General features: G+C 39.8%; 4 protein-coding genes across 4 annotated transcripts; 1 reads left to right on the forward strand and 3 right to left on the reverse strand.

Annotated features, from left to right (window-relative positions):
- Nucleotides 1-2,068: 2,068 nt before the first annotated feature.
- Nucleotides 2,069-19,441, reverse strand: LOC139410253 (sterol carrier protein 2-like). Its single transcript, XM_071155725.1, has 5 exons — nt 19,011-19,441; nt 18,191-18,290; nt 11,759-11,888; nt 11,417-11,496; nt 2,069-3,119 (listed from the first exon to the last, which is right to left on the reverse strand). Exons 1-5 carry the CDS (start codon nt 19,052-19,054, stop codon nt 3,024-3,026), a joined length of 450 nt encoding a protein of 149 aa, XP_071011826.1. The 5' UTR covers nt 19,055-19,441; the 3' UTR covers nt 2,069-3,023.
- Nucleotides 19,442-26,610: 7,169 nt separating this feature from the next.
- On the forward strand, nt 26,611-32,292 carry LOC139409443 (carnitine palmitoyltransferase 2). The gene is made up of 8 exons (XM_071154605.1): nt 26,611-27,041; nt 27,374-27,454; nt 27,541-27,647; nt 28,644-28,905; nt 29,130-29,466; nt 29,610-30,020; nt 30,184-30,478; nt 30,626-32,292. The coding sequence occupies exons 1-8, from the start codon at nt 26,866-26,868 to the stop codon at nt 30,952-30,954; spliced, it is 1,998 nt and encodes a 665-aa protein (XP_071010706.1). The 5' UTR covers nt 26,611-26,865; the 3' UTR covers nt 30,955-32,292.
- A 146-nt stretch (nt 32,293-32,438) lies between these two features.
- LOC139409444 (mago homolog, exon junction complex subunit) lies at nt 32,439-36,435 on the reverse strand. The gene is made up of 5 exons (XM_071154606.1): nt 36,221-36,435; nt 35,661-35,719; nt 35,413-35,523; nt 32,801-32,883; nt 32,439-32,669 (listed from the first exon to the last, which is right to left on the reverse strand). The coding sequence occupies exons 1-5, from the start codon at nt 36,309-36,311 to the stop codon at nt 32,570-32,572; spliced, it is 444 nt and encodes a 147-aa protein (XP_071010707.1). The 5' UTR covers nt 36,312-36,435; the 3' UTR covers nt 32,439-32,569.
- Nucleotides 36,436-38,420: 1,985 nt separating this feature from the next.
- On the reverse strand, nt 38,421-54,941 carry LOC139409445 (uridine-cytidine kinase 2-A-like). Its single transcript, XM_071154608.1, has 7 exons — nt 54,829-54,941; nt 46,537-46,696; nt 41,037-41,133; nt 40,811-40,953; nt 40,417-40,514; nt 40,196-40,244; nt 38,421-39,738 (listed from the first exon to the last, which is right to left on the reverse strand). Exons 1-7 carry the CDS (start codon nt 54,925-54,927, stop codon nt 39,602-39,604), a joined length of 783 nt encoding a protein of 260 aa, XP_071010709.1. The 5' UTR covers nt 54,928-54,941; the 3' UTR covers nt 38,421-39,601.
- Between the last annotated feature and the right edge of the window lie 6,007 nt (nt 54,942-60,948).

Genomic DNA, 60,948 nt, shown 5'->3' on the forward strand with positions numbered 1-60,948 from the left:
GCGTTCATGGAGGGTAGGGTAAAAAATATATTTCCCTGAAGGGAGGTCAGATTTTCTCCAGGTATTCCTCATTATAAATAATGTAGTCCCTTAAAAGGCTAAATACTTTATAAAACATTTGACAGTCCTAAAAACAGCCATTGATTTGGTATTTATACTAAGTGAGTTTCGCAACTCTTTAGTCCAACTAAAGAGAGCTGGACCCAGAAGAGACCGGTGAGAGAAAATCAGGCCAGAGCCAGGTCAGTTCTGCAGTACGTAGTGGAATATGGGTCAAAGCTCGTTAACAGATTTTTTTTGTAATCACACTCTCTCTTATGCTCTGTTGCTCACATTTACAAAATAAAAACTAAAGTGTGGCAGTGTATAGAACCAGGAACCAGGTCAATGGGGTTTGTTAGAGAGAGCAGAACCCTCAGAGCAGTAGGGCAGGATGACCCCAATGATCAAGAACTGCCTGCCTCCAGGCTAGGTGACATCAGACGAAATTAAAGGAAACTGAACAAATGGTGTGAAAGCTCCTTCATACAATGCCTTTGTACATTTTTGAGTTTCAACCCTGACTGGCACAGGAGTCTATCTAGAAAACAAACTCTCAATAACCGGTGTTAGGCAGAAAGTAGACAGATACTTTTTAAAATTCCAATAGACATGGAATTTAGCTGATTTTCAGTGTTCCTGTACGACAAATATCTACAAACGTTTTGACTTTGGAGTCTGGCATGACAAACCTCCAGCCTGCACATCCTGAGACTAACTTCTGTCTATTTCCTGCCAACACATCGCCGCTGTTCACACAATAAACCCGAGAGGTCGCCATAAAAGGAAAAATTCCCCCAAAACCACATTCCTATGATTTACAGTGTTACATAACACTAATATTTGAGAATAATATTTCTGTGAACAAATGTTATAATAAGGTTGGTAGCAACATGGGAAAAGTGTTGTGGAAATCAGTTGCAGCTCAAATCGACCACAATTCCACAATGCAATGCTCTCTCTATGGGCTGGCTGGTTGGCTGGCTCGCTAGCTACGTAGCTAACTAGCAAACAAGGCTACACACAATAATACCAAAGTCAATATCAGCATGTGAAGTAGTTAGCTGTAAAACCGCCAATCTCACCATGTTCAACCTGCTGATCGATGTTCCTCACAGAGTGGAGACTGACATTCGCAACACCACCACGCAATGCACCCTGGACTGAAGAGTCAGACAAATAGTTATACATTAGACCCTATGTTAAATCACACATTTCTCTAGGTAGGAATATCGCAAAAATATAATCAATGGCTCTCATTTGAGAGAAGACAAGCTCCCGCGTTATGACATCAGCCAGTATTTAAATCTGACATGTATGATAGATGTTTTGGCGATCTAAAAGGCGTATCCCTATTAACTTCCAGTGTAGTGAGAGCGGCTTAATCTTAATGCTACGTCATGCCAGACAAATTTCACCCTGCTTCAACGGCATGAAAACATGAAAGGACCCAGGGAATCGATAGAACATCGCTCAGAGATGCACAAAAATAACATAACATTCAATTGGTGAATCTTTACTTTAAGACATCTGATCAATGTTTCCCCTTCCTTAACCTCTACCGCGTGCGTCCCCAACAACCGGATATTCCAGTTTTCAGGGGAAATGTAAAGAGCCTATGGATGTTTTGGACGTTAACAAGGCAACACTCCATCTTAACTCCTCCTCCACATTTACTGGATTGGTTGAACAGTGTGGAAGAGGACCTCCCCTGACAGTTTCTTTCCTTCTCGTCAAGACCAGTATGTAGTGGATCTAGTTTCAGGCGTTTATTTTACTCCTGCTACGTTAGGTTACCCCTTCCTCAACATAAATCTACCATGACCATGGAACCATAAAAGAGAAAGACTGCCTCCCTCGGCCCCTAGAAAACGGGGTCAGCGGTAGTCCAAAAAGATTCTACGGACTATGCATGGCCCCAGTTGGTTGGAATTATGCAACTTTGTAATCAGTAGCTCCCTCTATCTATCCCCCTCTAACCTGTCATGCCTATCTAGGAGTAGACCAATTCTAAAGAGGGAGAATCAAACTTATTTCAGTGTTTATTAGTAAGAGAGTTTATTTAGTAGAAATCACTTTAGCATCATCAGTGGGTCAGATGGTCAGAGTCATAACAACATGGCTGAAAGTAACACAGTAACAGAGTAGGGAAATGTATGCACTCACTACTTACTGTAAGTCACTCTGGATAAGAGTGTCTGCTAAATGACTCAAATGTAAATGTAACATTCAGTGGTCCATCCATTCAGTCCTGTTTTAGATATTATGAAGCTGATATTATGAGACAGTATCAATGTTTTTACACTTGTTCATGACACCAGGGAATATTCCACACCTGAGAGGCACTTCACTGTTTTATCCATTCATCTCTCAAAGGCTGAATAGGGAGAAATTACTGTGTAGCACAGCTCTGAGACCATACAAGACATGATTCATCCTGTCCCAATTGTCAAGAGCAATTGTATTTCCATTACCAATACACACATGAAACTTAAGAGGAAAAAGGTCAGAAATCGAAGGAGGGGCATGATTCAATTAATGACATCATACAAACATATTCTGTGAGTCATAATAAATCAGTTTGAATAAATATAAAATTACACAGTTGGAGAGAGTAGACTACACCCCTATGGTATATCTCTAGTCTAATGTGTTCTGGTCCTTAATATATTAGAAAAAGACAGGGGGTCAGAGAAAGAGAGGTAGATGTTGAAAACAGTATTTCTCTCCATCCATCATTCCATCTCTACTACCATCGTTTCCTCCTACAGTGCGCCCCCCCCCCCCCCCCACACCTCACACTACTAGCTGGATGGTGGGGGCTGCTGTTGAGCTACAGAAAATGTAGAAATTACCCCTTAGTGCAGGTCTTGGACCAGGTTTGTTGTTGTAACCCCTAGTGGTTAAGGTTAGGATTGTGATATGAAGCACTGATCCTAGACCAGCGTTAGGGCGATAACCTCTGCCTCACCCCAGGTTCTACCTCACAGCTTGGCTTTGCCTGGCTGGAGCTGCAGACTCTGGAGCTTCATGGCCATTCCCATGTTCCCTGTGATCTTCAGCTTGCCTTGGAAGAATGCCTGAGGATCAGAAGAGAGAGTCAGTCATTAGAACCAGAACAGAGAGAGAGGGAGAAACTTGCCCTGACAGTAAATCTCTAAGACAAAAATAATGGTGTTCCAAAAAAGGTCCAGTTGTCAGGACCACAAATACAAATTCCATTTAGACACCGTTGCCCTCGAGCACAGAAAAAAACTATACAGTGCATTCAGAAAGTATTCTGACCCCTTAACTTTTTCACATTTTGTAACGTTACATCCTTATTCTAAAACGGATCAAATAGTTTTTTCCCCCTCATCAATACACACACACACAATACCCCATAATGACAAAGCAAAAAAAGGTTGAGACATTTTTGCAAATGTATAAAAAAAAACTGAAATATGACATTTACATAATATGACATTTACATTTGTTGAAGCACCAGTGTGATGGCGATTGCATCGTCTGTGGACCGGTTGGGGCGGTATGCAAACTGAAGTGGGTCTAGGGTGGCGGGTAAGGTCGGGGTGATATGATCTTTGACTAGCCTCTCAAAGCACTTCATGATGACAGAAGTGAGTGCTACGGGGCAGTAGTAATTTAGTTCAGTTATCTTTGCCTTCTTGGGTACAGGAACAATGGTAGCCATCTTGAAGCATGTGGGGACGACAGACTGGGATAGGGAGCGATTGAATGTGTGCGTAAACACACCAGCCAGCTGGTCTGCGCATACTCTTAGGACACGGCTAGGGAGGCCGTCTGGGCCAGCAGCCTTTTGAGGGTTAACACGTTTAAATGTCTTACGTCGGCCACGGAGAAGGAGAGGCCACAGTCCTTGTTAGCGGACTGCGACGGTGGCACTATATGATCCTCAAAGCGGACAAAGAAGGTGTGTAGTTTGTCTGGAAGCGTGACGTCGGTGTCCGTGACGTGGCTGGTTATCTTTTTGCAGTCTGTGATTTCCTGGAGACCCTGCGAAATGTATCAGAAATACAGCGCAGACATTGTTAATGTTGCAAATGACTATTGTAGCTGGAAACGGCAGATTTTTACAGAGGCGCATTTTACAGAGGCCCATTATCGGCAACCATCACTCCTGTGTTCCAATGGCACGTTGTGTTAGCTAATCCAAGTTTATCATTTTAAAAGGCTAATTGATCATTAGAAAACCCTTTTGCAATTATGTTAACACAGCTGAAAACGGTTGTTCTGATATAAGAAGCAATAAAACTAGCCTTCTTTAGAGTAGTTGAGTATCTGGAGCATCAACATTTGTGGGTTCGATTACAGGCTCAAAATGGCCAGAAACAAAGGACTTTCTTCTGGAACTCGTCAGTCTATTCTTGTTCTGAGAAACTGAAGATCTTGTAAATCGATCTCGTAAATACACCCTTCACAGAACAGCGCCAACTGGCTCTAACCAGAATAGAAACAGGAGTGGGAGGACCCGGTGCTCAACTAGTCAAAAGAAGGGCAGTTTTATTGCTTCTTTAATCAGAACTACAGTTTTCAGCTATGTCGGCCTTCCGCATCGGCCCACATCGGCCTTCCGCATCGGCCTTCCGCATCGGCCTTCCGCATCTGCGGTGGAAGGTGACCGAGCTACAGCGGTGTTTGTCAGATCATGAGACATCCTGAAAATCGGTCTTCTCACGGAAATGTCTGTAGAGTCCGAACGGTTTGGCTTACAAACTAATATGAACACAATGGAAAGATGACTCACAAACCCGATGGTGTTCACCCACAAGTGGCACAGGACTCGTCTGATGGTAACCCATACAAATTAATGGAAATACGGAGGTAGTTTTGTGGCAACAAAAATAAGCGGTTAAATGTGTCCAAAAAAACAAGGATATTTCCTGAGCTTTCTTATATCTCCTACAGATAGGACAGACACTTCAAAACATGATTTATTTTAATACTGTCGTTTTTTGCTATTTATGAATGTGGTATTCAATGCATTTCTATGTGAACTTAAATACATAAAAAATAAATATATATACAGTACCAGTCAACATTTTAGACACACTTACTCATTCAAGGGTTTTCCTTTATTTGCACTATTTTCTACATTGTAGAATAATAGTGAGGACATATAACTATCAAATAACATATGGAATCAAGTAGTAACCAAAACAAAAGAGTTAAACAAATCAAAATATATTTTATATTTGAGTGTCCTCAAAGTAGCCAACCTTTGCCTTGATGACAGCCTTTGCATTCTCTCAACCAGCTTCATGAGGTAGTTACCTGGAATGCTTTTCCAACAGTCTTGAAGGAGTACCCAGATATGCTGAGCACTTGTTGGCTGCTTTTCCTTCACTCTGCGGTCCAACTCATCCCAAACCATCTCAATTGGATTGAGGTGATTGTGGGGGCCAGGTCATCTGATGCAGCACCATCACCCTCCTTCTTGGTCAAATAGCCCTTACACAGGCTGGAGGTGTGTTTTGGTTCATTGTCCTGCTGAAAAACAAATGATAGTCTCAAATTTTGACTCATCAGACCAAAGGACATATTTTCATCGGTCTAATGTCCATTGCTTGTGTTTCTTGGCCCGAGCATGTCTCTTCTTCTTATTGGTGTCCTTTAACAGTGGTTTCTTTGCAGCAATTCGACCATGAAGGCCTGATTCACGCAGTCTCTGAAAAGTTGATGTTGAGACGTGTCTGTTACTTGAACTGTGCAGCCCAAATAAATGCTTCACAATCTAAGGTAAAGTAATGAACAATTCCTCTGCAGTAGAGGTAACTCTGGGTCTTCCTTTCCTGTGGTGGTCCTCATGAGAGCCAGTTTCATCATAGTGCTTGATGTTTTTTGCGACTGCACTTGAAGAAACTTTCAAAAGTTATTGAAATTTTCCAGATTGACTGACCTTCATGTCTTAAAGTAATGAGGGACTGTCGTTTCTCTTTACTTATTTGAGCTGTTCTTGCCATAATATGGACTTGGTCAATTACCAAATAGGGCTATCTTCTATATACACCACCTCTACCTCAACACAACTGACTGGCTTAAACACATTAAGAAGGAAAGAAATTCCACAAATTAACAAGGCACACCTATTAATTGAAATGCATTCCAGGTGACTTACCGCATGAAGCTGGTTGAGAGAAGGCCAAGAGAGTGCAACGCTGTAGTCAAGGCAAAGAGTGGCTATATTGAAGAATCTCAATTATAAAATATATTTTGGTTTGTTTAACACTTTTGGTTACTACAAGATACCTATTGCATTATTTCATAGTTTGTCTTTACTATTATTCTACAACGTAGAAAATGGTAAAAAATAAAGAAAAACTCTGGAATGAGTAGGTGTGTCCAAACATTGACTGGTACTGTGAATGTTATACCTAAAGGGGTCCTAATATTCTAAATCAATTAGCCAAATGATCCAGGGTATGAACATTTACATTTACAATTTCATATGTTAGCTCAGTAGAGATCCCCCGACCTACACAGAAAAAATATATACAGTTGAAGTCGGAAGTTTACATACACCTTAGCCAAATACATTTTAACTCAGTTTTCACAATTCCTGATATTTAATCCTGGTAAAAATTCCCTGCCTTAGGTCAGTTAGGATCACCACTTTATTTTAAGAATGTGAAATGTCAGAATAATAGTACAGAGAATTATTTCAGCTTTTATTTCTTTCATTACATTCTCAGTGGGTCAGAAGTTAAAATACACTCAATTTGTATTTGGTTGCATTGCCTTTAAATTGTTTAACTTGGGTCAAACATTTCAGGTAGGCTTCCACAAGCTTCCCACAATAAGTTGGGTGAATTTTGGCCCATTCCTCCTGACAGAGCGGTTGTAACTGAGTCAGGTTTATAGGCCTCCTTGCTCGCAGACGCTTTTTCAGTTCTGCCCACACATTTTCTATGTGTTTGAGGTCAGGGCTTTGTGATGGCCACTCCAATACCTTGACTTTGCAAGTATGCTTGGGGTCATTGTCCATTTGGAAGACCCATTTGCGACCAAGCTTTAACTTCCTGACTGATGTCTTGAGATGTTGCTTCAATATATCCACATAATTTTCCCTCATCATGATGCCATCTATTTTGTGAAGTGCATCAGTCCCTCCTGCAGCAAAGCACCCAAACAACATGATGCTGCCACCCCCATGCTTCACGGTTGGGATGGTGTTCTTTGACTTGCAAGCCATCCCCTTTTTCCTCCAAACATAATGATAGTCATTACGGCCAAACAGTTCTATTTTTGTTTCATCAGACCAGAGGACATTTCTCAAACAACTACGATCTTTGTCTCCATGTGCAGTTGCAAACCAGTCTGGCTTTTTTATGGCAGTTTTGGAGCAGTGGTTTCTTCCTTGCCGAGCGGCCTTTCAGGTTATGTCGATATAGGACTCGTTTTACTGTGGATATAGATACCTTTGCACATGTTTCCTCCAGCATCTTCACAAGGTACTTTGCTGTTGTTCTGGGATTGATTTGCACTTTTTGCACCAAAGTACCTTCACCTCTAGTAGACAGAACGCGTCTCCTTCCTGAGCGGTATGACGGCTGCATGGTCCCATGGTGTTTATACTTGCGTACGATTGTTTGTACAGATGAACGTGGTACCTTCAGGCATTTGGAAATTGCTCCCAAGGATGAACCAGACTTGCGCAGGTCTACAATTATCTTTCTGAGGTCTTGGCTGATTTCTTTTGATTTTCCCATGATGTCAAGCAAAGAGGCACTGAGTTTTAAGGTAGGCCTTGAAATACATCCACAGGTACATCTCCAATTGACTCAAATGATGTCAATTAGCCTATCAGAAGCTTCTAAAGCCATTTAGAAACCAATTTTCCAAGCGGTTTAAAGGCACAGTCAACTTAGTGTATGTAAACTTCTGACCCACTGAAATTGTGACACAGTGAGTTAAGTGAAATAATCTGTCTGTAAACAATTGATTGAAAAATGACTTGTGTCATGCACAAAGTAGATGTCCTAACCGACTTGCCAAAACCATAGTTTTTTAACAAGAAATTTGTGGAGTGGTTGAAAAACAGGTTTTAATGACTCCAACCTAAGTGTATGTAAACTCCCGACTTCAACTGTATCTTGCACACACAATTCATCTCTCCAAACTATTCTTTGTCAAAGTGCAGCCCCTTCGTCAAAGTGCAGCCCCTCCATTTTGTGGAAAGTAAATCCCCCTGCAGTCAACAAAGCAGGGAAATATTATTCTTGAGCTGGCTGGAAAACAACACGAATGGAAATGATTCCTGATTCTGTGTTTCACTCCAGTAGTGTGTGCTCCTGCCTGGTTTAAAGAGTTAAAGTGGAAAGATTCATGTCAGAGTGGAAAGTGGGACAGCAGGAGGAGGAGTAGGAAGAGGAGGCTCTACAGACCAGATGGGCTTAAAGGAGGGCTGGGGACTGACTGTGTCATGTGTGGCAGTCAACAGTGGCACAGTGACTCTGTCCCCCACATTCCGCTTGTAGGATGGAAATCATGACTGAGTCTTTAAATTTGTATGAAAAGAAACTAAAGCGAGTACAGAACTCAACGGACACATGGTAACAGAAGCCTTGAAGGTGTCCTTAGTTCCAAAGACACATATCTTCTGTTATAAAAGAGGCTTTGTATAAACCGAGCATAGAAGAAGAAAGACTCATGGTCAAAACAACCTTCTGGAAAATAATAATAGAGAATAGTACTTCTAGTTATAAGGTCAACAAGTATGACATCATTGTACAATGAAGGTCACTATGAACTGACCATACATAGAGCGCAAGGCAACACAAAATAAGAGCTGAGTTTGCAAATTCCACTCAATAACACATACCTACACGCCGAGCAAATTAAAAGTAAAATAACACGGACATTAACCAGACGTTGACCGCAGTCTTACTCATATTGAACCCATTATTTTTTATTACAGAACATTTACCGAAACAATAAGGGTAATAGGCTCTTTTAAGTTGAGCACTTGTCAGGAGGCTAATGCCCTGTCTGTTCCTCTGGGAACCCAGTAGAACAGAGGGTGTTATTTTGTGTCTGTATGCGATGACTCAACACTATTCATGTCAGCTACTACAGCGACTGATATTACTGCAACATTTAAAGAGTTGCAGTTAGTTTCAGAGTGGACTGCAAGGAATAAGTTAGTCCTAAATATTTCTAAAACTAAAAGCATTGTATTTGGGACAAAACATTCACTAAACCATAAACCTCAACTAAATCTTGTAATAAATAATGTGGAAATGGAGCATGTTGAGATGACTAAACTGCTTAGAGTTACCCTGGATTGTAAACTGTCATGGTCAAGACATATTAATTTAACAGTAGCTAAGAATGTGGAGAAGTGTGTCCATAATAAAGCGATGCTCAGCCTTCTTAACAACACTATCAACAAGGCAGGTCCTACAGGCTCTAGTTTCTACCTTCTTAACAGCACTATCAACAAGGCAGGTCCTACAGGCTCTAGTTTCTACCTTCTTAACAACACTATCAACAAGGCAGGTCCTTCAGGCTCTAGTTTCTACCTTCTTAACAACACTATCAACAAGGCAGGTCCTACAGGCTCTAGTTTCTACCTTCTTAACAACACTATCAACAAGGCAGGTCCTACAGGCTCTAGTTTCTACCTTCTTACCAACACTATCAACAAGGCAGGTCCTACAGGCTCTAGTTTCTACCTTCTTAACAACACTATCAACAAGGCAGGTCCTACAGGCTCTAGTTTCTACCTTCTTAACAACACTATCAACAAGGCAGGTCCTCCTACAGGCCCTAGTTTCTACCTTCTTAACAACACTATCAACAAGGCAGGTCCTCCTATAGGCCCTAGTTTCTACCTTCTTAACAACACTATCAACAAGGCAGGTCCTACAGGCCACAGTTTTGTCGCACCTGGACTACTGGTCAGTCATGTGGTCAGGTGCCACAAAAAGGGACTTGCAATTGGCTCAGAACATGGCAGCGTGGCTGGCCCTTGGATGTACACAGAGAGCTAATAATAATATGCATGTCAATCTCTCCTGCCTGAAAGTGGAGGAGAGATTGACTTCATCACTGCTTGTATTTATGAGAGGTATTGACATGTTGAACGTACCGAGCTGTCTGTTTAAACTACTGGCGCACAGCTCGGACACCCCACAAGAGGTCTCTTCACAGTCCCCAACTCGATGACAGACTATGGGAGTTCTATGCACAGTACTATATAGAGCCATGACTACATGGAACTCTATTCCACATCAAGTAATCGATGCAATCAGTAAAATTTGATTTTTTTAAAAACAGATTAAAAAAAATACACCTTATGGAACAGCAGGGACTGTGAAGCAACACAAACATAGTCACAGACATATGCATACACACACGATAACATACACACACATGGATTTTGTACTGTAGATATGTGGTAGTGGTGGAGTAGGGGCCTGAGGGCACACAGGGTGTTGTGAAATCTGTGAATGTAATGATTTAAAAAATTGTATAAACTGCCTTACTTTTGCTGGACCCCAGGAAGAGTAGCTGCTGCCTTGGCAGGAACTAATGGGGATCCATATTAAATACAAATACCTTTGCGTTTCCCCCCCAGGTCCCTTTAATGGATGGACAAACAGGTGTGCATGGGGGCCAAGGAAGAAGGAAGCCACTTCTAAAGGAGCCATGAAGACTTAACCTGTTCCCAGATCTGTTTCTGCTGTCCGGCCAAGTCCTATATATGGTGGTTGTCATGACAAACAGCACAAACGGGTCTGGGACCAGGATAATAAAGATCTGCTGGGCCCCATAGCAAGAGTCTAGACTGTGTCGATGAAGTCAGTCAATCAGTGAAGCTTGTTACCTAGCATACCTTATTTCACAATTAACCATTGACTGACCTATGGTGGACTCAGAGTACACGAGAGAAGAAAAGCAACATTTCAGCACAATCATCCTAAATTGTCATAAGAAATGACATGGTGTTTTTGGTCTAACAGTAACCTGACATTATCTATGCTATTATAGTCGGTTTGCTGTGTAGAAAACTAATTAATCATGAAGTGATCTTAAGAGACACCACACCATTCTGAGAAGTGGCAGAACGTCCCTCCGCTGCTCACCAGCAGCACTACACCCTTATTTATAATGGTTGAATGACTTCGGGAGTTTCCCGTTACCACAGCTCTACAAACTAAATGGTGCATTCAGTTGACAACCATTTTTTTATTTTTTTACACCATCGCAGCAGAGCAAAAGTTTCGGGGCTGACCCAAAATCATTTGGGCTAAAGCCCCAAAAGTCAGGTCCTGGTGACGTTCATGTGCAAGGTTATAACCATGAGACTGACTGAAATACAGAGTATTAACTCCCTCAAATCAAGGCCAATACTTACTGTCTGTGGGTTCATTTTCCCCGTCATCAAGGCCAGCAGGTCTGCATCTGACATGGAAATGGTGCAGTCTGCTTTCTTTGCTAGAAAGGGGTCGAAGGAGAGGAAGGGTAGATGAAGGATGAGAGAATTACAGCGAGAGAGAAAAAAATACTTGTTTATTGATCATAAAATACTGTAAATTGAAAACCACAAAAATCATGATACAACCTGTGAAAATACAACTAGATATTTCCCCTCCACACGTTTCTTTGTGAATTCAGCTAATTTACATTCTCACTCTCAATGTGGACCAAACCGCTAATTCTGACCTGTCGTTGTGGATGCGGCCCTTGCTGTTCTTACCTGTGTCATTGTGAACGCAACCCGTGCCATTCTTCACGTCCACTATCCAGGTCGCTTCCTGACCATCCGGACCATCCTTCACCTTAAAGGAAAACACCCCTCCAATCTTCTTCACAAATGACTCCCCATCCTACAGAGAAATACAAGGTAGTCATAACAATTAGGATAATAAGTACTGTGTTCATCAATAACAAAAGCTGTTTATATCGTCATGTCCAAAGACGAAGGACACACAAAAAAAATCTTATTCACCTAAACAAAACATTTCACATCCAGTTAAACAATCTTTTTTAGCCATGTGCTTTATAAAATCAATAAAATAACAAATAATTCACTGAAAACACAGACACTGAAAACACAGACACTGAAAACACAGACATGCTACTCTTACATTAACGATCAATTAGGCTACTGGACAACTATTTTCTGAACATGTTTAACAAGGATTTTTTTTTTCCTGTAATATTGTATTATTCTGTGGATAATCAGATACATAGCAGTGGAATAACATAATGCCAAAACACAGAGAGAGATTCTAATGGGAACCAGAGAGCACCGCACCACTGTTGCCAGACAGACTTACACAAGGATGGAAAATCTAAAAGTAGGACAACAGAGGAAAACCTCCTTGAGTGGAGATGATGTCACACATCCAGAGTCAAAAGAGTTGCAGACTAGTTTAGTTACATTTAATCCTGTCTATATACAGTACTAGTCAAAAGTTGACACACCTACTCATTCCAGGGTTTTTCTTTATTTTTACTATTTTCTACATTGTAGAATAATAGTAAAGACATCAAAACTATGAAATAACACATATGGAATCATGTAGTAACACAAAAAAAGTGTATTTTTTATATTTTTCAAAGTAGCCACCATTTCCTTGATGACAGCTTTGCCCTCTCTTGGCATTCTCTCAACCAGCACATGGAATGCATTTCAATTAACAGGTGTGCCTTGTTAGAAGTTAATTTGTGGAATTTCTTTCCTTCTTACTGTATTTCAGTCAATCAGTAGTGTTGTGACATGGTAGGGGTGGTACACAGAAGATAGCCCTATTTGGTAAAAGACCAAGTCCATATTATGACAAGAACAGCTCAAATAAGCAAACAAAAACAACAATCCATCATTACTTTAAGACATGAAGGTCAGTCAATACAGAACATTTCAAGAACTTTAAAAGTTTCTTCAAGTGCATTTGCAAAAACCAGCAAGCACTATGATGAAACTGGCTCTCATGAGGACCGCCACAGGAAAGGAAGACCCAAAGTTACCTCTGCTGCAGAGGAATTGTTCATTAGAGTTACCAGCCTCAGAAATCGCAAGCCAAATAAATGCTTCAGAGTTCAATTAACAGACACATCTCAACATCAACTGTTCAGAGGAGACTGCGTGAATCAGGCCTTCACGGTTGAATTGCTGCAAATAAACCACTGTTAAAGGACACCAATAGGAAGAAGAGACTGGTTTGGGCCAAGAAACACGAGCAATGGACATTAGACCGGTGAAAATCAGTCCTTTGGTCTGATGAGTCGAAATGTGAGATTTTTGGATACAACACGTGTCTTTGTGAGACGCAGAGTAGGTGAACGGATGATGTCTGCATGTATGGTTCCCACCGTGAAGCATGAAGGAGGAGGTGTGATGGTTCTGGTGTCTGTGATTTATTTACAATTCAAGGCAATCTTAACCAGCATGGCTACCACAGCATTCTGCAGCGATACGCCATCCCATCTGGTTTGCAATTAGTGGGACAATTAGTGGGACAACGACCCAAAACACACATCCAGGCTGTGTAAAGGCTATTTGACCAACGAGGGTGATGGATCAGATGACTTGGCCTCCACAATCACCTGACCCAATTGAGATGGTTTGGGATGAGTTGGACCGCAGAGTGAAGGAAAAGCAGCCAACAAGTGCTCAGCATATGTGGGTACTCCTTCAAGACTGTTGGAAAAGCATTCCAGATGACTACCTCATGAAGCTGGTTGAGAGAATGCAAAGCTGTTATCAAGGCAAAGGGGTGGCTACTTTGAAGAATCTCAAATATAAAATATATTTGGATTTGTTTAACACTTTTTTTGGTTACTACTTGATTCCATGTGTATAAGTAGGTGTGTCCAAACCTTTGACTGGTACTCTATGTGTAATAGACATCTAGTCGTGTATTTTGGACCTAACAGACTGCTGTTCACTGCTGGCTAGGCTGAGTTAAGGCGAGAGAGAGAAAGAGAGAGAGAAAAGAGAGAAAGAGAAAAAGAGAAAAGTGAAAGAGTGACAGAGGGAGAGAGAGTTCTGTCATCATCCAGCTTGTGATGTTTATAGTAGTGAGGTCAGAAGCAGAGCAGCTGCAAATGAACACACAACTTTAGAGTGCATAACCATTTATCTGATTGATTCAAACAGCATAACAACTTATATCATGAGCTAGATTTCCATCCAATTGGTGACAGATTGAGAGTATTCTAAAATCCGCAAAAAAAAACTATATGTGCATTTTCCCACCAGAGATTTGTTTCCATCAAATTGACTTGTTGCAGATGAGACTGTGCTTGATGATGTAGTGCACATAAAAAATACCTTTTGTGAGAAAATTCCCATGTACTGAATAAAAAAATACTAGTTAAAATGGGTTTCCATCACATTTTCAACTCTGTTGCGTTTTATAGCAAGTGTGCCCACTCCGGTATCCGCACATGCGCTCTAGCCAAGAGCACTGTTGGCTAGAGCGCAAGTATAACATCCATGATGAGATTATTATGGACAAAAGAGCAATATTATTTTGTCATATGGCAGCCAAGCATCGAAGATCATGTCACCAGAATAAGACCCTCGATATTTATTGGAAAGGAGCATCAAGCTCATTGCCTTGCACTTTCACCACCCTGTGAAGTTCATCATAACTTATTTCATATGTAGCCTAATAAACTGCATGCTTTCCCGATGAGTGGTAGTGGGAAGACCACACAACATGTCATCACGTGACTTCAAGTTTAGTTCGGTAGGGTTTTATATCAATATTTGCACATAAACGCATTTCTCGCATAATTAATTGCACTGACAGAAAAATATCCCACCGTGTCTAGCATATTGTGTTTTGTCAACATCAGGCCTGTCATGACATTTTTTTTATCCGACATGGATGAAAACCTGGTTATTGTATGACGAGGGAAAACGCCTGTTTCCGGGAATGAATCCAAGTGTGCTACAGTCAAAGTCGAAAGAGTCTATAGGAACGGAAATGGTTAATCTTCTTCATGTAGGATCAATAGGTCATTTTCAATGTAACGTCACAATAAGGTGTAGCGTGTTCGATTTGCCCGCTTGTGAGCAAGGAGACCCACAGCTCTGCTTAAACCATTGACAACTGAGTGCCGTTTTCAAGGAACTTAAATACATTTGAACTATTTGGTTGTAATATCATCACCTCTTAAAGAGCATGGCCAGACCTACACATTTCTGATTCTTCTATGCAAATCAATGGCGCACATTTAGATCATCAGTTATACAGCAAGTAACTGCATGTCTTTCATGATCAGATATGTGAGGGTAGCCTTATGATATCTCTCAATATTGGCCACCATTAATTGTATATATAATTTTTTTTTACACTTTATTTAAACATTGAGTCACCATTGAGACCAGGGTCTCTTTCTGCTGCAATCTGGTAAATTGTGTCACCATAATGAAGAACTGGCAGGAATGCTGGCTGTACAATCTGCTTCCTGCTATTTAAGGAGTCAAGATCCATTTCTAAAAAAGAAGCACCCTTTAAATCTTATCTTGTTAAATAGCTCATCCATATGTTTTTAAACATTATCTTTGTCAATCCAAATGCCCAGATATTTTTAGGTGGGAACCTGATCAATGGGAGAACCATCCAATGAATAAATATGTAGTCCATCTGAAACAATTAGCAATAGAAAATAAAAAAGTGAACTACACCTGACAACTATGAGTGGTTTAGGTTAATTTCTCATCTTTTGTGGGCTCTGCCTGTTTTACAGCAGAAGGGAGCATTTGCCGTGGTACTGTTAGCTGATAATCTTTTCCTTTGCAATCTTCTGTAATCTCTGATGAAGCAAGCTAAATGATGTTTGCTTAACTAGCTACAGTGCCTTGCGAAAGTATTCGGCCCCCTTGAACTTTGTGACCTTTTGCCACATTTCAGGCTTCAAACATAAAGATATAAAACTATTTTTTTGTGAAGAATCAACAACAAGTGGGACACAATCATGAAGTGGAACGACATTTATTGGATATTTCAAACTTTTTTAACAAATCAAAAACTGAAAAATTGGGCGTGCAAAATTATTCAGCCCCTTTACTTTCAGTGCAGCAAACTCTCTCCAGAAGTTCAGTGAGGATCTCTGAATGATCCAATGTTGACCTAAATGACTAATGATGATAAATACAATCCACCTGTGTGTAATCAAGTCTCCGTATAAATGCACCTGCACTGTGATAGTCTCAGAGGTCCGTTAAAAGCGCAGAGAGCATCATGAAGAACAAGGAACACACCAGGCAGGTCCGAGATACTGTTGTGAAGAAGTTTAAAGCCGGATTTGGATACAAAAAGATTTCCCAAGTTTTAAACATCCCAAGGAGCACTGTGCAAGCGATAATATTGAAATGGAAGGAGTATCAGACCACTGCAAATCTACCAAGACCTGGCCGTCCCTCTAAACTTTCAGAAGACTGATCAGAGATGCAGCCAAGAGGCCCATGATCACTCTGGATGAACTGCAGAGATCTACAGCTGAGGTGGGAGACTCTGTCCATAGGACAACAATCAGTCGTATATTGCACAAATCTGGCCTTTATGGAAGAGTGGCAAGAAGAAAGCCATTTCTTAAAGATATCCATAAAAAGTGTTGTTTAAAGTTTGCCACAAGCCACCTGGGAGACACACCAAACATGTGGAAGAAGGTGCTCTGGTCAGATGAAACCAAAATTGAACTTTTTGGCAACAATGCAAAACGTTATGTTTGGCGTAAAAGCAACACAGCTGAACACACCATCCCCACTGTCAAACATGGTGGTGGCAGCATCATGGTTTGGGCCTGCTTTTCTTCAGCAGGGACAGGGAAGATGGTTAAAATTGATGGGAAGATGGATGGAGCCAAATACAGGACCATTCTGGAAGAAAACCTGATGGAGTCTGCAAAAGACCTGAGACTGGGACGGAGATTTGTCTTCCAACAAGACAATGATCCAAAACATAAAGCAAAATCTACAATGGAATGGTTCAAAAATAAACATATCCAGGTGTTAGAATGGCCAAGTCAAAGTCCAGACCTGAATCCAATCGAGAATCTGTGGAAAGAACTGAAAACTGCTGTTCACAAATGCTCTCCATCCAACCTCACTGAGCTCGAGCTGTTTTGCAAGGAGGAATGGGAAAAAATTTCACTCTCTCGATGTGCAAAACTGATAGAGACATACCCCAAGCGACTTACAGCTGTAATCGCAGCAAAAGGTGGCACTACAAAGTATTAACTTAAGGGGGCTGAATAATTTTGCACGCCCAATTTCAGTTTTTGATTTGTTAAAAAAGTTTGAAATATCCAATAAATGTCGTTCCACTTCATGATTGTGTCCCACTTGTTGTTGATTCTTCACAAAAAAATACAGTTTTATATCTTTGTTTGAAACCTGAAATGTGGCAAAAGGTCGCAAAGTTCAAGGGGGCCGAATACTTTCGCAAGGCACTGTACATGTCAAATGGATAGGTACCTTCACATATGTGAAATGACATGATTATTGATGTTTACTAATCATGAAAAGCATGCATATTGAACAAAAACAAACTCAACATCCAACAATTTCAAATACTTTACTAAGTTACGGTTCATAGAAGGAATTAATTCAATTGAAATAAATTCATTTGGCCCTAATCTTTGGATTTCACATGACTGGGATGGGGCACAGCCATGGGTGGGCCTGGGAAAGCATAGGCCAACCCACTTGGGACCAGGTTTACTCACTGGGGAGCCAGGCAGAATTATTATTTTTTATAGACAGAAATACTCCTCAGCACTGCTTCTTCTCAGACGATCCCACAGGTGAATTAGACGGATGTGGAGGTCCTGGGCTAGAGCGGTTACACGTGGTCTGCGGTTGTGAGGCAGGTTGAATGTACTGCCAAATTCTTTAAAATTACATATAGCTGGGGGTCTACTTGGCCGCCAGCAGCCAAATCGAACGTATTGTAATGTTTTATTGAAAACAACCTAAAAAATGAACCCTCATTCTATGGCTGTACTGTGGAGGAAATGGTCAGAGGTCACAATATTTTTGTGACCTTTTCTGTGAAAAGGATCAAAAAAAGAGGTCTAAGCATTTTCATGTGAAAACGGGATGTGGGTTTGTAGTGTAAACTGCAATACATGACACCTGAAACAGATAGCACACAGTAATGAATGAATTTACCTCCTCCAGCTTCTTGTTGATCTCCTGGAAGACTGCATGGGCCTTGAAGCCCTCCAGGGTACGCTCTGCATTGGTGTTAACTGACTGGATCCTCTGAGAGCTGAGACACACACAGAGAAACCACAAACAATTGACAGCATAACAGGAGGCATGCCATACATAGCCTGTGAGGCACAACTATAACAAAACCATTAGGATTATTCAGCAGGAGAAAAGAGAACTAGCATGGTAGTCTTAAACACGACGCTAGGCAACAGACTAATAGGATGGGGCTATATTACACAGGCGTACTAAGAGTCCTCATAAGGCTCTTGCCTCGGTCACAATATGATGGATGGCGTTGTCTTTCAACTAGTCTAATTAATCAGTGAGCGCAGTTAAAATGCAAAGAGCAGAAAACATGTCTGATTTAAATTGTAGAAAGGGGTTGGCTCTGATTTGATTACATAATTAGACTTATCTAAAGCTTTAGACATCTAAATGCAATTTGATGAACGTAATGCCAGTGCGTTAAAATTAATAACCTGCAAGCAAATGGATAAATTAAGATGTATTACATTCCTATTGAATCCACGTCAGGTTGGCAAGTTTTTATTTATTTTTTATCTCGGGTGGTGTCATTGTAAGTATTGCACAAGTCAGGTGTTAGCACAGCAGTAAATTAGCTGCTAACAGTAATGTCATTGTTTTGAATAAGCTAGCTATCAAGCTAACTTTACACCTTGCATTTCACAAGGCTGACCCGAACCAGATGAATAATTCGAGGTAACGAGTGGCAATTAAAGGGCTGTGATAATTTTACTAACCCCAAGTATCTCACCTTACAACCTGCGATTCGCGCATTTTGTTATGTGAAACAACCATTGTTCAGAGGCCGACACAGCTGGTGTGCAAGTCTGCCTGCTGTTGTAAACATAGAGATAGATAGAGGACTCCTTTTTGTATCTGATCTTCTAGCGTCTGTGAAATCATTGCCTCAATGGCGCTGGCAATCTCCATTTTAAAGTAGTATATTTTCTTCTTCACGATTAGCTGATCCCTCCTGATGACCCCACCAAGAGGGAATGAAGTTGAAAGTCTCACCCGGTTAACTACATTAAAATGGTGGAAGCCCTCAATGGCGCTGCCCGTACTCAAACGTCTTTTGGCCACTAGAGGCCTCTACAATTCTCTATGGTTGTGAAACCACTTTATAGCTAGCTACCCGAAATTCCTTTTTTTATGCTACTCCGCAAGACCCTACATGACGATAGCAGAACGGGTGATGATTTGATCTTTAGTGCAGCACTCTACAGTTCTTGGAGGCGAAGATTTTTTTTATCCACAATTTCAAAAGTTGGGCTATTCAAATCACACATGTTCAATATTATTCTGGCGTAAACCCCTCATTTAACCAATGATAAGCCTTGCTATGTTTAAGATAGATGCATTATTTATTTCACTGTTGTGATGTGTCTGAACAACGAATGTATATTGTATCTGAATGTGTGCTTTTTACAAAAGGCACCGATTTGTGTTTTATTTAACCTTTATTTAATCAAGGAGTCACATTGAGATTAAAACTCTATTTCACGAGAGCCCTGTACACATTACAAAAAAAACAGACTATTAAAACATACACGTGTGTATAAAACAATAATTCAGCACAATAAACAAAAATAAACATTTAATAAAAGCAATCACATTCAATTACATAGAGATCCTCAATCAATCATTTTAACTGACTGAGTGGCACCAGCACATCCAACTGCAGTGAACTCTGCAGATTGTTCCACAAATTAGGGTCAAAAAACAAAACGCAGATTTTCCCAAATCTCTAGTGTTATCCATTCCTATGAACGGGTTTGGTAACTTGTGATTCTTATCTTAATTAATGATGTTACATATAGAGGGAGTTTCTGTAAAATTGCTTTGTAAATAAATAAAAGAGAATGCGGCTCTCTTCTTACAGACAGAGAGGTCCATCCCACATTTTTATACAGACTGCAATGAGTCCTAAAATTGTCCCCTGTGATAAAATGTATTGCTGGATGGTAGACTGTGTCCAAGGGTTTTAAAGCAGAGGTTGCCGCATGCATGTAAGCAATATCACTAAAATCCAATACAGGGAGAAGTTTTGTTTGAACAATCTTTCTCCTATTTGTCATACTAAGGCATGATTTATTTCTATATAAAAAACAATCTTGGATCTTAGCTTCTTAGTCAGATTTTTTATGTGTTACGAAGGATAACTTGTCATCAGTCCAGACACCCAGGTACTTATATTGGGAAACAAGCTCAATTTGGGCTCCATTTATAGCGCAAATATGCAGGTAATCAGGGTCAACATTTTGTGACCTAGAGAACAGCATGAGCTTGGTTGACTTGTATTTAACACTCATTTATGATCTGTAAGTGATTTCTGAATTGAATCAAATTCATGCTGAAGTTCACGAATGGCCTGCTGCGCTGAGGTGGCACAGGAAAACAAAACTGTGTCATCTGTATAGACATGAATGTTACAAGTATTAACAGTGTTTCCTACAGTGCCTTGTGAAAGTATTCGGCCCCCTTGAACTTTGCGACCTTTTGCCACATTTCAGGCTTCAAACATAAAGATATAAAACTGTATTTTTTTTGTGAAGAATCAACAACAAGTGGGACACAATCATGAAGTGGAACGACATTTATTGGATATTTCAAACTTTTTTAACAAATCAAAAACTGAAAAATTGGGCGTGCAAAATTATTCAGCCCCTTTACTTTCAGTGCAGCAAACTCTCTCCAGAAGTTCAGTGAGGATCTCTGAATGATCCAATGTTGACCTAAATGACTAATGATGATAAATACAATCCACCTGTGTGTAATCAAGTCTCCGTATAAATGCACCTGCACTGTGATAGTCTCAGAGGTCCGTTAAAAGCGCAGAGAGCATCATGAAGAACAAGGAACACACCAGGCAGGTCCGAGATACTGTTGTGAAGAAGTTTAAAGCCGGATTTGGATACAAAAAGATTTCCCAAGCTTTAAACATCCCAAGGAGCACTGTGCAAGCGATAATATTGAAATGGAAGGAGTATCAGACCACTGCAAATCTACCAAGACTTGGCCGTCCCTCTAAACTTTCAGCTCATACATATATTGCACAAATCTGGCCTTTATGGAAGAGTGGCAAGAAGAAAGCCATTTCTTAAAGATATCCATAAAAAGTGTTGTTTAAAGTTTGCCACAAGCCACCTGGGAGACACACCAAACATGTGGAAGAAGGTGCTCTGGTCAGATGAAACCAAAATTGAACTTTTTGGCAACAATGCAAAACGTTATGTTTGGCGTAAAAGCAACACAGCTGAACACACCATCCCCACTGTCAAACATGGTGGTGGCAGCATCATGGTTTGGGCCTGCTTTTCTTCAGCAGGGACAGGGAAGATGGTTAAAATTGATGGGAAGATGGATGGAGCCAAATACAGGACCATTCTGGAAGAAAACCTGATGGAGTCTGCAAAAGACCTGAGACTGGGACGGAGATTTGTCTTCCAACAAGACAATGATCCAAAACATAAAGCAAAATCTACAATGGAATGGTTCAAAAATAAACATATCCAGGTGTTAGAATGGCCAAGTCAAAGTCCAGACCTGAATCCAATCGAGAATCTGTGGAAAGAACTGAAAACTGCTGTTCACAAATGCTCTCCATCCAACTTCACTGAGCTCGAGCTGTTTTGCAAGGAGGAATGGGAAAAAATTTCACTCTCTCGATGTGCAAAACTGATAGAGACATACCCCAAGCGACTTACAGCTGTAATCGCAGCAAAAGGTGGCGCTACAAAGTATTAACTTAAAGGGGCTGAATAATTTTGCACGCCCAATTTTTCAGTTTTTGATTTGTTAAAAAAGTTTGAAATATCCAATAAATGTCGTTCCACTTCATGATTGTGTCCCACTTGTTGTTGATTCTTCACAAAAAAATACAGTTTTATATCTTTATGTTTGAAGCCTGAAATGTGGCAAAAGGTCGCAAAGTTCAAGGGGGCCGAATACTTTCGCAAGGCACTGTATGTCATGAATATACAAAGTGAACAATAATTTACCCAAAATCGAACCCTGAGGAATACCTTTTTGAATCTCAAGAAATTCAGATTAATCTTTCGAGTTTGTCTGAGTTCTGTCGCTAAGATCATTCTGAAACCATAAACAGACTGTATATCCCAGGCGTATTCTTGATCATTTCTTCAGCAAAACAGAATGATCAACAGTGTCAAACGCCTTTGACAGGTCAATGAACAAGGCAGCACATCTCTTTTTAGCATCCAAGGCATTGACAAGATCATTAACAACTAGTGTGGTTTCTGTGGTAGTACTATGCCCAGGACTAAACTCTGATTGGTTTATATTAAGAATACAATTATCAGAAAAAAGGAACAAAATTGTACATTATCCAAAGATTCAAGAATCTTACCAAAAGAAAATAGTCTTGAAATGGGGCGATAGTTGTCAAGATCATTTGTATCCCCCCAAGAAGTTCTGGAAAGCGGTTAAAGACCTGGAGAATAAACCATCCTCCTCACAGCTGCCCATGTCCCTTAATGTTGATGATGTGGTTGTTACTGACAATAAGCACATGGCTGAGCTCTTTAATCACCACTTCATTAAGTCAGGACTCCTATTTAACTCAGCCATACCTCCTTGCCTGTCCAACATTTCCTCATCTCCCACCCCTTCTGATGTGACTATGCTTCTCCCTCTTTTTCCCCTGCCCCGCTACAAAGTATCTCCTTGCAGGCAGTCACTGAGTCCGAGGTGCTAAAGGAGCTCCTGAAACTTGACCCCAAAAAAACATCTGGGTCAGATGGTTTAGACCCTTTCTTCTTTAAGGTTTCTGCCCCTATCATTGCCAAGCATGTCTCTCCTTTCTGGGGAGGTTCCCATTGCTTGGAAGGCAGCCACGGTTTGTCCTTTATTTAAAAAGGGGGAGATCAAGCTGATCCTAACTGTTATAGGCCTATTTCTATTTTGCCCTGTTTATAAAAAGTGTTGGAAAAACTTGTCAATAATTAACTGACTGGCTTTCTTGATGTCAATAGTATTCTCTCTGGTATGCAATCTGGTTTCCACTTAGGTTATGGATGTGTCACTGCAACCTTAAAGGTCCTCAATGATGTCACCCTTGATTCTATGCAATGTTGTGCTGCTATTTTTATTGACTTGGCCAAAGCTTTTGATACTGTAGACCATTCTATTCTTGTGGGCTGGCTAAGGAGTATTTGTGTCTCTGAGGGGTCTTTGGCCTGGTTTGATAACTACATCTCTCAAAGAGTTCAGTGTATAAAGTCAGAAAATCTGCTGTCTCAGCCATTGCCTGTCACCAAGGGAGTACCCCAAGGCTCAATCCTAGGCCCCACTCTCTTCTCAATTTACATCAACAGCATAGCTCATGCAGTATATGCAGATCCATTTATATGCAGATGATACAGTCTTATACTCAGCTGGCACCTCCCCGGATGTTGTGTGAAATGCTCAACAGCAAAGCTTTCTTAGTGTCCAACAAGCTTTCTCTACCCTTAACCTTGTTCGGAACACCTCCTGTGGTTTGGTAAGAAGAATGCCCCTCTACCCACAGGTGTGATTACTACCTCTGATGGTTTAAAGCTTGAGGTAGTCACCTCATACAAGTACTTGGGAGTATGGCTAGACAGTACACTGTCCTTCTCTCAGCACATATCAAAGCTGCAGGCTAAGGTCAAATCTATACTTGGTTTCCTCTATCGTAATCGCTCCTCTTTCACCCCAGCTGCCAAACTAACCCTGATTCAGATGACCATCCTACCCATGCTAGATTACGGAGACATAATTTATAGATTGGCAGGTAAGGGTGCTCTTGAGCGGCTAGATGTTCTTTACAATTCGGCCATCAGATTTGCCACCAATGCTCCTTATAGGACACACCACAGCACTCTATAATCTCTGCATACCCGTCACAAGACCCACTGGTTTATGCTTATTTATAAAAAATAAAATAAAAACTCTTAGGCCTCACTCCCCACTCTCTGAGATATCTACTGCAGCCCTCATTCTCCAAATACAACACCCGCTCTGCCTGTCACATTCTGTTAAAAGTCCCCAAAGCACACACATCCCTGGGTCACTCATCTTTTCAGTTCGCTACAGCTAACGACTGGAACGAGCTGCAAAAAACATTCAAACTGAACAGTTTTATCTCAATCTCTTCATTCAAAAACTCAATCATGGGCACTCTTACTGAGTTGTGGCTGCTTTGCGTGATGTATTGTTGTCTCTATCTTCTTTCCCTTGTGCTGTTGTTTGTGCCCAATAATGTTTGTACCATGTTTTGTGCTGCTACCATGTTGTGTTGCTACCATGTTGTTGTCATGTTGTGTTGCCATGTGTTGCTGCCTTGATATGTTGTTGTCTTAGGTCTCTCTTTATGTAGTGTTGTGTTGTCTCGCTAGTCGTGATGTGTAATGTCCTATATTTATATACACTACCGTTCAAAAGTTTGGGGTCACTTAGAAATGTCCTTGTTTTTGAAGGAAAAGCAAATGTTTTATCCATTAAAATAACATCAAATATATCAGAAATACAGTGTAGACATTGTTAATGTTGTAAATGACTATAGGCTGATTTTAAATGGAATATCTACATATGCGTACAGAGGCACATTATCAGCAACTATCACTCCTGTTTTCCAATGGCACGTTGTGTTAGCTAATCCAAGTTTATCATTTTAAAAGGCTAATTGATCATTTAAAAAAACTTTTGCTATTATGTTAGCACAGCTGAAAACTGTTGTCCTGATTAAAGAAGCAATAAAACGGGCCTTCTTTAGACTAGTTGAGTATCTGGAGCATCCGCATTTGTGGGTGTGATTACAGGTTCAAAATGGCCAAAAACAAATATCTTTCTTCTGACACTCGTCAGTCTATTCATATTCTGAGAAATGAAGGCTATTCCATGCGAGAAATTGCCAAGAAACTGAAGATCTTGTACAAAGCTGTGTACTACTCCCTTCAGAGAACAGAGCAAACTGGCTCTAACCAGAATAAAAAGAGGAGTGGGAGGACCCAGTGCACAACTGAGCAAGAGGACAAGTACATTCGAGTGTCTAGTTTGAGAAACAGACAGCTCACAAGTCCTCAACTGGCAGCTTCATTAAATAGTACCCGCAAAACACCAATCTCAACGTCAACAGTGAAGAGGCGACTGAGATGCTGGCCTTCTAGGCAGAGTTCCTCTCAGAGTCCAGTGTCTGTGTTCTTTTGCCCCTCTTAATCTTTTCTTCTTATTGGCCAGTCTGAGATATGGCTTTTTCATTGCAACTCTGCCTAGAAGGCCAGCATCCCGGAGTCGCCAGATGGTTTTTGGGGTCAAATTTAAAGAGATCCTTTAGCACTTCAGACTCAGTGACTGCCTGCAGGGAGAAATGTCGTAGCGGGGCAGAGGAAAAAGAGATCGGGGTTAGTCGCATTAGAAGGGGTGGGAGATTAGGAAATGTTGGAAGGGCAATGAGGCATGGCTGAATCAAATAGGAATCCTGTGGGAATAAACTAAAGAACCCTATATATTTCTGCAGAGCACCTTTTTTCTAAGAGTGTTGGGATCGAGAGGCTATGTGAGAGGACGTGGGGGCAGGGGTGTTAGCAAATGACACTGCTGTTTATGCACAGGCCAGGCCGGGTCGACCCGTTTGTAATCTGCAGAATGGAGGCAAACATAACAGCAGAAAATCGCATCAGTCACACTCTTAGGGCAGGGAGCTAGGTTGAGGGATGGATCCAGGGAGGGGAAATTGATGGATGCAGTGGCTGCTACTGGGGGCAGGTGGGGGAGGATTTAAGGCAGAGCGTCAAACTCAAGCTGGCTTGATTACTCTCTCGCCCAACAGAAATGATAGGCTAACAGTTTTCCAAGCCGAGGTAAGCCAGACAATGTTTTGCTACTGCCAACTGCTTACTGCTGCGAGTGACAGTCTGTTGTTTTAGATAGGGGGAGCACAGCAGCACAGCATTGAGCGAACGCTTGCCGTGGCCAGACCAAACTATTCACCGATCAAGCATATGCTGCCCTCTGCTGGTATAGTATAAGTATTGTACTAAAACTGAACGTTGTCTATTTTCGTTTCAGAAAATAGTAACAAAAAACATTTGTTTGACCCTTTCTATTTGTCACATTGTGGTCAGGCAGAGATCTACAATAACCCCGAATTTTAAAAATAAAAACATTATTATGAGGAAAATATCACCTTGAGTAGCAAACATGTACACTATTTATCATTATGTTGTGTGTGAGATTAATCCTGTATACGAAACTTACTTTGTCAAAGTACAGTAAATGTAAACAGGGGTCTGCAGTGCGCCATAGGAAACAAACTATAGTGGGTAATGTTCCCCCGCTGACGTACCACAAGGTGTCAATATCCTGTTAAACACTTCCTCCTTCCGCTGTTACAAATTCTTGTCAATGTATTTCTGTCTGTCTCTATTGTCATCCTACTAGGCAGTAAGAGGGGAAGCTTTAGAAGAAGGACGTATCTACTGGGCAGTCGGGAGAGCTAACTAACTCATTCATTGATTGATTACGCTTGTAATCAAGGAAATTATATAGCACTTAGCACTGCAAGTTCTCCCTATCCGAGCCTTCCCTTTCTGTGAGAATAGGAAATTATTTTACTAGTAGACATGGCGAATTTGCTCACCATGCAGTTTTGTGCCACACTCAGAAAACCTGGGAATCTGAAGCCTCTGAGAAGCACTTCTACAGCACTGACAAACAAACGAAGCTACAGCAGCGAAGATAGAGAGTACCTGCATAGAAGCATCGTGCCTACAATGCACTACCAGAAGAGTTTACCCAGGTATGTAAACAAATGTGAATTTCATTTATAGCATGTTTTGGTTATTTAGTTACTTCATAACTCCTCCTAATGCATTGTCAATCGTTGTTAGTATCACACCTTAGACAATAATATATTTTCCCTGAAATATATAAAGTTTGCTAAAAAAAAAACAATTCTAATTCTGTAAGTAGGTGACTGTTCATGGCACGAAAGGGAATGTAGGTGAAAGTGCACATAGATCTGAATGAGATACAGGATAGCCACTGGAGGGAGCTGTTTGTAAATATGTACCATGCACTGCAGTAGTTACGCATTTATTTCAGATACAATAACAATGCAAAATTCTACAGGCTACCAGTTCCAAAACTGGAGGATACAATCAAAAGGTATCTGGCTGCTCAGCGGCCTCTTCTAGATGACGACCAGTTCAGGTAAGCACCTTCCAGTTGCTCACACTTAACACTTGAGGTGGTGCCTTGTAAATGATTTGTCACCCACACATTCAATATGTTTTCAGCACCACAGAGAAACTGGCCCGTGACTTTGAGAATGGAGTGGGGAAACAAATGCATGAGGAGCTGGTAGCGCAAGACAAGCAGAACAAGCACACCAGTTACATATCGGGTATGATTTTCCCATTTTAACAAAAACCTCACAATATTAACCTATGTAACTTTGAAATAACCATTGTTCGTACATAGAACCCTGTATTTTCTAATCAAATTGTATTTGTCACATGCTGCAAATACCAGTTGTGTAAACTACTTAACTAAAAATACTTTCAAGTACTACTTAAGTCGTTTTTGGAGGGTATCTGCTATTTATATTTTTGATAACTTTTACTTCACACCATTCCTAAAGAAAATAATGTACTTTTTACTCCATGCATTTTCCCTGACACCCTAAAGTACTCTACGGGAAAATTAACGCCCTTATCAAGAGAACATCCCTGGTCTACCCTAATGCCTCTGATCTGGCAGACTCACTAAACATAAATGCTTTATTTGTAAATTGTGTGTTTGTGTGCCCCTGGATATCAATTTTTTTTTTAATAATTAAACTGTGCCGTCTGGTTTGCTTAATATAAGTCATTTTAAATTATTTATACTTTTACTTTTGATACATAAGTATACTTTTGCAATTACATTTACATTCAAGTAGTATTTTACTGGGTGACTTTTACTTGAGTCATTTTCTATTAAGGTATCTTTACTTTTACTCAAGTATGACAATTGGGTACTTTTTTTCACCGCTGCTGAACACAACAAGTGTACACCTTACCGTGAATTGCTTACTTACAAGCCCTTAACCAACAATGCAGTTAAGAAAAATATTTACTAAATAAAGTTGGGGGGGAAAAATTACGCTAAATAACAATAACAAGGCTATATTAACAGAGGGTACCGAGTCAATGTGCGGGGGTACAGGTTAGTCGAGGTAATATGATCATGTAGGTAGGGGTAAAGTGACTTATGGCTTGGAGGTAGATGATGTTAAGGAGCCTTTTGGACCTAGACTTGGTGCTCCAGTACCACTTGCTGTGCAGTATGACTAGGTTGGCTGGAGTCTTTGGCAATTTTTAGGGCCTTCCTATTTTAACTAGTCATCGCATCCTCCTAGCCCCATGGTTCGACATGTACCTGTCAGCGCGGGACTCCGTAGTGCTGAACTTCAACCCCTTTATGTCCTTCAACCCGGACCCCAAGACTGAGTACAACAACCAGCTAGTGCGAGCAACCAACATGGTGGCTTCCGCTGTGCGCTTCATGAAGACTCTCCGCGCTGGACTCCTGGAACCCGAGGTGTTCCACCTGAACCCAGCTAAGAGCGACACGGACAGCTTTAAGAAACTCATCCGCTGGGTCCCCTCTTCCCTGTCCTGGTAATGAAATGTACAGATGCAATTAAAACATTGTTCACATTGAATCATCAACAGCAAGATGCACCATCATGCTTTAGCTTGAACTATTATCCAGCATCAGTTCCAAGATGGGCTTTACAATACGTTTAAAAGGAGACCAAGAAAATACAGTACATAACTAATCCAAACATACATTACAAAATGGTTCACAAATGGTTACATTCTTGATGTTATTTGATTTACAGGTATGGAGCCTTCATGGTGAATGCCTACCCTCTGGACATGTCTCAGTACTTCCGCCTCTTCAATGCGACCCGCATCCCCAAGCAAGGGAAAGATGAGCTCTTCACCGACCCAAAAGGACGCCACCTACTAGTTATGAGGGGAGGCAACATGTACGTGTTTGACGTGATGGACCGCGATGGGAACCTGGTTGAGCCAGCGGAGATCCAGGCCCACCTGAAGCACATCCTGTCGGACCCGACCCCGGCTGCGGCCCACCCCCTGGGGCTGCTGACCAGCGAGAACAGGGACACATGGGCCCGGCTGAGGGAGAAGCTCCTGGCCACTGGGAACGGAGAGGTGAATATTTTGATATCCTTCAAACGCTTGTCTTTTACCATTAAGGACCACTTTGGAAATATATTTTTTTCAAATTGTCTTCTGGGATCTAATGCTTGCTGTTAATGTAATATTTTTTCAAAAAATATATATATTAAATTCAGGTGCTTGGTCTGGTGGACAGTGCCCTCTTCTGTCTGTGCCTGGACGACGAGAACATGAACGACCACATCCACATCTCCCACAACATGCTGCACGGGGACGGCACCAACCGCTGGTATGACAAGTCCTTCAGTATCATCATGGCTAAATGCGGAAATGCCGCCATCAACTTTGAGCACTCGTGGGGCGACGGCGTGGCTGTTCTCCGCTTCCAGAATGAGGTGTTCAAGGATTCTACGGAGAACCCACTGGTGAACCCTGGCTCTCAGCCTGCAGCTGTGGACTCAGCCTCAGCCGTGAGGAGACTCCAGTTCAACCTAGACGCAGAGCTGGAGAACGGGGTCATCAAGGCCAAAGAGAACTTCCACACAGCTGTATCGAAGCTCACCATAGACGCCATGCAGTTCATGAAGGTGAATGGATGGTTTGCACTGAACCTGAACATTGTTGCAACCATTTTGCACTTTGATGTTTATTGTTGCTGTCACCCCCTGTCCTTTGTATGTTTTGGATATATTGCTGCTGCTGACAAATCAATTTTCCCTTGGATTAAAAGTTATCATCCATCTTTCTAAGGGCGGGAAGGAGCAGTTGAAGAAGAAGAAGCTGAGTCCGGATGCCATTGCTCAGCTAGCGTTCCAGATGGGATTCCTGAGGCAGTATGGGCAGACAGTGGCCACATACGAGTCCTGCAGCACCGCAGCATTCAGACATGGTCGTACAGAGACCATCCGGCCTGCTACAATACACACACAGCGCTGTGCTCAGGCCTTCGTGCAACAGCCAGGAAAACACAGTGTTGAGCAACTGATAGGCATGCTCAGCGAATGCTCCAAATATCACGGGCAGCTCACCAAAGAGGCAGCTATGGGTCAGTCCACTTTATTTCTAGATTATATGATATTTGATCATTGAGTTGAATAGACTGTAGTTGAGTGAAATGTTTTTATGGTCTCAAATTTGATCAGTCATTTCAAATATTACATTCTTGTGTTTTTCTGAATGTTTCCCCCACAAGCCCAAGGCTTTGACCGGCATCTGTTTGCCATGAAGTACTTGGCCAACTCAAAGGGCCAAGCCCTACACAGCCTGTACCAGGACCCAGCCTACGCCGCCATCAACCACAACATCCTCTCCACCAGCACCCTCACCAGCCCTGCTGTTAACCTGGGAGGCTTTGCCCCTGTGGTGCCCGATGGATTTGGGGTGGGCTACGGTGTCCATGATGAGTGGATCGGCTGCAATGTGTCTAGTTACCCAGAGCGTGATGTTCATGAGTTCCTGCAGTGTGTTCATAAGTCTCTGGAGGACATTTTCTCTGTTCTGGAAGGAAAGCCTCTCAGCTAAAGAAAAGTTTTACAGCAAATCCTAACTTCCACTTCAGCTGAATTTTCACCGCCAGGCATTGACATCAAGTGAAAATTCTAAATTTGTTGTAGTTCGGATGATTTCGACTGCAGTTGTATAGTACAGTGAGATGAATGTTGGATTTAAAAGGCACATTTCCTGAAGTGTAGTGTGGGTTGGAAGTACTGGTATAGGTTAATAAAGAGGGAATATCAAACAAGCTCTGCATGGTTCAGTAGAGGTCATATTCCTATACTGTCAAATAGCTAACTGACTACACAGATTCATAATGCACAAGGAAATATCAAATACACTTGTGTCATGAAGGCAAAAACAATGAAAGCTTCAGGTGTTTGTTTGATCCAATGTTCCTTTTCTAACTAGCATTGCAATCTCTTGGGAAGGGTTGCATTGCAACCCTTCCCAAGAGCACTAAACCACCTTTACTGATAAAGGCCAGTGCTTTTGAATGAATGTCCTCATGTAAAGGCCAGTTTGATAGGGAAATTAAATCCAGTAATATTGATATTCAGAGTAGCACTTCATTTTTCGTTGCTGTAGCAAGCCTTGTCAAAGGATTGTATGACAATTTACAGATATCCATGTTGCTTTGTGATGTAAAATGTTTTAAAGCAATACCTAAGATCTTTGCTATTAAAGGTCCAACGCAGCTGTTATCTCCAATATCAAATCCTTTCTAGGTAACAAGTACCTGTGATCGTTTTAATAAAGAAATGGTCAAAAATAACAGCAAAAGCAAGAATTTTACTAGGACTGTCTTCGAGGGGTGGGGATAATGGAAAATGTGTGGTCCTTGAATCAAATTACCGCATTGGGGATGTTACCATGAAAGGTCCAAACTCCATCCCACCAACAGGCTGAAATCCAGTCTTTTCAAACAGCGCTTGCATTATTTTCACAGTATTATTCCAACTTCGATGTGAAAATATAAAACGCAGGAAAATCCTTTCATTTTGTGCCTTATGGAATGTTCACTGGCTGTTTCTCACATACAGCTTTACTGAAGTAGTGTAAAGAACTCAAACTAAATGTGACCTGGAATGACAAATTAATATATTTTGCTCGACTGTATTTAACGGCAGGGTAACCTAGTGGTTAGAGCGTTGACTAGTAACCGGAAGGTTGCAAGTTCAACTCCCTGAGCTGACAAGGTACAAATCTCTCATTCTGCCCCTGAACAGGCTGTTCTTAGGCTGTTATTGAAAATAAGAATTTGTTCTTAACTGGCTTGACTAGTTAAATAAAATTTAGAAAATAAACACTTTGTTGATCTGTGTACTGAGTTGGGTGCTGGAAAAAAATAGACTGACCTCTGTACGGAGAGACTCCTATTTCTTTGTCTCAAAACCGACAGGACTGAGTGGTCCTCCATTCTTTTTCATACTATCAAAATGGACTAAACCACAGCTATGGCTTCCAGTAAGTAACACTTAAATGTATAGAAAAGCAAGGCTATTAAAACATTTGGAATTTTTCCAATCATTTATTTAAAATAAAAAAGACTGATCGATCAAAAGCAAATGTACAAATGTAATCATACATGAATCAAAAAATGAAATTAAAACATTTCCCAAAAGAAAAAAAACATCCCCTCTTAGATGGGCTTGATCTTGAAGTGTAGTCCAATGAGACTGAAGACGAGACATTTCAAATCCTGAACCAGGTAGTAGAACACGCGGAGGCCTTCTGGGTCCCTGGAAAACACAATGGCATTTACTTTAGAAGCTGGCACCTAATTCCACATCAACCCCACTAAGCACTTGTGGAGATCTGAGTTCCATTGCGAACTTTGAGGGATATATAATTTGAGTATTATTGTACTTACTTTGACTGGTTGACATCAATCAAGGAACCGATCTTGGAAGTTGTGAAGGAAATGTGCTCGTCGCCAATGACGATCTCCAGCTCCTAAAAGAGTTAAGAAGTTAAGACACTCCTCAGACACTATTAGTAATTCAAGCCATAAAAATAAAATAAACATTGTTTACTAAATCATCATAACTTTATGGGGTTGTGCCTGGAGTCCCGTCTTGTGCTGAAAGGGTCAGACTTGAACACTGGTTCAAATCCTTTCATTGGACGTATGTCTGATATGGAGAGCAGAGCTCACAACCCCTAGAAAACTACCATCACTAAGTAAAACAACGACAAACTTTCATGGCTAACCCTTCCCAAGAGCACAATAAGTAATAAGTTGCCTCAGTCAACCTCCATGCGTTCTAAGTTTCCGTATTTAGAAGTGGTGGGCACCAATATTTATAATTGGATAGGATATCATTTGATATTGATATGAGCAAGACATATCTTGATATCAGTTTATTTTTTCTGTTAACCTTAGTCCTGACAATTAACTTAATTAGTTTATTTTCATTTTTTAAATAACTAATTGACCGACGTCGGTTCAATTATTTGAATTCCACTTAGTTCTGTTTTTTTTTCTTCTGTCGCTCAACACAGAAGCTCTTTAGAGAGATCTCTCTCCGGGACGTTGTCCAACTCATCACAGAAAAGTGCAAAAACATAACTACAATGACCAGAATCCATTGCACCTACAGCTTGCCTGTGCTTATTGGTTCCTTCCATCAGACAAACACAGAGGAAGAGCAGTTGCTACGGTCTCTACATTTAATTGATTGCTAGTTATTATTTAGCAATGTTAAAAGTATGCCTTATCTACGTTGAAGAACTACTGAAATAGTGATTGTCAGGCAGCTAGGCTAACCTGAAAGATGACTCTTTGGGGAGAACAGAGAGACAGCTGGCTGCTAATGCATGAGTAAAGATGAGAAGACTTGGGATGAATAAAGTAATATACAATTGAAATGTTATTAAAATAAAGTAAATAAAGGATGGTTTATTAATAAGTGATACGCAGTAATAGGCAGTCACCAGTGTTGTCACAAATCAGGATTTTGACTTCGATACCACAAAGAAAAAGGCATAGTATCCGGTCACAATGGCACTTGATCCTGACAAATTCAGCTACTGCTCCGTTCAATAGTTGGGCATCTTTTAAGTTCAAATTCATTACATTTGATAGTCATGTATGCATTAATTAAACAACCAATTTGACTTTGGTAAAAACAAACTACAAAACATTATGGTAATAATTTATTTGAATGATAAATCTACTGAAACTGGGTAAATCAAGATGTAGTCTAGGTCTAGTCACAATACAGGTGAATGCATATTATTCAAGAGTGTGTGCATGTTATTGAAATTGTTTTAGCTGATTTCATGGGGCTACAGATGACAAACAATCCCTTCCATTCAATAATTATTTTTTTATTGGCAACTGCTAGGAGAACATTTTATATTAATGGATCAACATTTGTATAGAAGCAATCCCTTATAAAACTGTTCACTGCCTCTAAGAATCTAATGACATTCACAAAGCAGAACGTAGCTGTGGAACCTGACTTTGTGGCTATGCAATCTAGAAACCAGACAGGAGGCAAGGGAGACGAAGAACGGAATACATTTTTGGTGGCGAGGGAGACAAAGTTAATTAATAATGTTGTTGGTCACAAACAGTTTTGAAATCAGCATATATTGAGTTACGGTTTGCTTATTATGACACAATGCACTAAGGTAGTGAATTATGCTGTAAGCTAGCTGGAAAGTTAACCTACAATTAAAGCTGGAAACTTCTGTGGGGCATGAGCTCTAGCAATGAATGAGTGACACTTTGCTGTTCGCGCTATCAAGGGGCTGCGCTGATACAGACTTGATCCTCTCATTCACGTGACACACATTTGACAGAAGTACCTAACATAACAAAAATTGTAGTAACAAACTTTTTTTTTTTATCATCAAACAAGTACACAAGTTTCAGTAATCAGTATACCGTGCAGCACTAGCAGTCACCACCATCATTGGGGTTTAATTAAATAATAAAGTCATCATCATACTAAAAACAAATGTAATATATACAAACAAAATATTGTATTTATGGGATGTGAAAAATGGTTACAGCCTAATAAGTGAGTGGACTGTCCACCATCTGTTTTATTATGTGTTACCGTATTGAACCCAAAATGCATTTATTGTTAAAACATATAAAAACTTTAATTGAAAACCGCAATTAGTTAATTTTTTTATGAACCAGACCTCAAAAAGCAATAGTCGAGCAGCACTAGTTAACCTACAATATTCTGGAGGAGACAAAATGAAAAAGCATACATGGCTGTTCCTGCATGCACAAAGCTCGAGTTAGCCTACTTAAATGCCTCCTGATGGACCATCAACTGGATGAGCTTCCCATTGTATTCGAACTGGTTAGGTAGCGTGATGCTACCAGAACATTCACACCTTGCCCAATGGGCAGGCTGCTCAATCGGCACCACTAGTCAGCTACAAACCAATATGATATCAAATAGATTTTCCATATCGGTGTCCATCACTAGTATTTAGGTAGGTATGAGTGAGTGAACCGACCTGTCTGCCCACTCTGTCTGGGGGCGGCCACAATGCATCATCTTCCTTGGTGATCTCACTGTCATCTATGATCCTCTTCAGTTCCTCCATCACACTCTTGTGTACATAGGCCTGTATTGGAGAACAATCACAATAAGGTTTCTATGGCATATTCAATTGCTGCAGCAGCATCTCACACATAAATTGGATTGATGGGCAGTACACAGATTGATTGAACAAAGTAGTTCTTTGTAAATTTGATAAGTTACCTCTTTTCTGATCATGACGTCATTCTTGTAGTTGCTGTTGTTCGCGTACCTCAGTTTACCTGAAAATACAATGAATGTATTGATTGTGTTATCTTCACGTTCGTTATGAATGTTGTTACATTGTTGACACACTGCACTGTTACACAGCAGTCTTTTCTAGTAGCTAGTTCACATTTAACCGTTTTTAAACCTGCTGTGAAACCTAGGCTATTTGTCAAAATCTGTTGGCTAACTAGCTAAAGAAATAGCTCCATAGCCAAGTTAGCTAGTTGTATAGCTAGCTAGCGCCTAACTAAGTTAGTGCGGTAATTAGCTAACGTTAAGTTAGTTAGCTGGCCAGAATATATGAATGAGGTTATGGTAAAGAAATAAGCACTGACTAAGACGTAACGACGCAATTATAGTATTTCTGACGCCATGACTTCAGAACAGAAAACAAGACTAGCTATAAAAGCTAATTCCGCTAAAAGCAATGCTACTTACTGCTAGCAAGTTGTCGTTTGCGTACTTTGCTAGCTAGCTAATGCTAATTGGCAGGCTAAAATTTCCGCCTAACTTACCGTCCGGTCTAAACTCAAATTCCAAGAACTCGTGTCCAAACTTGCCCTTGTGCCCGACATAATATCTCAAATAAAAGTCCGTTGTTGACATTATAAACCGCAAATGCAGTGTTTACAGAGTCTGTGAGAATCGGAATCAACGAAAGCACACCTCCAACTAAATGTTCTTTCGCAAAACACAACACGCATGCGTGCTGTGGCGATTTTTTTGTTACGGCATATGAATGGTCGCATTGCATTGATGTCAGAACAAACCGGCTGTTCTTTAGCGTGTATTTTAACCGGCAGATGTCAATAAAACACCATATTATTTAATGATTGGGTCCCAATCATTAAATAATATGTTCATATTACTGGCAATCCATTTATATGGTTTTCTCCATCTGTGAATCTTGTAAAGGAAACATTCACACAGCATACATAATATAAAAACTTTATTTCCTTGTTTGATTGCAGATTGTTTGCATTATATTTACATTATAATACAATTATGAAGGCTCTTGTAGTCATATCCTGATGTGTGACAACCAGAAAATGAATCCCTACATGAAAGAATAATATTACTATTTTATAATTCCAACTTTGAGGCAAAGCAGTTATGTCATGGTTATCACAATTTGATGGGTAACTTGGTTTTCTGTTTTACTTGTGGTCTGGTAACAGTTTTGGTTAATCATACTATTTATTTCTCTCTTATTACAGGTCTCTTGTGTGCTAAAGTCATGTACAACAATGCCCAAGCTGTGCCAAAGGACTCATACTTCACACATACTGTATAGAACATTACTACTTTCAAAGTGAGTGTTCACACTGAGGCCGTTGACATTACTTACTCATGGGTCCACTGTTACAACCTGATCATGGAACAAATGTAGTTCAGTAGCTAGCTAGCTCTTGCAAGTAAGTAACTCATATCATGTCATTGAGTTGAATTGCCAGACAAAATGTGTTTTATGTACAGCAGATTTCATCACCAACATTGAAGCTAAATTTATACAATTATACACAAAGCAACATTTTAATGACTGAAATACAGATAATCCACATCAACAGCCTTTGGACCATATTACATTTTTTGCAAAGGAATGCAGTTGTTACTGAATGTTTGCTAGATGGCTGCCTATGATAGGCATTGCTTGACTGACCTTTTGAAGGCCTTTGAAATGAAAGGTCATGTACATTGAATTCAAGTTAGGGCATTTCCTCTACATTTTAGACAGGCATGGTATTGCTAGTGTTCATAGTTATATTCATGTTCAAAATCTCTCAACTTCCTGAGCTGACATTCTAATGATCAATTCACTCTCTAGTTCTACATCTCACAAAGTAGATAGCCTAATCATGGAGTCAACATTCATGCCTTTATGTACGGCAATTGCAGAAGTCCAATTGTATGCTCATACATTACTTTAGAAACCATTTCTCATTTCAATAATCGATCAATCCGAAGCCAATAAACAAATGGTATGATGATGCACGGATGGACTGCGGACGACACTCATGTGGGTGGCTGTCTCAACATTGTGACATGCCCATCATTGGCCCTCGAAATGTAAACAAAACTACAGTATACACTTTGCATACAGGTACCATAAAGAGGTAGGAAACATAGCACAGCAGTCAGGAGTTTAGTACCCATATATTTCTGAAAGCAAAACAATCTATTGTGATTTTAGGCTACCCTATGCAATGCAGTACAACCTTGAGTAGAACACTAATAGCATGTCAGTCAGTGAGGGAGTGTTCATAAGACCCTAATCTCACCCTTCTAATCAGTCTGGAAATATTGCAGTATATTTTTTATTTAATGTGAATAAACAAACACATGATGGAGCAATTGAATGAGAATAAAACTAAATTAATTAACGGAGAGCTTAATACCAAAGGAAAATGTTCTGGGTACATGTTAAATTCATGCAAAATTGTAGAAAATAAGAATAGAAAAAAAAAAAAAAAACAGGAGTTTTACAATGATGAACTACACTGTTTAATAGCAGCAGTAAAGAGCAATGAAAGGTACTAATGCTTGAAGGGTGAATTGTTACTAACGTAGAAAATAAGATGGAGATCATGTCCTATTTAAGTGAAAATTGATCTCAAATGAACCTGCAATTCAGAACAACCTACAGTATATATAGCCTTGGCCTAAACATTGCTATCAAATGTTAGCTGTTCAAAAAGAGGCAGTTGCAGTGATCTCATCCTTCAAGAGCATTAGCTTTTATTAATGAAAAAAAGTTGAGTTGGAACCACAAAGAATTCAATAGACATGGGGGATTTACAAACTCCCCTGTCTAGGGCTTTAAAAGAGGGGCCATGGGCACAAGTACAGAACACTTCATTTTTTGGGTGGGGTTGTCAGTCCCCATACACAAAACTGGCCGAGGTAAAGATTGATTGACGAAAAAGACAGTCTCAGTTTTGATGTTCTCAAATTCAGGTTGTTTGTTCAAGATGAATGGTAACAAGCAAATACTGTGAAACTCAAATTACTGAAAACGAGCAACATCAATAGAGTAAATAATAAGAAATACATTATGTACAAACTACGAACACCATTTTGATTTGTAAAGTCAAGTATTTCAGTATTCTTTTTAGATTGAGACAACAAAGTTGCATTGACCCACTGGATTGGTCAGCAAAGGCAGATAATCTGTGTAGGGCCTGAGAAAATGTTCCCTTTAACTCAATAAGAGCATGCTTGTAGCAGTTACTAACACTTCACCTCATACGGAGTCTCTCTATGGTGCGTCAGAATGTGTAACGAGGGACTACAGTACCTTGACAAGTGAAAAGATCTCCATCTATACTTAGAGCAGGCTCAGTACTATGTATGGCAGGCACATGTCCTGTATTTAGTTTTGCATCTTGGTTCTTGGATAGTTTCCAAAATAATGGTGTGTGTGTGTGAGATAGTTCCCTCTAACATATCAAATCTGTCACGCGTCCTCCCTTCCATTCCAATACAACAACAGTAAAGACAGACATGACCAATCAAAAATGCACTGACCACTGAACGCACACCAACGTCTCAAGCTCAACCCAGATGAACCATCTTCCTCCTTATTTATTCACATCTGTAAACTCAAATTTAATCCAGAAGAAATAATAAAAATAGATAAATAAATAAAATAACTGCTGCACCTTTGACCTGAAACAGTTCCAAAACAAACAGCTAATCCTCTTCCTCCCTTTTCAAAAATGTCATCCTCCAGTACAAAAAAAACAATATCAAATGAAGGTCTTGCAGCTTCTTGCTAGAGAAATAAATCATTCTGGTTTTTAAATACAGTGTTGCGGACAGGCAGTAGGTAGGTATGTACAGGTGAGCCCTCCTCTCCTCTACCATCGATCCCTGGCGCTGAGAGAGGGACGGTGCAGTCAGTGGGGCCGACTGCTAGACTCAGACACCTGCCGTTTACGGGGAGTACCGTAACCATTAAGGCTGCTGTTCAGGCGTTTGGTCAGACCACCGTTCAGAATGTCCTGGATGTGCTGAACTATAAGGTTTATGGCAACTGTAAGGAGAGGGAAGAAAGCATTCAGAGGGCATTGAAGGATCATCTCCCAAGGTTTTCCATTCCTTTCTTATCCAGATAAAATGAAAGCAGAACAAGTTCCAGAATTTAAAAGCATCACAATTTCACTAATAAGGCCTGCAAATAAGTGAGAAATCTACAGTTGACCTTGCCATTCCAAAACAGAGACAGTCAAACATTCCCAGGACAAAACAGTCAATCTAGTCTGATTTCCATAGCATGTCACACCATCTATCTCAGAACAGAAGAGCCATCACTTACAGTCACATCAGCCTTTAGTAAGTTTACTATCGCAGGGTAAGAGACTGCACTGATTACCAACGTAAATAACAGACTATGGGGAGCAGTGTTCCAATAATGAGTCAGTTTGTCACATACCAGCATACTTGCTTGCTTACATAAGGCAGCCATCTTGAGAAACAAGTCAACAACTCACCAAGATTATCTGCTCCTCTGGGAATGATCACATCAGCGCACTTCTTGGTCTACAGATGGTGAAGAAATAAATATGATTAGTAATATGATCTGAACCAGGACAAGGGGGTTCAATACCTTTCAAGAGGAGGTCCATCCGTGCAACAACTAACAATGACACAAATAGATTGATCCAAGGTTGTTCAAATATTTGTTGTGGCAGTATCATAGCTAGGTACTCACTGGCAGACAGAACTCCTCAAAGGCAGGCTTAACAAAGGTGATGTATTGCGTTAGCACCTGCTCCAGATCCCTACCTCGCTCGCCGATGTCTCTGAGCACTGGGGAGTGAACACAGAACAGGAGTGGAGCTGTCAGTATGATTTTTCCGGGATTCTTAAGAAGCTAGTAGGCGTCTACATCTTTTGTCTGTAATGTCTTTTCAATATATGTCGGACCCCAGTAAGACTAGCTGTCGCATTGGCGTCAGCTAATGGAGATTGTAATAAATCAAAATCATTAATGTCCTCCAGGCCCGATATTGGAAGCCCACTGCTGTCTTAACAATTCACAAGTGTAAATTCACGTTTGATGCATTTCACCCAATGAAATGGGAAATATATGTCTATCGTTTTACCTCTGCGTGAGAGCCGTGTGTCTGCGTCTGTGTCCACAAACAGCTTCATCTGGAACAGGTCCCTGATCTCCTGAGAGTAGAACATCAAGATGCCCTCGAACAGCACCACGTCTGCTGGGTACACCATTACCACCTCCTCCTTCCTGATACACACCCACCGGGGAGAGGACAATGTGTATGAGGTGTGTGTGTGTGTGTGTGTGTGTGTGTGTGTGTGACCACTAACCTGGAATGGGTGACAAAGTCATACACTGGGATTTGCACTGTTTTGCCCTCCAAGATGTCCCACAATGTTTTCACGATGAGCTCGTTGTCAAATGCATCTGAGAAGAGGAAGAGAGAGGACAAAGGAACTCAGAACCATGGTGTGTCTGTGTCTCCATGTCTGCTGGTGCCACCGTGCCAGACCATAGGATCTAGATCTATCCCCACAAAGAGATGACATGTGGGATAGAATACATGCTGATATGGCTGGCAGATGCATGCTGGCCAGCCAACCCTTACAATATATGCCAGAATCAGAGCTAGCCAGCCAGCACAGACTGGCTAAGATATATCACACACAGCCAGTCAGTCAGTCAGCCAACCAGTCAGTCAGCCAAGACTGACTAAGATATGACAGCCAGCCAAACACAAAGCCAGACTGCAATGACTAAGACATAGGTTGTGTCCAAAAAAGCAAACTATTCCCTATTTAGTGCACTACTTTTGACCAGGGCCAGGGCCCATACAGTATCTACCACACTGTCTGAGACAGATGGCTGAGTATCTACTCTGAGACAGACTTTCAACACAGCAGTCTATCGCTGGCCATCAGGGGACGCAAGGCAGGACATTCAGAAACTTTTGTTCTCCACTGGAATTCTGATCATTCTACTTCTAAGAACTGGAGGGGAAAGCCAAACAGAAGTATTCCACATTATGAAACTCATTTGAGTAGAAACAAAATCATGCAACCATTTGTTTTCAATGAGAGAAGAGCAAGGGGAAGTGAGAGTGGAGTCATCTTTTACACTGGAAACCAACAGATACAGTACCAGTCAAAAGTTTGGACACATTCAAGGGTTTTGCACTTAGCTTTCATCAAGGGTGGCTACTTTGAAGAATCTCAAATATATTTTGATTTGTTTAACACTTTCTTGGTTACTACATGATTCAATATGTGTTATTTCATAGTTTTTATGTCTTTACTATTATTCTACAGCATAGAAAAGAGTAAAAATAAAGAAAAACCCTGGAATGAGCAGGTGTGTCTAAACTTTTTACTGATGCTGTAGCTACATTTGATCATTGGTCAAATATTCCATACATAAATAAAAATAAAAAAGGGTAACTATTTAGTAACTGACTATTTAGTAACTATTTAGTAACTGACTATTTAGTAACTATTTAGTAACTGACTATTTAGCAACTATTTAGTAACTGACTATTTAGTAATTATTTAGTAACTGACTATTTAGTAACTATTTAGTAACTGACTATTTAGCAACTGACTATTTAGCAACTGACTATTTAGCAACTGACTATTTAGTAACTATTTAGCAACTGACTATTTAGTAACTATTTAGCAACTGACTATTTAGTAACCATTTAGCAACTGACTATTTAGCAACTGACTATTTAGCAACTGACTATTTAGTAACTATTTAGCAACTGACTATTTAGTAACTATTTAGCAACTGACTATTTAGTAACTATTTAGTAACTGACTATTTAGTAACTATTTAGCAACTGACTATTTAGTAACTATTTAGCAACTGACTATTTAGTAACTATATAGCAACTGACTATTTAGTAACCATTTAGCAACTGACTATTTAGTAACTATATAGCAACTGACTATTTAGTAACTATATAGCAACTGACTATTTAGTAACTATTTAGCAACTGACTATTTAGTAACTATATAGCAACTGACTATTTAGTAACTATTTAGCAACTGGCTATTTAGTAACTATATAGCAACTGACTATTTAGTAACTATTTAGTAACTATTTAGCAACTATTTAGCAACGGACTATTTAGTAACTATTTAGCAACTGACTATTTAGCAACTGACTATTTAGTAACTATTTAGCAACTGACTATTTAGTAACTATTTAGCAACTAGCAAATTACTATTTAGTACTATTTACAATTTAGTAACTATTTAGCAACTGACTATTTAGCAACTGACTATTTAGTAACTATTTAGCAACTGACTATTTAGTAACTATTTAGCAACTGACTATTTAGTACTATTTAGCAACTATTTAGCAACTGACTATTTAGCAACTGACTATTTAGTAACAACTGACTATTTAGCAACTGACTATTTAGCAACTGACTATTTAGCAACTACTATTTAGCAACTGACTATTTAGCAACTAATTTAGCAACTATATTTAGCAACTGACTATTTAGTAACTATTTAGCAACTGACTATTTAGTAACTATATAGCAACTGACTATTTAGTAACTATTTAGCAACTGACTATTTAGTAACTATATAGCAACTGACTATTTAGTAACTATTTAGTAACTGACTATTTAGTAACTATTTAGCAACTATTTAGCAACGGACTATTTAGTAACTATTTAGCAACTGACTATTTAGCAACTGACTATTTAGTAACTATTTAGCAACTGACTATTTAGTAACTATTTAGCAACTATTTAGCAAATTACTATTTAGTAACTATATAGCAACTGACAATTTAGTAACTATTTAGCAACTGACTATTTAGCAACTGACTATTTAGTAACTATTTAGCAACTGACTATTTAGTAACTATTTAGCAACTGACTATTTAGTGACTATTTAGCAACTATTTAGCAACTGACTATTTAGTAACTATTTAGCAACTGACTATTTAGTGACTATTTAGCAACTGACTATTTAGCAACTGACTATTTAGCAACTGACTATTTAGCAACTGACTATTTAGCAACTGACTATTTAGCAACTGACTATTTAGCAACTGACTATTTAGCAACTATTTAGCAACTGACTATTTAGTAACTATTTAGCAACTGACTATTTAGTAACTATTTAGCAACTGACTATTTAGTAACTATTTAGCAACTGACTATTTAGTAACTATTTAGCAACTGACTATTTAGTAACTATTTAGCAACTGACTATTTAGTAACTATTTTTAGCAACTGACTATTTAGCAAGTAACTGACTATTTAGTAACTATTTAGCAACTGACTATTTAGCATATACTGACTATTTAGTAACTATTTAGCAACTGACTATTTAGTAACTATATAGCAACTGACTATTTAGTAACTATTTAGCAACTGACTATTTAGTAACTATTTAGCAACTGACTATTTAGTAACTATTTAGTAACTATTTAGCAACTATTTAGACTATTTAGTAACTATTTAGCAACTGACTATTTAGCAACTGACTATTTAGTAACTATTTAGCAACTGACTATTTAGTAACATTTACTGACTATTTAGCAACTGACAATTTAGTAACTATTTAGCAACTGACTATTTAGCAACTGACTATTTAGTAACTATTTAGCAACTGACTATTTAGTAACTATTTAGCAACTGACTATTTAGTGACTATTTAGCAACTGACTATTTAGTAACTATTTAGCAACTGACTATTTAGTAACTATTTAGCAACTGACTATTTAGTGACTATTTAGCAACTGACTATTTAGCAACTGACTATTTAGCAACTGACTATTTAGCAACTGACTATTTAGCAACTGACTATTTAGCAACTGACTATTTAGCAACTGACTATTTAGCAACTGACTATTTAGCAACTATTTAGCAACTGACTATTTAGTAACTATTTAGCAACTGACTATTTAGTAACTATTTAGCAACTGACTATTTAGTAACTATTTAGCAACTGACTATTTAGTAACTATTCAGCAACTGACTATTTAGTAACTATTTAGCAACTGACTATTTAGCAACTGACTATTTAGTAACTATTTAGCAACTGACTATTTAGCAACTGACTATTTAGCAACTATTTAGCAACTGACTATTTAGCAACTGACTATTTAGTAACTATTTAGCAACTGACTATTTAGTAACTATTTAGCAACTGACTATTTAGTAACTATTTAGCAACTGACTATTTAGTAACTATTTAGCAACTGACTATTTAGCAACTGACTATTTAGTAACTATTTAGCAACTGACTATTTAGCAACTGACTATTTAGCAACTATTTAGCAACTGACTATTTAGCAACTGACTATTTAGTAACTATTTAGCAACTGACTATTTAGTAACTATTTAGCAACTGACTATTTAGTGACTATTTAGCAACTGACTATTTAGTGACTATTTAGCAACTGACTATTTAGTGACTATTTAGCAACTGACTATTTAGCAACTGACTATTTAGCAACTATTTAGCAACTGACTATTTAGTAACTGACTATTTAGCAACTGACTATTTAGCAACTGACTATTTAGCAACTGACTATTTAGCAACTGACTATTTAGCAACTGACTATTTAGCAACTGACTATTTAGCAACTGACTATTTAGCAACTGACTATTTAGTAACTATTTAGCAACTGACTATTTAGTAACTATTTAGCAACTGACTATTTAGTAACTATTTAGCAACTGACTATTTAGTAACTATTTAGCAACTGACTATTTAGTAACTATTTAGCAACTGACTATTTAGTAACTATTTAGCAACGGACTATTTAGTAACTATTTAGCAACTGACTATTTAGCAACTATTTAGCAACTGACTATTTAGCAACTGACTATTTAGCAACTGACTATTTAGCAACTGACTATTTAGCAACTGACTATTTAGTAACTATTTAGCAACTGACTATTTAGCAACTGACTATTTAGCAACTATTTAGCAACTGACTATTTAGCAACTGACTATTTAGCAACTGACTATTTAGCAACTGACTATTTAGCAACTGACTATTTAGCAACTGACTATTTAGTAACTATTTAGCAACTGACTATTTAGTAACTATTTAGCAACTGACTATTTAGTAACTATTTAGCAACTGACTATTTAGTAACTATTTAGCAACTGACTATTTAGTAACTATTTAGCAACTGACTATTTAGCAACTGACTATTTAGCAACTATTTAGCAACTGACTATTTAGCAACTGACTATTTAGTAACTATTTAGCAACTGACTATTTAGTAACTATTTAGCAACTGACTATTTAGTAACTATTTAGCAACTGACTATTTAGTAACTATTTAGCAACTGACTATTTAGTAACTATTTAGCAACTATTTAGCAACTGACTATTTAGTAACTATTTAGCAACTGACTATTTAGTAACTATTTAGCAACTGACTATTTAGCAACTGATTTAGCAACTATTTAGCAACTGACTATTTAGTAACTATTTAGCAACTGACCATTTAGTAACTATTTAGCAACTGACTATTTAGCAACTGACTATTTAGCAACTGACTATTTAGCAACTGACTATTTAGCAACTATTTAGCAACTGACTATTTAGCAACTGACTATTTAGCATCTGACTATTTAGTAACTGACTATTTAGCAACTGACTATTTAGTAACTATTTAGCAACTGACTATTTAGTAACTATTTAGCAACTGACTATTTAGTAACTATTTAGCAACTGACTATTTAGTAACTATTCAGCAACGGACTATTTAGTAACTATTTAGCAACTGACTATTTAGTAACTATTTAGCAATGTATCCAGATGTATAGATAAATAAAAAGATGAGCTAAACACCTGGGTGGTCGAAGTTGAACTGTCCCTTCAGTGCCTTGGCCTTCTGGTCCGGAGTAAGGACCCTGTAGAAGCTGTCTTGGCTGAGAATGGCCACCTGGCGCTGGTGATGGTCAATCTTGTTCTGGCCAAGCAGCTCCATGATCTTACCGCAGACAGAACTCTGGCCGGGGGAAGAGGAGGATGAGGGGGAGGAGAAGAAATAGAGAGGATATCAAGTTATTAACAGTCTGTCTGTCTGGTTGTGATCTGAAGTAAGTTGTGATGTGTTCATTGAGATTTGGAGATAAAAGCATGTCAAAAATATGAATGTGTCATAAAACATACGTTGATATACCAGACTATGACAGAGATGGATGCAGTATATTAGAAGACACATTTGCAACTATGCACAATAGCTCAACGTGTGGTCACCTTTCCTGATTTTCAGCTGACTACAATATGCACGGTTAAGACCGTAACATACATTTTAACACATGAAGTCCAAACCAGACATTAACATGTATTTGCTTTGTAGTAAAACCAGACATTAGCATGCGTTTGCTTTGTAGTAATTTCCTATAGATAAATGTAGAAAATTTGTGCAGAGAAAAAAATGCAGATAAGAAATTATTGAACCCTTTCACATGTAGAGCCTCTAGCCCTGCTCAATATGCCTTAACCAACCGTTTCACATCCCACATATGCGGTGACATCAACTGGTTTAAACGTCTCTAGAGACAATCTCTCGCTCATCATTACTCAATGCCTAGGTTTACTTCCAATGTACTCACATCCTACCATAACTTTGTCTGTACATTATGCCTTGAACCTATTCTATCGTGCCTAGAAACCTGCTACTTTTACTCTCTGTTTCCGAACGTACTAGATGACCAGTTCTGTTAGCCTTTAGCCTTTAGCCGTACCCTTATCCTACTCCTCTGTTCCTCTGGTTATGTAGGGGTTAATATAGGCCCCGCAGTGCCTAGCTCCACTCCTACTCCCCAAGTGCTCTCATTTGCTGACTTCTGTAACCGTAAAAGCCTTGGTTTCATGAATGTTAACATTAGAAGCCTCCTCCCTAAGTTTGTTTTATTCACTGCTTTAGCATACACTGCCAACCCGGATGTCCGAGCCGTGTCTGAATCCTGGCTTAGGAAGACCACCAAAAACCCTGAAATTTAAATCCCTAACTACAACATCTTCCGACAAGATAGAACTGCCAAAGGGGTCGGTGTTGAAATCTACTGCAGAGATAGCCTGTAGAGTTCGGTCTTACTATCCAGATCTGTACCCAAACAATTTGAGCTTCTACTTTTAAAAGTCCACCTTCCCAGAAAGAATTCTCTCACTGTTTCCGCTTGCTATAGACCACCCTCTGCCCCCAGGTGTGCCCTGGACACCATGTGTGAATTGATTGCCCCTCATCTATCTTCAGAGCTTGTGCTGCTAGGTGACCTAAACTGGGACATGCTTACCACCCCGGCCATCCTAAAATCTAAGATAGTTTGTGTGAGATTTAGGGCATCTATCAATGAACCCACCAGGCACAACCCCAAATCCGTAAACACGGGCACCCTCATAGATAACATCCTAACCAACTTGTCCTCCAAATACACCTCTGCTGTCTTCAACCAAGATCTCAGTGATCACTGCCTCATTGCCTGCATCCGTAAAGGTTCTGCGATCAAACGACCACCCCTAATCACTGTCAAACTCTCCCTAAAACACTTCAGCGAGCAGGCCTTTCTAATCAACCTGGCCCGGGTATCCTGGAAGGATATTGACCTCATCCTGTCAGTAGAGGATGCCTGATTATTCTTTAAAAGTGCCTTCCTCACCATCTTAAATAAGCATGCCCCATTCAAAAAATGGAGAACCAGGAACAGATATAGCCCTTGGTTCCCTTCAGACCTGTCTGCCCTTGACCAGCACAAAATCATCCTGTGGCGTTCTGCATTAACATCGAATAGCCCCCGTGATATGCAACTTTTCAGGGAAGTTAGGAACCAATATGCACAGGCAGTTAGGAAAGCTAAGGCTAGCTTTTTCAAGCAGAAATGTTCATCCTGTAGCACAAACTCCAAAAAGTTCTGGGACACTGTAAAGTCCATGGAGAATAAGAGCACCTTCTCCCAGCTGCCCACTGCACTGAGGCTAGGAAACACTGTCACCACCGATAAATCCACTATAATTGAGAATTTCAATAAGCATTTTTCTACGGCTGGCCATGCTTTCCACTTAGCAACCCCTACCCGATCAACAGCCCTGCACCCCCCACAGCAACTTGCCCAAGCCTCCTTCTCCTTTACTCAAATCCAGATAGTTGATGTTCTGAAAGAGCTGCAAAATCTGGACCCCTACAAATCAGCCGGGCTAGAAAATCTGGACCCTCTCTTTCTAAAATGATCTGCCGAAACTGTTGCCACCCCTATTACTAGCCTGTTTAACCTCTCTTTTGTATCGTCTGAGATTCCCAAAGATTGGAAAGCTACCACAGTCATCAACCTCTTCAAAGGGGGAGACACTCTAGGCCCAAACTGCTACAGACCTATATCTATTTTACCCTGCTTTCCTAAGGTCTTCGAAAGCCAAGTTAACAAACAGATAACCGACCATTTCGAATTCCACCATACCTTCTCCACTATGCAATCTGGTTTCAGAGCTAGTCATGGGTGCACCTCAGCCACGCTCAAGGTTCTAAACGATATCATAACCGTCATCGATAAGAGACATTACTATGCAGCCGTCTTCATCGACCTGGCCAAGCCTTTCAACTCTGTCAATCACCACATTCTTATCGGCAGACAAAAGCCTTGGTTTCTCAAATGATTGCCTCGCCTGGTTCACTAACTACTTCTCAGATAGAGTTCAGTGTGTCAAATCGGAGGGCCTGTTGTCCAAACCTCTGGCAGTCTCTATGGGGGTGCCACAGGGTTCAATTCTCAGGCCAACTCTCTTCTCTGGATACATCAATGATGTCGCTCTTGCTGCGGGTGACTCTCTGATCCACCTCTACGCAGACAACACTATTCGGTATACTTCTGGCCCTTCTTTGGACACTGTGTCAACTAACCTCCAGACGAGCTTCAATGCCATACAACTCTCCTTCCGTGGCCTCCAACTGTTCTTAAATGCAAGTAAAACTAAATGCATGCCATTCAACCGAACGCTGCCTGCACCTGCCCGCCCGCCCAGCATCACTACTCTGGACGGTTCTGACTTAGGTATTTGTAGTTGTCCACATATTCTAGGTGTCTGGTTAGACTGTAAACTCTCCTTCCAGACTCACACTAAGCATCTCCAATCCAAAATTACATCTATAATCGGCTTCCTATTTCGCCTCAAAGCATCCTTAACTCATGCTGCCAAACATACCCTCGTAAAACTGACCATCCTACCAATCCTCGACTTTGGCGATGTCATTTAAAAAAATGGCCTCCAACACTCCACTCAACAAATTGGATGCAGTCTATCACAGTGCCATCCGTTTTGTCACCAAAGCCCCATATACAGTGGGGCAAAAAAGTATTTAGTCAGCCACCAATTGTGCAAGTTCTCCCACTTAAAAAGATGAGAGGCCTGTAATTTTCATCATAGGTACACTTCAACTATGACAGACAAAATGAGAAGGAAAAAAATCCAGAAAATTACAATGTAGGAGTTATGAATTTATTTGCAAATTATGGTGGAAAATAAGTATTTATTGCCTTACCTCCCTTATCCTACCTCATTTGCACACACTGTATATAGACTTTTTCTACTGTATGTTTGTTTATTCCATGTGTATCCCTGTGTTGTTGTATGTGTCGAACTACTTTGCTTTATCTTGACCAGGTCGCAGTTGCAAATGAGATCTTGTTCTCAACTAGCCTACCTGGTTAAATAAAGGTGAAATAAAATAAACATCCTCTATGCTGTTCTGGAACATGAATTGTGGTCCACCTGACATTCCTTTGCATGTAATATTTCTTGGTATCATACCCCACAACAAACAGAAGAGACTAAACTACCAGTAGAGCCACCTGTTCATCAGACAGTGTTTTTTCTTATTCTGACAAACTTTACAGTTGCAGTTTAGGAATTGTGTATGTGTGTATGGCTGTCTGCGTGCCAGTGTGTGTGTGTGTGTGTGTCCATGAAGTCTGTAGGGCCCAGGCTGCAAATGATTAGTTAAATGGATGAGAGTGTGACCAGGACTGGTGACAAGCATTTCAGCTGGCAGCCAGGGAGTAGAGCTCAGAGATGAGAGGAATGCTCAGTGTGGATTAAACACACAAAGAAGGCCAAAGAAGTATAGAAGACATAGATATATAGATATAGAAGACAGTATAGAAGAGTATAGAAGACAAAGAAGTATAGTCCCATCAAAGAAGGTATTATTGCACAGCCATCTTGTGATATCCCTTCTTCTTTTACATCCTTGAACTATTCCCTCTGAATGTAGAATCATTTATAAACTTGTATTGACTCAACAGACACATTTATTCTGCTTTGTCTTCTTGAAAATATCTTTACCCTGTCAGAGCTCTTTCCAAGGAGGCACTTTTGTATTCTTCACTGATGGCTAGCATGCATTTTCCCCTTCGCTGCAATACATGCATTTTCCCTTATGCAGGTTCACCTAGGCCTATTGTCTGTTGCCAGTTATCTCTGTTTTTTTTTTATCTCTGGTAAGCCTGAAGTAAGCAGTTAGATTATCATAACAGTTGACTGGTGGCACGTGTAGGTTCAGTGGTCTACGAATAGTGCCTTGCTATTGACTGACTGACATCCTGTTGTCTTCTCTGGTGTGTCTCAGACTCAATTAGGGTCAGGGCCGCCTTAAAGGGACATTTCAAAAATGTTCTACTTCATATTAATCATCTCCAGCACCACCCCAACATCAACATATGTAAAAATGGCACATTTCTGTTTAGTAGTACAAATATGGAGGAAGATAAGTGTTTCCAGTGACATCAACCAATTAGTAGGCAATTAGTAAATGGGACAATGTGTGCATGACCCCCTTACAAACAGGCCCATTTTAAACACATTCTTGCCTGATATGCCTTTTATACCTCCCGTGGACATGCCAGCATGCTGGTGACGAGTGGTAGTAGTGGTGTGCAGATGTGGTTGGGCGTTTATTTGAATAAATCCATTGAATATACACCATCAAAATGATTCCATTATAAATTTGTTTAAGCAGATCCTAAGAAACATTACAAGACTAATAAAATATTTCAAAAGAACAGAAAAGTATATTTTGAGTTTAATTTGGCATTACGGGTCTGTGCAGCCATGGCTGCCCCATCCAAATAATTATCATTTGTTTGTTATTTTGTTCATTAAAACAGACATGAAACACCTATTCAATCACAGTCAACACACATATTTTATATTAAGAATATTATGGAATATAATATTATGGAAGATATTTTCCTGACAACTTGTGTCACGTGAACATGTGGAACCGCTTTCATATAAAAAAAGTGATATTTTGCTTTTTTAAATCCACGTTTCATTGCCTTCCTACCCCCACTCCACTTTGTTAGGGAGCAGGCATAGGGTTTTATCTTCTCTCAGGGAGACAGTGGAAAAACAGAACACAAGACGTAACATTAACTTCCTTCAGAGGGGCCTGGGGGGTTAACAACATTTCTGAACACCTGCCAAATGCCACCTGTCAAATGACTCTGTTGTTTCAGTCAAAATAAGGTTACCTAAAAAAGATCTCCTAAAAATTGGTTAATGTAAACAAGCCTCGATGCATCTGAAAGGTCATAACAGTTTACCTAACCAGACAGACAATTGTGAATATTTTCTAGACTAAGACAAAACACAGTGGGCTAGATAATACAGATATCACTTTATCACTTTATAAATCATAGTATGACTTTGGCATGGTTGAATTCGGCCTACTGTGTCTTGGGAAAAAAATATATATATTTATTGAACCATGACTAACAGTAGCCTACATTGGAAAAGAAGCAGCTGGCTGATGTAGGCCGAGCCTTTATTATATATAGAATATACTAGATGACTGACAGGGGGCGCTGTTTTGAAGTCACTGCATCCCCATTTTACTATTCCCCCACCATTGTAAAAAAGATTTTGAAAGCTATAAAATGCATTTATTAATGTCTACATTAGTTTTGCCACAATTATTCAATTGCAGTCACTTTAATGCATATACCTTAAATTATGTCAGCTAAACATAGGACTAAAAAATAAGAATATAGAAAATACATTTTCCTTAAAGTAGTTTTTTTTAGAGAGTAGGCCTGCTAATGTAACTGTCCCCACTATAACAAAACCATTACCCTTTTTCAACTTTAGGTTTTATGGGTATTGTGACACCTCCGCTATGGGGCTCTATAGGAATTGATGGTATTCTACAATATTTCAATTAGAGGTCAAACAGGGAAATGGTTCTAATTGTTTTTCCCCGTAGGGGATTTTAGAAACACTTAACATAAGGGATGTGTTCTTTGTAGGCTTACTCTGGAGTGACATTTTGATAACCATGTAAATCTCTTTCGGGACAAGGTGACTTTTATCAATATATTCGGCTCTATTTACTCTGATTCGAAAATGCTAAATAGCATCAAAGACTACAAATTCCTGCACCTCACCTCTAGCTGACATCTTTGCTAACAACTATTGTGTCAGTTTAAAACTTTCACAAGACAGTTCACAGAATTTTCAATTTAAATGTAGCCAATTTATTCATTACTACATTTAGCTAACATTAGATAGTTAATCCAGAGATTCTTACATTTGCCTCTGTTCGGCAGGCTCATTCAGATCATCATGACATTTGTAGTTCTTTATGATAGCCACATTAGCAGCTAATTAGCATTTCATTTGTTGGGGATTTATTTACCCCTGACGACGCCAGGCCAATTGTGCTCCGCCCTATGGGACTCCCAATCACAGCCGGTTGTAATACCGCTTGGATTCGAACCAGGGTCTGTAGTGACACATCTAGCACTGGGATGCATTGCATTAGACTGCTGCGCCACTCGGGAGCCGATTGATAATATATTGATAAAATTCATCACCTTGTTCGTAAGATATTTACATGTTTATCAAAACGTCACGCCAGGGTAAGTCTACATGAAACATAGGGGATTTTAGAAACACTTAAAATAAGGGCTAAGAAAAATGAATGGTGGAAAAACAATTGGAACCATTTCCCTGTTTGACCACTATGTTATGATTATTATGACTATTCTATGGAGGACTGAGTTTTCTGAGGAATACCAATATGGCAGACTGGAGGCTTCAAAACCTCTCATTGGCCAATACATAGCAACTGAAATCTAGTGTTCATATACATTATTTGCTGTTACACTAGAATGGGGTCAGTGGCACAGTAATGTGTATTATGGCGAATATGCAGTGTTTTTACTGATCGCCAGGCACAATCAGTTGGTCTTGTTGACGCAGTCAATAAACAATAACACTTGGTTGGATAACTGTATGGCTCTTATGAATAACAAACAATTAGTTCGTAACGGATTGTATGTGAATGTCACCGCCAAGATATTTGTCGGGAGAAGACACCGGCTTTGTCCTTCGATCGCTCACGTAAACTGTTAAAATATCCGTTAGATTTCCCCACCCCCACGATGGTCACTGTCTCCGAGCGAGTAAAGAGTTTTTAGAAACATAGCAGATAAATTGTTGCTACTTGGATTTCTTTCTTTCTACATTATAGAGCTAGAATGACAGCCATCCAAGATTCCATCGGATGGAATGACCAGCAGCATTAGCCAGACAGCTGTGACATGCCTCCCAACAAAAGGTGCTGTAAGGCTGGGCTATATTTTAGATAGGCCGATTAGCTATAGAATATTGTACAGCCTACATTGACATGATATGTAAAAATAATATATCCGAAAAGACAGGATAAAAATGGGCCATCTTTGTTTAGCAAAGTATTGATTTTCTGTCTGGGTTGTCATTAATACCCTTTCTGAATTTAAATATTCCTAGTCAGAATAGATTAATCGTGAAATCCACGTATCAAGGAGGTTTGTGGAAATGTTGAATTATTTGTACACTATTTGATAGGGCTATTAGGACAGTGGGATAAATTCTTGCCAAACAGTGGCCTATACCTATCATCTTAACCAACTAATGTTTTTCCTGAAATTATTAGAGAACAAACTAGCTTTGAAGGAACAAATGTGACATTCATTCATTGGTCTATCATGAACCACGCGGTCAGTGCGTTCTCATATTTCAACCACGTTGACAATTCCATGTCACTGTTTACAGGCTAGAAAAACAGGACATTTCTAATTCATAGACAATCTTAATGCCAACCTTGCCGCTGGCAGTCCCTCCTGCTACCCCGATGAGGAAAGGTTGCCGTGTAACGTTTTCGGCTTGACTGTCCAGTCTTGTCTCGCTGTCGCCTGCCATGCTTGCTATAAACGCATACTGACGCACGGAGACGGTTTTGCCCCTCGACTGCGCTCCTCCCTTTTTTCAGTTGTGCATTTGCTTTGATGCTCTGAGTGTGCGTGGATTTCAATCCAGTTTTTTGTAGCCTGCTTGAAATGCAGAGCGTTTACATAAGGTTTTACATGTTTTTGAAATTATCAGAACTCTATGTATCAGATAGGCCTATCGCTACATTTGATTGTCAGCTCAGACACATTTACAATAGTTGTAGTGTGTGTGTGAGAGAGAGAGAATCCCTCCCCCTAGAGACAACTGCGACAACATAACCAACAAAAACGGGTCACAACTCCTGCAGCTCTTTCGCATGCTGGGTATGTACATAGTCAACGGTAGGCTTCGAGGGGACTCCTACCATAGGTACACCTATAGGTCATCCCTTGGCATTAGTACTACTTCGTCACTGACCTCAACCCAGTCTCTCTCTGAGCGTTCAGTCAGTCCACTGACACCCCCATCAGATCACAGCAAAATCACAGTCTACTTGAAAAAAGCAATACTCATCCAAAAGGCATCAAAGCCAAAGGAACTGAATACTATTTAGAAATGCTATAGTTGGAAGGAAAGTAGCGTGGAAACCTACAAAAACAAACAATTGGGCAACAACAAATTCAATCCCTTTTAGACAAATTTCTGGACAAAACATTTCACTGTAACAGTGAAGGTGTAAACTTGGCAGTAGAAAACCTTAACAGTATATTTGACCTCTCAGCTTCCCTATCAAATCTAAACAATTCAAGCAGACAACCTAAGAAAATTAACAACATTGACAAATGGTTTGATGAAGAATGCAAAAACCTAAGAAATAAATTGAGAAACGTATCCAACCAAAAACATAGAGCCCAGAAAACCAGGGCCTACGCCTTCACTATGGTGAATCACTAAAACAATACAGAAATACACTACGGGGAAATGAAGCGACAGCACGTCAGAAATCAGCTCAATGTAATTGAAGAATCCATATAATCTAACCACTTGGAACACACTAAAACAAACAACAACAGGAAGTGTTATCTCTCCAAAACAGAGATGTATGGATAATTATTTTATTTAACTAGGCAAGTCAGTTAAGAACAATTTCTGATTTACAATGACGGCCTACCGGGTTAACTGACTTGTCCAGAACAACATATTTTTGCTTTGTCAGCTCGGGGATTCAATCCATAAACCTTTCGGTTACTGGACCAATGCTCTAACCACTAGGCTACCTGCTGCCCCAAAGCACTTCTCCAATATGTTTGTCTCTATAACAAAGAACAAACAGCAAAAACATATACATGATCAAATACAAATCTTCAAATCAACTTTTAAAGATTACCAGAACCCGCTCGATTCTCCAATTACATTGAATGAACTACAGGACAAAATAAAAACCCTCCAACCCAAAAAGGCCTGTGGCGTTGATGGTATCCTAAATGAAATTATAAAATATACAGACCACAAATTCCAATTGGCTATACTTAAACTCTTTAACATCATCCTCAGCTCTGGCGTTTTCCCCAATATTTGGAACCAAAGACTGATCACCCCAATCCAAAAAAGTGGAGACAAATTTGTCCCCAATGACTACCATGGGATATGCATCAACAGCAACCTTGGGGAAATACTATGCATTATCATTAACAGCAGACTTGTACATTTCCTCAGTGAAAACAATGTACTGAGCAAATGTCAAATTGGCTTTTTACCAAATTAACATACAACAGACCATGTATTCACCCTGCATACCCTAACTGACAAACAAACAAACCAAATCAAAGGCAATGTCTTCTCATGCTTTGTTTATTTCAAAAAAGCGTTTTATTCAATTTGTCATGAGGGTCAGCTATAAAAATTGATGGAAAGCGGTGTTGGGGGAAAAACATACATTATAAAATCCATGTACACAAACAACAAGTGTGCTGTTAAAATTGGCAAAAAAACACATTTCTTTCCACAGGGCCGTGGGGTGAGAGAGGGATGCAGTTTGAGCCCTACCCTCTTCAACATATACAGTGCATTCGGAAGGTATTCAGACCGCTTGACTTTTTCCACATTTTGTTACGTTACAGCCTTATTCTAAAATTGATTAAATAAAAACAATTCCTCATCAATCTACACACAGTAGCCCATAATAACAAAGCAAAAACCATTTAAAAAAAAAAACTTTTTGCAAATATATTAAACATAAAAATAAAATAAAATACCTTATTTACATACAGTGCCTTGCGAAAGTATTCGGCACCCTTGAACTTTGCAACCTTTTGCCACATTTCAGGCTTCAAACATAAAGATATAAAACTGTATTTTTTTGTGAAGAATCAACAACAAGTGGGACACAATCATGAAGTGGAACGACATTTATTGGATATTTCAAACTTTTTTAACAAATCAAAAACTGAAAAATTGGGCGTGCAAAATTATTCAGCCCCCTTAAGTTAATACTTTGTAGCGCCACCTTTTGCTGCGATTACAGCTGTAAGTCGCTTGGGGTATGTCTCTATCAGTTTTGGACATTGAGAGACTGAAATTGTTTCCCATTCCTCCTTGCAAAACAGCTCGAGCTCAGTGAGGTTGGATGGAGAGCATTTGTGAACAGCAGTTTTCAGTTCTTTTCACAGATTCTCGATTGGATTCAGGTCTGGACTTTGACTTGGCCATTCTAACACCTGGATATGTTTATTTTTGAACCATTCCTTTGTAGATTTTGCTTTATGTTTTGGATCATTGTCTTGTTGGAAGACAAATCTCCGTCCCAGTCTTAGGTCTTTTGCAGACTCCATCAGGTTTTCTTCCAGAATGGTCCTGTATTTGGCTCCATCCATCTTCCCATCAATTTTAACCATCTTCCCTGTCCCTGCTGAAGAAAAGCAGGCCCAAACCATGATGCTGCCACCACCATGTTTGACAGTGGGGATGGTGTGTTCAGCTGTGTTGCTTTTACGCCAAACATAAGGTTTTGCATTGTTGCCAAAAAGTTCAATTTTGGTTTCATCTGACCAGAGCACCTTCTTCCACATGTTTGGTGTGTCTCCCAGGTGGCTTGTGGCAAACTTTAAACAACACTTTTTATGGATATCTTTAAGAAATGGCTTTCTTCTTGCCACTCTTCCATAAAGGCCAGATTTGTGCAATATACGACTGATTGTTGTCCTATGGACAGAGTCTCCCACCTCAGCTGTAGATCTCTGCAGTTCATCCAGAGTGATCATGGGCCTCTTGGCTGCATCTCTGATCAGTCTTCTCCTTGTTTGAGCTGAAAGTTTAGAGGGACGGCCAGGTCTTGGTAGATTTGCAGTGGTCTGATACTCCTTCCATTTCAATATTATCGCTTGCACAGTGCTCCTTGGGATGTTTAAAGCTTGGGAAATCTTTTTGTATCCAAATCCGGCTTTAAACTTCTTCACAACAGTATCTCGGACCTGCCTGGTGTGTTCCTTGTTCTTCATGATGCTCTCTGCGCTTTTAACGGACCTTTGAGACTATCACAGTGCAGGTGCGTTTATACGGAGACTTGATTACACACAGGTGGATTGTATTTATCATCATTAGTCATTTAGGTCAACATTGGATCATTCAGAGATCCTCACTGAACTTCTGGAGAGAGTTTGCTGCACTGAAAGTAAAGGGGCTGAATAATTTTGCACGCCCAATTTTTCAGTTTTTGATTTGTTAAAAAAGTTTGAAATATTCAATAAATGTTGTTCCACTTCATGATTGTGTCCCACTTGTTGTTGATTCTTCACAAAAAAATACAGTTTTATATCTTTATGTTTGAAGCCTGAAATGTGGCAAAAGGTCGCAAAGTTCAAGGGGGCCGAATACTTTCGCAAGGCACTGTAAGTATTCAGGCCCTTTGCTATGAGACTCGAAATTGAGCTCAGGTGCATCCTGTTTCCATTGATCAACCTTGACATTTCTACAACTTAATTGGAGTACACCTATGATAAATTCAATTGATTGGACATGATTTGGAAAAACACACATCTGTCTATATCAGGTCCCACAGTTGACAATGCATGTCAGAGCAAAAATCAAGACATGAGGTTGAAGGAATTGTCTGTAGAGCTTTGAGAAAAGATTGTGTCGAGGCACAGATTTGAGGAAGGGTACGAAAACATTTCTGCAGCATTGAAGGTCCCCAAGAACACAGTGGCCTCCATCCTTCTTAAATTGAAACAGTTTGGATCCACCAACACTCTTCCTAGAGCTGGACGCATAGGCCAAACTGAGCAATCGATGGAGAAGGACCTTGGTCAGGGAGGTGACCAAGAACCCGATGGTCACTCTGACAGAGCTCAAGAGTTCCTGGGAGAAGGGAGAACCTTCCAGAAGGACAAGCATCTCTGCAGCACTCCACCAATCAGGCCTTTATGGTAGAGTGGCTAGATGGAAGCCACTCTTCAGTAAAAAGCGCATAACAGCCCGCTTGGAGTTTGCCAAAAAGCACATAAATGACTCCCAGACCATGAAAAACAAGATTGATTCTTTGGCCTGAATGCCAAGCGTCACATGTGGAGGAAACTTGGCACCGTCCCTATGGGACTGGGAGACTAGTCAGGATTGAGGGAAAGATGAACGGAGCAAGTAATGGGATCCTTGATGAAAACCTGCTCCAGAGCGCTCAGGACCTCAGACTGGGGGTGAAGGTTCACCTTCCAACAAGACAACAACCCTAAGCAAAACAGCCAAGACAACACAGGAATGGCTTCGGGACAAGTCTCAATGTCCTTGAGTGGGCCAGCCAGAGCCAGGACTTGATCCCAATCTAACATCTCTGGAGAGACCTGAAAATAACTGTGCAGCGACGCTACGCATCCAACCTGACAGAGCTTGAGAGGATCTGTAGAGAAGAATGGGAGGAACTATGTTAATAAAGGTGTTCAAGCTTGTATCATCATACCCAAGAAAACTCGAGGCTGTAATCACTGCCAAAGGTGCTTCACAAAAGTACTGAGTAAAGGGTCAGAATACTTATGTAAATATAATATTTCAGTTTTTTTTTAATTATACATTTGCAGACATTTCTAAAACCTGTTTTTGCTTTGTCATTATCGGGTGTTGTGTGTAGATTGATGATGGGATTTTTAAAAAAAAAACTATTTCAGGTTAAGGCTGTAACCTACCAAAATTTGAAAAAAGTCAAGGGGTATGAATACTTTCCGAATGCACTGTATATCAAATAATTGGCGAGAGCACTAGAACAGTCTGCAGCCTCCCCTACTAGAGGTTTGAAGTCAAATGTCTGCTGTTTGCTGATGATATGGTGCTTCTGTCCCCAACCAAGGAGGGCCTACAGCAGCACCTAGATCTTCTGCACAATTTCTGTCAGACCTGGGAAAAACTGGCCCTGACAGTAAATCTCAGTAAGACAAAAATAATGGTGCTCCAAAAAAGGTCCAGTTGCCAGGACTGTAAATACAAATTCCATCTAGACACCGTTGCCGTAAAGCACACAATACATACCTCAGCGCCACAGGTAACTTCCACAAAGCTCTAAACGATCTGAGAGACAAGGCAAGAAGTGTATTTTTATTTTTTGACCTATTTTTCTCCCCAATTTCATGATATCCAATTGGTAGTTACAGTCTTGTCCCATCACTGCAACTCCTGTACAGACTTGGGAGAGGTGAAGGTCAAGAGCCATGCATTCTCCGAAACACAACCCTGCCACAGGAGTCAATAGAATGTGATGGGACATCCTGGCCGGCCAAACCCTCCCTTAACCTGGATGACACTGTGCCAATTGAATTAGGCCGATAACCACTAATTATCCAAATCCAGAAAAGAGCAATTACAGTTGAAGTCGGAAGTTTACATACACCTTAACCAAATACATTTAAACTCAGTTTTTCACAATTCCTGAAATTTAATCCTAGTAAACATTCCCTGTCTTAGGTCAGTTAGGATCACCACTTTATTTTAAGAATGTGAAATGTCAGAATAATAGTAGAGAGAATGATTTATTTCAGCTTTTCTTTCTTTCATCACATTCCCAGTGGG

Source organism: Oncorhynchus clarkii, chromosome 5, assembly GCF_045791955.1.
Source record: "Oncorhynchus clarkii lewisi isolate Uvic-CL-2024 chromosome 5, UVic_Ocla_1.0, whole genome shotgun sequence".
NCBI lineage: Eukaryota > Metazoa > Chordata > Actinopteri > Salmoniformes > Salmonidae > Oncorhynchus > Oncorhynchus clarkii.

Excerpts from the sequence above, each read along its gene's own strand:
- LOC139410253 (XM_071155725.1), bottom strand. The coding sequence starts at position 19,054 with ATGGTTGTTTCACATAACAAAATGCGCGAATCGCAGGTTGTAAG. Across the intron at positions 11,889-18,190 it reads TCAACAAGAAGCTGGAGGAG|GATGGGGAGTCATTTGTGAA; the intron begins GTAAATTCATTC and ends ATTTCTCTGTAG. Across the intron at positions 3,120-11,416 it reads GGAAAATGAACCCACAGACA|GCATTCTTCCAAGGCAAGCT; the intron begins GTAAGTATTGGC and ends TCTGATCCTCAG.
- LOC139409443 (XM_071154605.1), top strand. The coding sequence starts at position 26,866 with ATGGCGAATTTGCTCACCATGCAGTTTTGTGCCACACTCAGAAAACCT. Across the intron at positions 27,455-27,540 it reads CTAGATGACGACCAGTTCAG|CACCACAGAGAAACTGGCCC; the intron begins GTAAGCACCTTC and ends ATATGTTTTCAG. Across the intron at positions 30,021-30,183 it reads ACGCCATGCAGTTCATGAAG|GGCGGGAAGGAGCAGTTGAA; the intron begins GTGAATGGATGG and ends CATCTTTCTAAG.
- LOC139409445 (XM_071154608.1), bottom strand. The coding sequence starts at position 54,927 with ATGGCAGGCGACAGCGAGACAAGACTGGACAGTCAAGCCGAAAACGTT. Across the intron at positions 46,697-54,828 it reads GAGGGACTGCCAGCGGCAAG|AGTTCTGTCTGCGGTAAGAT; the intron begins GTTGGCATTAAG and ends TCCCCCGGCCAG. Across the intron at positions 40,954-41,036 it reads GACTTTGTCACCCATTCCAG|GAAGGAGGAGGTGGTAATGG; the intron begins GTTAGTGGTCAC and ends GGTGTGTATCAG.
- LOC139409444 (XM_071154606.1), bottom strand. The coding sequence starts at position 36,311 with ATGTCAACAACGGACTTTTATTTGAGATATTATGTCGGGCACAAGGGC. Across the intron at positions 35,524-35,660 it reads ACGTCATGATCAGAAAAGAG|GCCTATGTACACAAGAGTGT; the intron begins GTAACTTATCAA and ends TCTCCAATACAG. Across the intron at positions 32,884-35,412 it reads CAGACAGAGTGGGCAGACAG|GAGCTGGAGATCGTCATTGG; the intron begins GTCGGTTCACTC and ends TAACTCTTTTAG.